This window comes from Lactuca saligna, chromosome 5, assembly GCF_052625555.1.
Source record: "Lactuca saligna cultivar CGN05327 chromosome 5, ASM5262555v1, whole genome shotgun sequence".
Classification (NCBI taxonomy): Eukaryota; Viridiplantae; Streptophyta; class Magnoliopsida; order Asterales; family Asteraceae; genus Lactuca; species Lactuca saligna.
The window spans coordinates 135,177,885-135,249,973 of NC_136421.1; the positions used below are offsets into that span (position 1 = coordinate 135,177,885).

At 37.1% G+C, this 72,089-nt stretch overlaps 2 protein-coding genes across 5 annotated transcripts; one reads left to right on the forward strand and one right to left on the reverse strand.

The window, feature by feature from the left end:
* The first annotated feature begins 41,229 nt into the window (after positions 1-41,229).
* On the forward strand, positions 41,230-45,157 carry LOC145048793 (G-type lectin S-receptor-like serine/threonine-protein kinase CES101). 2 transcript variants are annotated; one of them, XM_078997404.1, is made up of 8 exons: positions 41,230-41,668; positions 41,752-42,875; positions 43,037-43,144; positions 43,235-43,437; positions 43,544-43,754; positions 43,856-44,093; positions 44,328-44,478; positions 44,593-45,157. In XM_078997404.1, the coding sequence occupies exons 2-8, from the start codon at positions 41,963-41,965 to the stop codon at positions 44,899-44,901; spliced, it is 2,133 nt and encodes a 710-aa protein (XP_078853530.1). In that variant the 5' UTR covers positions 41,230-41,668; positions 41,752-41,962; the 3' UTR covers positions 44,902-45,157. The 2 variants fall into 2 exon arrangements, with proteins under 2 accessions (XP_078853530.1, XP_078853529.1); XM_078997403.1 differs by lacking the exon at positions 41,230-41,668 and having other exon boundaries at positions 41,675-42,875.
* Positions 45,158-45,525: 368 nt separating this feature from the next.
* On the reverse strand, positions 45,526-49,968 carry LOC145048792 (G-type lectin S-receptor-like serine/threonine-protein kinase At1g67520). 3 transcript variants are annotated; one of them, XM_078997400.1, is made up of 8 exons: positions 49,557-49,968; positions 47,692-49,470; positions 47,500-47,619; positions 47,214-47,413; positions 46,902-47,112; positions 46,585-46,822; positions 46,225-46,375; positions 45,526-45,966 (listed from the first exon to the last, which is right to left on the reverse strand). In XM_078997400.1, exons 2-8 carry the CDS (start codon positions 48,989-48,991, stop codon positions 45,658-45,660), a joined length of 2,529 nt encoding a protein of 842 aa, XP_078853526.1. In that variant the 5' UTR covers positions 48,992-49,470; positions 49,557-49,968; the 3' UTR covers positions 45,526-45,657. The 3 variants fall into 3 exon arrangements, with proteins under 3 accessions (XP_078853526.1, XP_078853527.1, XP_078853528.1); XM_078997401.1 differs by lacking the exon at positions 45,526-45,966 and adding an exon at positions 45,976-46,108; XM_078997402.1 differs by lacking the exon at positions 45,526-45,966 and having other exon boundaries at positions 46,300-46,400.
* Positions 49,969-72,089: the final 22,121 nt, after the last annotated feature.

The window sequence follows — 72,089 nt, forward strand, 5'->3', positions numbered from 1 at the left end:
ATCTATGGATGTCTACGGTTGATACCATTATAGGTATACTTTAAGGGACTAACTATTCCTACACCCAGCTGTTAGCAACAGAGGTAAATGTACATTTTCGGATGACTACAGTTAATATTATTCGGTAATTCCTATGCCATGTTTATTCTAGTACCAAAGGATAACATTTAAGTTATTAGTTCATTTCCTTTACTTTGTTATACATTCGCATAAACGACAAGGTAGAATAATACTTATATAATTATATTGCTACCTTTATTTTGTGACACATTTATCGATGAGGTAGATTATAGTTTTATAACAATAGTTAAACAGGGAAAAACCGTCACATTTACAGTGATGCGTACTTTCAAAACAGTTAGGTCTTGGTGGAAGACTACTCTTTATACTAATAGAAATCATAGGGATTTGCTAGGGTGTTCAAACGTTTTCAACTACTTTCAAACAGTTCATACTTATACATACTTTTTTCCAAATGTTTACAAGTCTTTACTTTCCAGTTTTTCAAATCAAAGACACATTAATACTTATGAATTCACCAGCTTTATTGATGATAATCGCTTTCAAAATAACTTGTATTCTCAGGTCACAAATAAGACAGGTATGATGACCAGGTTTTGTGAAGACGGAGCAGTCCAGACTCGTCTTATTCTGATTATTCATATTATTGTTGTATATTATGAAAGAACACACTTGTAACTAAAATTATACTATTAATGCAATGGATGATGTTGTTGCTTGTTTACTACTTTACATTGTTGTGATACATTACATGACGTCCTCTGCCCCAGAACGTTTCCGCCGTTCTGACCAAGAGTTTATGATTTTAAATAATAAAATACTTGATTGAGTATACGTGCCTGCATTCATACTAAAATCCGTGTCACGATGACAAGAACAAAAGTATTACGATTGTTGAATATCACAGGTAAGCTCGGGGATGTATGGTCAGTCCTGGGAATGGCATAGCCTGATCAACTATGCTGGTCTGAGGAGTGATTAACACATGCCCAAGAATGGTTGTGATGGGTCAACAAGTCTAACAACTTACCAACACTATCACAATGAGAACATTATAACAGAACATAAGTCTAAAGTACTATAGGAGTATTTTGTGTTACTATAATTACTTACTTGAGAACTAAAAAGGATCTTCATTACTAAGTTGATGGTTGTTAAGTGGATATACTAAGGTTATATGTGACTAGGATGTCATGGACTTAGAATCTGTGAAATTCTGCTTTACCCCGGTTCCTTGTGAATTTGGAGTTGATGTCACTTATTCGAAGGCCTATCCTGTTTTCATTACATATAACTGGTATGCACTTTACAAATAATGATGTAACTAATGAAGATTATCTAATAATTATCTAGATAGTTCATCTAATAATTATTTCTTTCCCCAAATTCTCGTGTAGATAATATGGTTGGACTCCATCCCCACGACAAGCCGTACTTCCCAAACAAAGGCAATGCTGGATGGTTCAGAGAAGAACCAGAGAATGATCATCCAATCCCTTTTGAATGATCACCATGCAGAAGACCTTTTGGATGATGATAACTCCGAACTAAAGGATGCGAACCTACCCCCGGTAGCTCCCAATTCAAACTCTAACCCTCGTCCAGCTCTTCATGGCCCGACGCCTCCTTGGGTAGAATGCTTGGAAACATGGAGCGAAGAGCAAGATCAACCTATTCTGTTTAAAAGAGACCGAAGCTTCTACAACATAAATGAAGGGAGCTCAGCAGACAGAGTTCTACAAATCCTAATCCGTAGAGTTGCCCGAAACGAAATTCAGGGCAGGACGACTTTTCAGCGTATCAAATAGGTTAATGCCAATGAAAGAATGCATACAATTCGCACCAATTGCCTTGATCACAAGTGAGAGATATGAGAGAAACCATGAAACCCTGCTACGAACACTAGCTGAAACCCGAGCCGAAGTCATAGAACTCCAAGTACGCCAGAGGGTTGTACAAGAGATACCTACTTGATATGGAACGTCAACTAACCGAACTAAGGGTTCACCGTAGGGGTGACCGTCACCAGTAGGAGATACCTTACTTCCTTCTTTGTTTTAAAGAACCATGTTCCTATCTATGTTATGTGTAGTACTTTCTATGTGACTATCTTGTACTGTAAGTACTTGTAGTTAGGACTTTATGCTGTCAAAGACTTTTCTACTCTGAATATGATGTAAGACCTTCTACAAAGTTACTTTTCCCGAACCTATTACCTCTTAAACATAGATTATATGGACAGTCGGCTAACTTCCGTTTTACTCTTTGTTCAAATACCTTCATTATACTATCGTTGGAGTCTATCTGAAACCCCATCTAGTCAAGTTATTGGACTATGGTAATTTAACTCTGGAATCATTTTCAAGCCTCTTTTAAAGGTTGGATCATATTATCCACCAACCTATAATACCTCAGCTTGAACGACAAGCGTCTTAAGACCATTCTACAAACACACTTCTACTATGAACTAGGACTGCATCATAGGGATATAGGTCAAACCATCATAAACATACTTCTAATCTGTACTAGGACTGCATCATAGGGATGTAGGTCAAACCTTCAAGAACATACTTCTACTCTTTACTTAAGCGATCGAAGTATATCCAGGTTCAACCATACTCACTCACAAATTCATTTTCTTTCCGTGTGACAGAATCATGTCGCCGAAGAAAAACGACCAACCCATCAACCAAACACCAACTTTTCAGATTGATGCAACTACCTTTCAAGCTGCAGTCTCGGCTGCTGTGTCAGCTGTTCTGACCCACCTTAACGCTAACAACACGAATGTTAGCGAGATTGTTAACAATAAGTCCAATCCAAGTAACAATCAAATCCTTCAACGAGCAACAAACTACCATGACACCCCGAATCACGAGCCCAAGAATAGCAAACGATAGTTTTGGGCTAAAGCTAAAGGCAAATCACCCCAAGGGGCGAGCAAAAGACAACAAACGGTGGAAGCCTTCGCAGCCACGACATCTGTACCTCCTACTACCATCCCTTCCGGTATACCAATTTCCCCTAACCCAGCCAGATAGTATGCTGGAAACCTACCAAACTGCAATAAGTGCAGCTTCCATCACCTAGGTAGTTGTCGTCTGGTACACTGCAAGACCTGCAACAAGAACGGACATACTACCCACTTCTGCAGGACTCAGATCCAACACATTACTTCAACCACCAATGTCGAAATTTCCCGGATATGCCATCTATGTGGCGTGATGGGACACTTCAAGAGGGACTGCCCAACAGAGAAGAATGACAGTGGAACAGGAGGAGTTTAACCTCAGAATGGAAAAAGGTAATGAAGGACCCGACTATAATAGGAGTTCACTTCCAATCGTCAGTATTAAGTATGTTGTTAAACACGTTTAAAACTAGTGCAACTCGAGTCTTATCTATTGTGAGATCCCGTCAGTAAAGGGGACCCTCGTGCTGCGTATACTTGCCTTTTGTAGTATACCTTGTTCGCAACAATAGTCTAGTAAAACTAAAGTAGTGTAACTCCTTTAAAAGTTGCATTGTTGTCTTTTGTCTGTAACACCCTTATGATCGAACCTAATGCCTTTATTTCCAAGTTAGTCCGATATCATCATACAGCTTGACTCAATTCGATCCTTATAATACCAGTTTCGTGCGCACATCTCTTTCTCCGAAATCCCCTTTCTAAGTGAAGCCGTCATTCCAGAACTCCGAGGTACTCATGCACAGAGTCCCACATGTTTCTTATCCTTCAGAAGAAAAACTCAGCAAACCTCCCCGAAGTACCACTCGTACAACACGTCAAGTTCAATCCAAAGACCCATACGGTTGATCTATCGCTGAAGAATGTATACATAGGGGTGGTATATAATCAAGGTTCTACAGGTTTAGAATTGATGATTCCACTTTAACTTCTTTTCCTCGTTGGGATGTGGGCTTAAAGAAGAGTTATTTATTCGACTACCTTTTCAATTTTAATTATATACGATTTGTATACGCGAAACTGTAATTGATGAACCAGGTATGAGTTCTAATATGAACTTCAGGATGGAGACTGCTTAAGACTACGAGTGATCATGCTGCCATGCGAATAAACTTAAAAGCTAAGCACATGACTTCCCGCCGATCGGGACAAGAGAGACAGATGGAACAAAAGTACCTATTCTTTTTCCTAAATTCATGAGTAATCATACTTACTTTTAGATCTTCACGACATCTAATCTACCACAAGGTTTTGACTTCATAATCAGTATGAATTGGTTGTGTTCTTATGCAAGAGGAAAGGTCACTGCCTATACCTCAAGACAGCTTAAGACACAGGAAGTTAACTATACAACACTTGATCTTGAGTCAGGAGCAGCGATAATTGCTCTGAAGATATGGAGACACTACTTGTAGGGTACAAGGTGTACTAATTTCACAGTCCATAAAACATTTAACATACATTCGACTAAGAAGACTTATCACACCAGTAAGGCAAACGAAAGAAACAAAGTTGTTCCCCGATAGTGAAAGGTTCGCTGGAAGGCCATGCGAGGATCTTAATTCACTTAGGAACGCAAAGATCAAATAAAAATTCTATCCATAGCGTAGTATGAATTCTGCTTAACTCTAATTTCAGGACGAAATTCCCTATAACGGGGGGATGATGTGAAAACCCGATATTTCGAGACAATGAAATGTAACACCAGTCAAATATAGGTAAAAATTTAACTTTCCTAAAATCTTATTTGGGTTAAATAAAGTGGTAGGAATCGTATCAAGGTTTTCGTGCATATAAAGAACACTAAAATCCGAGTTATAATGAAGAAGTTATGACCAATCTAAGACTCGCAGCAAAAATCGGCAACACTGATAGACGTAAAACGCGAAGTTTCAGTACAATAATTTTTAGCCTTAGGTATCTAAATGAAAGTTTTAGATATCCCAAAACCGTAAGCATACATAAAAAGAATGCCCAAATCTGACTTTATATGAGGAAGTTATGATTTTTCGAAGTTTCAGACATAGCAGTAGACAGCTAAAAACTCGAAATCGAGATCGAGCGGATTTTTGCCTACATGACCTAAACGAGAATCGAAGATCTCATCAATGGTATTACAACGGTAAAAAGTCTGGCGAAAACAGACAGCGGAGGAGTTATGAAATTTTAACGGACTTTTCCTGTCCCGGCCTATTAAAAATATAATATTAAAAATAAATTCAAAATTAGCCGATAGAATCTAAAGGAAAATTGTAGATGGTAGCCTCACCTACGCGTGGATATAAAGAACGTCGAAAACGGAGTTCGTATGAGGAAGATATGAATTTTTCAAGTTTATTAATAATTAAAATATTTAATTTAATTACAAAAATACCCGATATTATCTGTTGGAGGAGGAGTCACCGGTCTGATCCGGATTACGCCCAGCATAATACCTTGGTACGCCCAGCGTAATCTGAGGATTCAGACCCTATATAAAGGGTACGAGGATGCCGGCCAATTTTGCTCATTTCCTCCCTTTCTCACGCCGAAGCTCTGCGTTTCAACCCTCGGAGCCATCCCAAAGTCCCGGTTTTCATATCCAAGTTTGGAAGGAAGTTTTACGCTCCCAAGATTTCCGAGATTCCCGATAATCTCGAGAGATCCGCTTTCTCGAGTAGAAGTTCTGCTCGGTTTTCGTCACACTTTCTTCAATCAACCAAGTGAGTTCATACCCCTACAATCCACACTTTTAAATGTTTTATAAATACTTTTATATGCTTTTAAGGGGGGGAATACAAGTAAAACACTCGATTATTTTCGTGTGTTATAATAAAGTTTCATTATACACTTTTTATCAATGGAATCATATGTGATTTATAACTATTATATAGAAACTTTCAAATGCAAAATATACCACGATAACATCTTATATTTTGAAATAAGAAATGATTTATGTATATATGTAAATCAAACACTCGGATTATACTGTAGGTATGTGTGTCCATCTTTGGCACGAAAAACATCAATCTTTTGCTATACTTGTTTTTAATTAATCAATCTTATGGGATTTATAACTATAGTATACAAATGGAGTTACTACACGTTTAGTAGTTTCACCAAACATAATACTTCAAATGACTTCTTAAACGTTTTTACATGTTTAAAACTCTTTATCACATTGTCTTACACATTGTAAGTTCCTTTCAAACTTTGTTACATGGGTCTTTTCAAACAAAGATTTTCCTTATACTTAAACTGTCTTATCAAACAAAATACTTTCAATCGTTTTATAAACTGACATCAAGTCGATCTTTTCTTAGATGTTAATCTTTTTCAAAGGTTTTACAAAACTTCTTTTATGCTTTTATATTATTAAATGCATGCCCATATATGTGTAGTTATATAAGTAATGTTTAAAGGACTTAGGGAGGCTAACTCATTCTATTTCCTTTTCCTCGTTGGGATGTGGCTATGGGATATCGGTTATCCGTCCGAATGTCGTCTAAATATTAGTTATATATATCATGTGTACATATGTAGACATAAAAGTTTTCCTCAGTCAGTTCGGTACCTTTGGGTAGCAAAGGCATACTTCAGGTTATACATGTACATTACTAGTAAGTATAATAGGTATAGTTAGGAGATACTATTTATCATTCCAAGTACAAGGAATCACACAAGAGTCAGTTCATTCATGAGTCTATACAATACATTACATGCTACATGAATACGATTACATAGATGCGCTTACATGAATACGTTTACATAGATACACTTACATGAATCCTCTTACATGGATACTTTTACCTGGATATTATATGATGAGATACTAGTACATATTATACATATAGATTAGATCTATCTGTCCTAGTACAAATAGATACTTTGCGGGGTTAACCATTCCTATAACCTCTATTATCTATAGAGGTAAATGCACATCTATGGATATCTACGGTTGATACCATTATAGGTATACTTTAAGGGACTAACTATTCCTACACCCAGCTGTTAGCAACAGAGGTAAATGTACATTTTCGGATGACTACAGTTAATACTATTCGGTAATTCCTATGCCGTGTTTATCCTAGTACCAAAGGATAATATTTAAGTTATTAGTTCATTTCCTTTACTTTGTTATACATTCGCATAAACGACAAGGTAGACTAATACTTATATAATTATATTGCTACCTTTATTTTGTGACACATTTACATAATCGATGAGGTAGATTATAGTTTTATAACAATAGTTAAACAGGGAAAAACCGTCACATTTACAGTGATGCGTACTTTCAAAACAGTTAGGTCTTGGTGGAAGACTTCTCTTTATACTAATAGAAATCATAGGGATTTGCTAGGGTGTTCAAACGTTTTCAACTACTTTCAAACAGTTCATACTTATACATACTTTTTTCCAAATGTTTACAAGTCTTTACTTTCCAGTTTTTCAAATCAAAGACACATTAATACTTATGAATTCACCAGCTTTATTGATGATACTCGCTTTCAAAATAACTTGTATTCTCAGGTCACAAATAAGACAGGTACGACGACCAGGTTTTGTGAAGACGGAGCAGTCCAGACTCGTCTTATTCTGATTATTCATATTATTGTTGTATATTATGAAAGAACACACTTGTAACTAAAATTATAATATTAATGCAATGGATGATGTTGTTGCTTGTTTACTACTTTACATTTGTTGATACATTACATGACGTCCTCCGCCCCAGAACGTTCCCGTTGTTCTCGGTTTTGGGGTGTGACAGTAGGTTGTTGACTTCAGGCTCCAAGTCAAAACTATCGGTAAAACCCTCAGCATGGAGATCATCCAAAGGGATTGGGTGATCATCTTCTGGTTCTTCCTCTATCCATCCAGCGTTGCCTTGGTTTGGAAAGTACGAATCGCCATGGTGAAATCCAACCATTAAAATCTACGCGAGAGAAGGGATATAAGAAATAGCTAAAATAGACGAACTGACTAAGATAATTACAGTAAGACCAAATACCCCTATGGTATTTCTTTATGGTTGTGTTGGTAAGTTTTTAGACTTGTTGCCACATCACAACCATTCTCGGGCATATGCTAATCACTCCTTGGACCAACATAGTTGATCAAGCTTTGCCATTCCTAAGACTGACCATATATCCCTAGGCTTACTTGTGATATTCAACAATCGTAATACTTTTGTTCTTGTCATTGTGACACTGATTTTAGTATGAATACAGGCATGTATACTTACTTAACTACTTTATTATTTAGAAGTATAACTTTTAGACAGAGTGTTTTAATCCCAATGTATTTATAGTTAGTATATCTTTTATGGGTTGATATACTATATTCACTATAAATAATGCTCTGATACCAATCTGTCACACCCCAAAACCAAGAACGGCGGAAATGTTCCAGGGTGGAGGACGTCATGTACACTATCACAACAGTGTAAAGTAGTAAACAAGCAACAACATCATCCATTGCATTAAACGTAAAGTTTTAATACATATGTGTTCTTTAATTGTAATAAGACACCAAAATATACAATCAAAATAAAAGACAAGTCTTGTTTGTGCTCCCTCTTCTCAAAACCTGGCCATCGTACCTGTCTATTGGTGACCTGAGAATACAAGTTATTTTGAAAGCAAGTATCAGCCTAAAGCTGGTGAATTCATAAGTATTTAAGTGTCATTGTCTTGTTTTGGAAAGCTGTTATGTATGCTATGTAAATCTTTGAATTAACAGTTGATATAAGTATGAAAACCCTAGAAAATCCCTTATTTCCTACTAGTATGAAAAGTAGTCTTCTACCAAGACCCGAATGTTTTGTAAGTGAAAATGATAGTTTTTCCTTTCTTGTGAATATTACTAACACTACTTAGTCTAACTCGTTGTTTATGTGAATGTATCACAAAATAAAGTAATAGGAAAATGTACTAATGTAATTGTTATCCTTTTGTATTAGGATTAACACGACATCGCGAATAGCGAAATGTATAACCTTTGAACATCCGTAGATTATTCAATTTTTCCTCTGTAGCTACAGCAGGTGGGAGGAAGGGTTAGTCCCGCAAAGGTACTCCTAGTATAAGTATTAACCATAGGCATCCGTAGATGTTCATCAACCTATGTAGCAAACAGTAGGCCCAAGGAATGGTTAGTCCCGTAAAGGTACTCTTAGTATAAGTATTAATCGTAGGCATCCGTAGATGTTCATCAACCACTGGTGCTAACAGCTGGGATTCGGAATGGTTAGTCCCGTTTAGATATCTCGTTGAACTGGGATAGGCAGGACAATTTACACAGAATGTACTAATAAATCATCCTAGTGAATCGAGATACAAGTATTCATGTAAGCGTATACAGGTAAATGTATCTACGTAAGGTACTCATGTAATGTATTCAAGTAAGGTACTCATGTAAGTGTATCAGTGTATTCATGTAACATGTAATGTATAGTATATAATCATGAATGAACTGACTCTAATGTAATTCCTTGTAATAGGAATAATGTTTTGTATCTTCTAACTATCCCTATAATAGTTAACTGCAAGGTAATTGGTTGTCCAAGCAGGTTTATACACCCTAGCTACACAAGAGTGTGGGAACTAAATGAAGGATGAAAACTATAACATCAATACATATATAAGAACATAAGTGTATAGATATAGTTTTGTTCAAGAAGGTAAAAATGGTTTTGAAAGACATCTAAGAGTTTTGAACAACAATTAACAATGACTTGATGTCATTTTAATTAAACATTTCATAAACTAATACATTTGATAACAAGGTATTTTAAGATATAAAACCATTTCATGCATCACATTTTGTAGTATGTGAAATCAGCTGAATGAAAACACAATTATAAATACATATGATTGATTTAATAACATGCTATTTTCTACATGTATCCCCCCCCTAATTAAAGCATTTAAAATCATTTAAAACATTGATTAAGGGGTATGAACTCACCTGAAGATGGTGGTTTGGATGAACTGAACGGTGTAGGAATGTTAGGTGTCAAGTGAGGACTTGTACACACACTATGATCCTAATGAACATATACTCACACATATATGCACCCAATTAGTCTTAAACTACTAATTGTAAATGTTAAGACATCCTAGAACATAATAAACACTTTATATAAGTGTTATAAGCCCTAAGGATTGTATCTAAGTTGTTGTGGGTCAAGGCTAATGGGTTTAGGGTTCCAAAGGACCCCATATATGAGTTTACTCTCCAATAGACCTTACACAAGGAGTTTACGGTCGTAAACTCTTGAGTTTACAGCCGTAAGCTCCTAAGCTTAATGTCATTTTGTGTTTTGAAGTGTTACATGATCCCTAGAAGCAATTCTACTTGGTGGTTTAATCCTTGGAAGGGTTTAGGGCATTAATACACTCCTTTGAGGAGTTCACGGAACTGGGACCATTTCCCTTAGAGATTATGGCCTTAATCTCTCATGGGAATGAGTTTTTGGTGATTCCAAGTCCCTAAATTTACTAGGAACTTATCTATGCTTGTGTCCAAGGCTTTAGGAGTGATTAAGGCACCTTTTTGCCCTTGAGTTTGGAGTTCACGGTCCTAGAACTTCTTGGGTCGTGAACACCTTACTCTTGGTGTTCATGGATGATTTCTAGTCTTATATACACTAATATACAAGCCTAAGGTAGTTACATATCAAGGGGAAAGGACTAGGCATCAATTAACCCTTGTAAAAGAGTTTACTCCCCAAGGTGTTCTTGGGCGGTAAACTCTCGAATCTAGCCATTTTGTTATGAAATCGATGTCATTAAGCACATTATAAGCCATATTATACAACTAGAGAGAGGCACTCACGATTTGGGATGAAAACCCGAAGATCCGTGAGAGAGAAAATGGCTTTTCTCTAGTTGGAAATGTAACTAATGAATGAATATGGCTCAAAATTCTATATATAGTCCTGAGATTTTTGGAAGAAATATTTCATTCACGAAATGAACTCTAATATAATAGAGTTTTGGAATAAAAGAGTTGCATAAAATCCTAGTGCATCCACTCTCCTGATACCTCCTTAAGTGTAAACCCTAAATACTCAAACTTATACGGAAAAGTCTGAAAATTTACTGCGACTGTTCTAACTTCTATTGACTTGATAATGTTCGTACAGAATGGAAATTTCGAGTTGTCACAGTAGTTAAGAAGAGGAGTTATGAATTTTTGAAGTGGTTAAATCAAAAAGATGATTCATACTTCGTTCCAAAAACAATTCTTAGAGTTATACTTTAAGATTGTAACTTGAGTGACATGTCTTAAAGAAGGTTTAAAACACTTTTCAAATGTAAGAGTAAAAGTTTTCTACTCTTATACATTTGAAATTGGTAATTTGTGATGTTTTGGATAAAACAAAGACCAACTAAGGCCAATTGTTTTAAGTTTCTATCTTTATTAGAATCCACACTATCTCTTGAATATTTGGCAAGAAAGTCTTATAGGTCAAGGAGTGAGTGGGAGTCTAAAAGATCCTGAAAGGGTTTCAAGAAGTAATTAAGAATAAAAACATGTATTTCATCACTAGCACACAACTAGAGGTTTATAAGCTAGCGTGTTGACATTTTTGTGCCCATTCCAGTTAAGTTGGCTAGACATTTGAGTTCTATATGTTCTCAATTGTTTGCATAGCTACTTGGAAGCAATGGCAGGCCCTTGAGCTGCCAGGTGGCAAGAAGTTAAGATTGCACAAGTTCAATCCATATGAGTTAGGATTTGTCACTAACCTAGTCTTGTGATTATGGTTTTGACAAATTCACGTGGATAGGAACACTTACACCATAAAATCTAAGTGTCATAAGGTTTCTCTTCGAATTATGAAAATGATGGTAAGGAAACTCTTTCACTAAGTAGATTTTGAGTAGATAGCAATTGTGGGAATGACAAAAGGTCTAAACATTATGATTACGGCATCCCTCTTCATAATTGTTTAGACACACCTGTGAGCTATCTAAGAGAGGTGTATGATTTTGATAAAGTCTTATCAAGGCAATCTAGTATCAGAAATCTGAACTTTGGTAAGAAAGTTAATAAAGTATTGACTTCTAGAAGTCTAGTTGATTTCTGGGTACATGTCAAAGCTAGTGGGAGCATAAGTGTTATGGTAATAATCACCATGTTAGTGGGAGCATGATAATTATGATAAGTATTGCAAGTTAGCAATGTTAATTAAAGAAAACAAAATTTTCAATTCGTGAGGTTGCAGGGGTTGAAAAAGTTGTTTTGCTAAATTATACTTCATTTTAGTTCTAAAAAGCTTAGATTGAGTTTATAATCATTCTAAAGAGCTTATATTGAGATTTTAATCACCTTTAGTCAAGAATATATATATATATATATATATATATATATATATATATATATATATATATGAATTTCATGTTGGGTTGGTTTAACTTAAGAAAATTCTATATATTGCGTTCTCAAAATTCGATTATGATTACGACATCCCTTTTCATAGTCAAATTTTGAGAATATGGCAAACAAAAATTATTATGGCAAAAGACTGGTCTAGAACCATGTCTTTATGTGAAACATCATGAATCGTGTCCCATCTAGTCTTTCAGTACAAGATCGATTACATGTGCTATAATATTAATCCTTTCTGAATTTTCCAAATGCCGTGGGGCATTAAGGAGGAAAATGTTGAGAATTGGATATGATTAAAGTGATTAAGCAATTGTTGAGGACAATCTAAGGTTTACCAAAGATTGATTGCTCAAGGATAGTTCGAAGTATACTGTTAATATTGGAAGGACTATATTGACATAGTCTGAAAAGAGGAAACTCTTGTTCAGAAGAGGTAGTCAAAATGGAAATATAGAGTTGTCTTCATAGGTGGAAGTAGTCAGTGTAAGGTTAAAGAAACTTAATGCAAGAAGCATGTTCAAAGCAATGCACTTTGAATTTGAGATATCATTTCCGTGGAATTACTTTCCATTGGGATACTCTGTAATGATGGTTGCCAAGCCTTTGTGGCTTTGTGCATAATCATTACAAGAGGAACAGTGCATATAAGTTTAAAAATCTAAATAGATTTCGATAAATGATAGGAATTTGGAATTCTTACATTTAAGACAAGGTATTGGGAGTGTGAAAAGAGAATCATTGAAATTATGTTCAATCAATCTATTTCACAAAGAAAAGGATCATAGACAAACATAGAGTTCATACTTGGTGTATGGCAAAGCTATTGTTTAGAAAACATAGTGTACATGCTTGGAGCATGGGACACCTAGTGTTTTAATTCAAGTATAAAGTTGATAAAAACGAAACAATGAATAATGAGTAATCAGTATGGTGATAAATAGAAAGTGTTTTATTTATATTCATAGGGTTTGATACCATATTTGATTTATTTATTCTTGTGTTTCACTTTGCATGTTTTTACTTCCATAATAACTAGGTTATTCTTCCGGAATGACTAAGTTATTCAAACCATCCACAGTCGGTCATATGTTGGAAGTAGATATGAATCAAGACTCTCATGGGTTGGCTTGTAGAGGTCTAAGTTGGTGGATAAAGTTGTGCTACAACACTCATGAGTGCTCATAAGTTCTGAGTATTGGATTCAACCCGTGCTCATTTGAATCACTTCATGGATTTTATCACGAGTGATCATGATACGATAATATCTTATATTCTTCAAACCTAGAGATATGAGTTGTTACTATGAGTTGAGAGTACATTGATTGCACAAAAACGCATTAACTCGATGTTATAAAACGTGCTTTTGTGTATGATTCAACAAGTAGCAGAACAATCCATATGAGTCAAAGTTTATCCATTCCTTTTACCTTCGAGATAAAAGCGATATCTGTGGGCCCCTCGATGATTTAATGATGACACATGTGAGTGCTTGGCCAAGCCAGGATTGATTTGATTTATTCAATCAGCCAGTCGTCATGAATCGGAAATCGGGAAACAACAAATGGATAGAGAGAATGATTATAATCCATGTCTCAGTCCATATGATATCTAGAATGGAGGAATATATGATCCCTTATCTAATGGAGAAGTCATTGAAAAAGGTCAGAGTTCGACAACGACTTTAATAGCTACAATTTCCAGTTAGGTTTTGAAGTCATACTCAATAATAGTTTTAGACATATCCAAGTGGGAGACTGTTGGATTAATGTCTAAGTCCATAATTATATTTGGTATGTACTTGACCTGACCCGGCATGGTCCATTTGGGTTGCACTTCACCGACACAATTTATATGGATAGTCTTTTGAAAATAGTATATTTATGATTTATATTAATACATTATAAGTTCTAATATATTAATATATAATCATATTATTTAATTAGTATTGATCAAGAATTAATTTATAATTAATTAAGTGATCAAAAGGAACTAATTAAATATGGACTCTTATATATATATATATATATATATATATATATATATATATATATATATATATATATATGTAGTGGGCCAAGTTCATTTAGGTTGGGCTAAGTCTTCATGGATAGTCTATGAGGCTTTAACCCATGGATCCTAGGAAATAAAAGGTCATGGGTATTAGGGTTTAACCCTAGTCTCCACACAATATAAAGATGTCCTTGGTTGGTGAAATTGGCACTAGTGTGGGTACACTAAGAGGGCTAGCCAATTTCACTAGAGAGAAATAAAGTATTCTTATTCTCAAAGTCTTCCAAGGTGTTTTTGTTATTTGTGATTCCACTTGAGGCTTCCACACTATTGGGGCTAAGCTCTTAAAGCTTGAAAACATCAAGCTACACCAAAAGGTATGTCATCTAACTAGTCTTTGTAGTATAGTTTCCTGATAGTATGCTAGTTAGGATTAAAGACTTGGAAAGCTTTTATTTGCATGTATAATAGAGAAAACATAGATCCAAGGTTTATAGGGTTGGATGTACACCATAGGAGTGTTAGAATGCTCAAAACCCAACATTAACTGCCTTTTCTTTTACCAGTTACTTAGTGAGATAGGCATTAGAGGCAAAAAAATCATTTTGCTTTGAAAATATAATATCCTTTTATTTCACCCTAAAGAACTCAAAGAACAATCGACCAAAAAAATAGGCATAACAAACACATCATTAATACACTTAACTCGGATTTTAAATAATACACTATTGTTGATATTTAATAAAAAAAAACTAACATCATGATATAACATATTCTAAAAGTGCCCAATAAGATCCACCAAATATATAGAAGAAACCATGATGCATTCATTACGTTGTAGCCAACATTGAAGATATGTACTTCCAAAATGTATCTATTGGTATGTTTCATGATCTCATTTTCAATAAGCCACCCCAAGCACACTACAAAAGCAATTGCATAAAAATCTTCAGGACCCAACACTTGTAATATTGTTTAGGATCCTACTTTCAATACTTTCTACTACAACAATGTACTTTAAACCAACTACTTTTTAAGATAAACAAATGGTCTTCACTGAGCAACAATTTATTGTCTAAAATGTTGTCCTAATTTTTAATTTTTTCTATTTTTGCAAGTATTTGGAATCAGTTCCTGTGTACTTGTCTTTTGTACCTTTCAGCACTGATATTCTTGCAGCTTGGTGATAACTCAAGATCATCCCGACACAATCCCTATACATGCAAAGTGTTATTGAGTACAGGAAAACCTTACATAGATATGATGTAGAAACAAATTTAAAAGATTACCCGAATATTAAAGAAAGGAAATATTAGTGAGAACCAACCTCCAATCCTCAATGACTGATACGAAAAGGTAAAAGACTATAAGCAAAAAACTCAACAGTCATTACACTGAAAACTATTTTAGGATCAGAAATGTCAACTACCTTCTTACAACTTGTTGTCAAGAACATTTGAGTTATGACAACCTTTCTTCTACCCATCAGTGTGAACTGCAACCTATCCTTGTGTCAGTTACAATCATTTATTATCTGTAAGATATTAGCCAAAAGCAACCACTCATTAGAAAGGGAAAATAGACCAACATCAACCCACTCAGCGCTTCCTAAATAATATATATATATATATATATATATATATATATATATATATATATATATATATATATATATATATGTAACACCCATAAAATTCAAGCCAATTTAAAACATTTTAACCCATTCAAAAACCATTAAGTTATACAACTTGTTTTCAAAATAGTTTAAACATCAGAGTATCCCCATAACCAAATCACAAAATCGTGAAGTATGAGGAGCGGTACGATTACACCTTTGCCTTACCACGATCCCCTGATGTACCTGAAACAATAAACTGAAACTGTAAGCCCAAAAGCTTAGTGAGTTCCCCCAAAATACCAACCACATACAACCATAATCATATCATATCATATCCCAATACATAACAGCCATGCCTCTTAAGTCTGAAGTGTGACTGGTCGGCCCTCAACAGGCCTTCAATCCACATGGTCCACTCTCTGAGTCTACAATATGACTGGACCGCCCGCATCGGGCCTTCAATCTATTTGGATCTATCCCGAGCCTTCAGCATGAATGGACCACCATACAGGCCTACAATCTATCCGGACCGCTCATAGGGTATGTTGGCCTTTAGCACAAATCAGGATCGCCTCAACCCAAACATCAAGCAAATAACCATGCGCACATATAATACATAATCACATAACAATCTATAGACAAACAAATCGATCTAGCAGATCATAAAGCATAGCAACATCTTAACCAGGATACCGACCTAATCGGTCACTAACATAGCATCATCCTATATACCAGGATACGACCTAAACCATGTCCCTAACATAATATTGTCTTATTTACCAGGACACCGATCTAATCAGATCAATAAGCACATCAAACAGTACACGTACAGATATCAGATATAACTATCTCACAGATCATTGATCATAGTAATCTCTCATAACCAAAATACCGACCTAACCAGGTCACTAACCTACCAATCCTAACGGATCATAAGAGCATGACAACATACTGTCTATCCGGATACCGATCTAACATATCATAACCACATGTAGCATATTGTAACCAAGATAACAACTAAAAGGGTAGGCCTTGGTGCCTTAGACCCTATTGATATAGTGAGGATAACTCACCTTGCAACTGTCGAACCAAACCATGAAAGCACTGGGCCGAAGCACCGCTCCAAACTCTAACACCTGATGCCATCAATGGACCATGACATAAATATCCAAAATACATAACACCCCTGAAGATCAAATAGGTAAAAGTCAAACTCCTTGCCAAAGTCAACCTTCCTGATTGACTCTACTAACCGAGTCAACCCGTCGACTCGTTGAGTTCTTATACTCAGAAAACTCCCATAACACTGCTCAACTCATCGAGTCACCCCAAGACTCGTCAAGTTCATCGATCTCTGAATTCCATCCTGTCCAACTCACTGAGTCGCCAACCGACTCACTAGTCCCAAGTTTAACCACAAGAGGTTGCGGTTCTACGACCTGAATCGCCGAGTCCAAGAACATACTCGCCGAGTCTAAGGCAATCTTCAACAGACTCGCCAAGTTGTTCTTCCAACTCCTCGTGCCCATGCCCATCTTCATATGACTCGCCGAGTCCACCCATGCAACTTGCTGAGTCCCTTCAGTCCTTCATCCATACAGAGGTTTTTCGAGCCATGCAGGGGTTCCAAACTGTAGATCCACTCTTCTAGGGCATAACCCCTACGTAAAGTTGCTAACTTTACATGAAACCAAGGAGTTAAAGGTCCAAATCACTCTAGGGCTTGGGTTTTATACAAAGGGGCTTCACCAACAACTCATTGATTGAGGCTTTATGACATTCTGGACCAATACAAGTCTAGATCTGAAGTATCAACCTCAAATCTAAACTCCAAACCTGAAATAGGTCTCAAACATACCCAAAATGGCCCCAAATCTCTTTCATGAATAGATCTAGATGCAAAAGAGTGAAGCTAACAACTTATTACCTCCAAGATGTGCCCAAACTGAAGTAGATTCGGGATCTACACCACTCCCTTGATGCAAGTCCTTTTTGATCTTCAAGTTTCTTCCACAAAAGACAACTTCCAAAGCTTCAATCTCCCTCCAAAGGCCTCACACACACGAGCTTAGGGTCTTCTGGTTATCAAGGGAAATAAGGAGGCTGAGAGAAGGACATAAAGTCCTTTAAATAGGGTGCAACCCTCGAGATTAGGGTTTTCTCATTCCAGCACCAACACGTTGAGTACAGCTTCCGACTCGGTGAGTTGGCCACTTAACTCGCAATCAAATCATGCTCTGACTCAATGAGTAGCATACCTACTCATCTAGTAGCTTCCATAATTTACACTTTAAGCCCTTCACTCATACTTCTGGAATTTGGGATGGTACGACTCTCCCCCACTTAAATTAGGCTTCACTCTCGAAGCCTACTGCAGTATACGATACTGAATAAACCTCTTGCACTGCAAACTCCGATTTTCCAACCAACTCAGGTCCTTCCAGACCCTACCACTACACCCCCTTTAAATTTTTTTCTTTTCACGTGGCATCCTATATAATTATTTTAGACCGACCACTGGCCTTCTTTTACACGATGAGAACACATAGCAACTAAGTATCACCTGATGATACTACCATATTCCCGTCTTACACATTCATTTGCATCTTGCGTAAACTGGATATCGTGATAAACCATCGGGCCCTGACCCAGTTCTAATATACTATCCCTTGCCCAACAACCATAACTTGTATCAAATTGCACTGTTGGGAACTCATCCTGCTTCCTTCCTGAATCCAATCCCTTTCTGTGCTGACATGATAACGCATTTTTCAGCTTCCGAGCAACTCTCATGAACACCCATCTATAGTGTATATACACATCGTACCTGGCCCAAACAACCTCGGGCTGGAAGACCAGGCACGCCTACGATGGGTCTAGCCATCCCTAGAATGGAACACCACCACATACATAACTCATGACTACACCCCTAATTGGACCCCAAGGGTCTACCCTTGCATCACTTCCGAACCTTCTGCTTCGACATCAGAGCTAACCATTCCACAACCTCACAAACATCCAACCCGGATGTGCTTCCATACAAATGGTACAATCCCAGTGCTCACTATCAAAAACTGAAATACTTTCGATCGTCATTTACACTACTGATTTCCTTGCCGATAACCAATACTCCTTCCCGGAGCTACATACCTTTCCCTTCCATTCTTTCAGGAAGTCTACTCAACAACCTTTACCACATCCGTAAGTGCCATGGTGCTAAAACTCCACTCTACACTACCCATGTAGAGCAACTACTATTCTCTAACTCACATATACTTCGAATCCGATCACATAACTAATAAGTCCATGCGCAACCTTTAGCTAAATTCATCATCATGATCAATACTTAGGGCCAAACCTTATAGATTGCTATTTCATGGCGACATACTCACTTATTCTCCGCATACAGGTCTACTACTAACACACATGGTCTTCAGCATGACTGGACCGCCTTACCAGGCCTTCAACCTATCTGGACCACCCTCAGAACCTTCAGCATGTCTGGATCGCCCTTCTGAGCCTTCAGCCTGTCTGGATTGTTCTTCGAGCCTTTGACCTGAGTGGTACGCCCATCGGCCTTCAGTCTATCCAGACCGCTCAAAAATTTCGTATATCACCCTAAACCATTCTTTCTAGGAATCTCTCCCATGCATACTGTTCTCACCCTCTTGGGGTTCCGAACTCCAGCTCCATTCCATATACTCACATTCCGGCCTAACCCTAGGCCTCACAATAATCAATCACTTTCTCTGCAAACCATGGTCTGTTCCCTGCCCCACGTGTCTATCACCATATTCTCGACTAAAATACTGCTGGATCCAATATTTTAATTAAAAAACCCATTCGGATCCACTCTTTGTTCCTAACTGGAGTATTACTCGATCCACGAAGATAAAACCTCGGAGACACTCCGAACTGATGAGATCACCAAGATCCTTTGAAATCTGTCCGACCACTAATAACAACTTCTAGTCAACCAGGATACACCGAAGTCCTCAGCCTACTTTAGCAGAATGCTCAATACGTGGAATAGACCTATTGCGTGCTAAAGCATAGCAGCCTACTCAATACTCGAACATAGATCTACAAACATAAACAGAGTCTACAGCATGATTGGACCGCCCTACTAGGCCTTCAGTCAGTCGTCCACCTTCTCGGAAATCCGAGGTCTGTTCCCAGGCATGTGTGTCTACCATACACGCTAAATAACCCGCACTCGCGTGCTGAATGCACTGATGATCCCTGGCATCTAACAAAACCCTCAATCTATCAATCTAAAACCCTTAGAGTCGAGCACACCCTCGACCGAAAACTCAAACTGAACTCGATTCTTGACTAGGACCCCAACCTAGTTCCCCAACTTCTGCTATCAAGCATCCAGAAGATGTGTTCTTATGCTGGGGAGTTTTGTCGAACCCCCAATTAACACAACCCTCAAACTAAGTAGTCAATAGGGCCTCCATTCTCCCTGTCGGGTTGTGAAACTTATTCCCGTTTCAAAACCTTTCCCACTCCAGCATCTCGGCGTAACACTCCCAATTTAGATTCAACTAAGCCTTCATAATACGTGAAAATTGGAGGATTCTCAATCCTCCTCACTTCCTAACGATTTATCTGATGACAACCAACTCTTTCCCACTATTGTTCCATTGCTAGCTAGACCCAACTCATCACACACTTCTAAGAACTAGATGATCACTTCCTGAATCCCATTGAAACCGACAGCCACTAATGCGTGAATGAATCCACACTCACGTCCTGAAGACCATGAGATAGATGCTCCAACTAATCCCTCGGCAACGAGTTACTTCTCTTGGCGCTTTAGTCCATCAACCACTAACGGTTGCTAACCACTGAATCCTGACAATGATGAATAACCCTTTTGTGGGACCCCATCCGCAAGCCTCCCACATAAGACCCCTTTTCCAAAGGTGTTCCAAACAAGCTTCCCGTTCTTGGGCTTTAGAAATCATTCTCTTCAGGGTTCACACCCTGACTCACTCACCAGCTCAAACGCCTACAGCTGAACGGCAGCAGCTGAAACAACCTCTGCCCTAAACCGGGCTACAAAACCTTCCCAAGATATAGTCTACATTCCTAAAAGTGCAATATATCACACAATCAATCCTTCTTATCCGATATAAGAGATCCAAGGAAAAACCGGACCTCACAAACACTTACGCCATGTCAACCATCCTGAGCTCACCGGCGCTGAAATAATGTTGCATATTCCTGCAACCAAATGACCCCGAGCTGGAATACACCTGATCCTGGGGTCACAAGCCTGCTCACTCTTTTGAGCTCGGAAACTGAGAGGGCACAATCCTTGCACTACAAAATGACGGTCCAATCCATCAATTAACCATTTCACTTCCAGCTGCAAAACCCCAGCAGAAACATAATCATCACTCCTTTCCTGAGTTCGCACGACCCATATCCTAGCCTCGAGCAAACCCCCGAGCCTCAAATCTATAACTTCCTTGCTAACCTCTCCTGCTCCACTCGCGGAAAATAGCGAGTACCGATCATATTCCTGATCCACAATAACTGCAACACTCTACTCATTAGAATATGTCCCAAAACTAAGAAGCTCGAATAGCTCATCCCCTTACCATCGTTACAGCTGCCAAAGCTGTCGCGGCAACCGTCTTAGCAATGTCTACATGATGCTCGACAAAATACTCAACCATGGTGGTCTTGAAAGACCCAATCATCTTCAGAATTTATCCCTGAACAATATCGATCGTCTCCTCCCGGAGGATCTCCCTGACACGATCCTCTGACAATGCTGGCCTATCCTGGCTGCCAGCTCCTGATCCTAACTTGAATCCGGTCACAAGACGTCTCGTGACCACCATTCTAGCAATACACCAAAAGATCTCTAATAACCTATATAATGACAGGGAAACAACTCCAAAACCCAACCCTAGGGGTTGTGACTTCCTTGCAATGTGTATGGGTCATGTGCTTTCAGTAGTACGAGCCCATACTACCTTCCACACCTACCCATATTTGTCTCAAGTATCATCACAACGCCCTAACAATATACATAAATATAGCGAGCGCTTAAATCCTCACTCCTAGAGGAATGCTAAACATCTGATAACTGGCGTCCCGGGCTCTCACTACCCACCCAATCCATGAAACTTCCACTAACCCTGCAACATTAGTTTATACTAGCCACACATAACGCTGGACTCGATAGACTTTCGAATATCCAATTATACCCTAAGGTCGAATCAAACATTCTCAGGCTATAAGATCTTGATTATGCACAACCGTGATGCATACACTAAACAACTACAGTAAGGATGTTAATCTTATATAAGGAAAACCCTAGGCTAATAGGCCTCATGAAATCAGGAAATTCTATCATACATAAGTAATCTTTTGAAAGATTTTTATAACAAACATTTACACAATTATCATTGTGTTCAACTTGTACTCCCCCCTTAAAATCATTTAAAAGAGTTTAAAAGATTGATTATAGGGGTATGAACTCACTTTATGTGGGTGATCCAAACAAATATGTGCGTAAGGATGCGAAGTTCCACGAATGAATTCCCGAGACACAAACGAGTCCTAAATGACATATAATGGCATATATTAGCATGAATATAGTGTGTAGAAGAAACCACATGAAATAAAACACATTTAGGGACTAGGAAACACTTGGACCAAGTGTTAGAATCACATGTGATTCATCTAAGGGGAGTGTACGACCACAATAAGGAGTGTGCCGCCATGGGTGTACGACCATGGAGTGTACGGCCATGGAGTGTACGACCATAAAATCATGGTAACAATTGCACAAAAGTGTCTTTTAATGATAGGGAAGATTGTGGGACATTTGCTCATCAAGTGTTGAAGCTTGATTTGCATTTTGGAGGCCCTTTAGGGGTGTTTTGAGGGGTGTACGACCACACATGGGTGTACGGCCGTACACTCCTTATGATCTTGAGTTTTGATTATTTTAGGGTGTTAATCTAGTGATCCTATCATGTACTAAGCATAGGGAAGGAGTACTTACGATTTGGAGGCTAAAGGGGGTTCACAATCACCAAGAACCAGTGTGTGTTCTTGGTGAGATTTGAAGATCTAGACAAAAGATGGTTTCCATGGCTGAAATCAAAGGGTGTTACTAGGTTAAGAAGGGTAGTAAGAAATCAAAACGGAAGAAAGGCTTACATTCTTGAAGATCGGGTGAAAGGCTCGATGATAGTTGAGAGAGAAATCGATGTTCTTAACTTGGAAACTGAGAAAATGGCTTAGAAATGGAAGGATATCACTCTTATGGAGGGGGTGTATGGCCAACATGGGTGTACGGTCGCACACACATGTGTATATGGCCGTACACTCATATGTACGACCATAAACTCCCTCACATGAAGTGTATGGCTTGATTTCAAGGCTAAGAACTTACGCGACTCAATTCTACGCTCAATGCTTGAATGTACTGAGCTTTGAACCCTTAAACAGACTCTAAACATGGATAAAAGGTAGCAAAAATAAGTCTGGCACACTGATGGATTGAATAGCTGAACTAACAAGCCAAAGATTTTCGGGTTGTCACACAATCATGCATTGAGTTAGATTATTGATTAATGTTGTAATTCCTAATCGGCTAATTCTACAATTTGTAAGCATTATTCATAATTAGTTTAATTTTCACACTCATAATCCTAATTAGAGGCTTCTCACACCGTTAATCCCATTCGAAGATTATTTTAACTTTATAGTCCTGTTCGAAGGATTTTTTGACTTTATAATCAAGACTTCTAGTAACTTAAGTTTTTTGTTATTCTTGATTTTGTAATATATTAAGAATGTATTTTTTTTTTGAATTTTTTGTCTTTTTTTATTTATTGATTATGACCAAACGTGACTTCCGCAAACAAATTGCTAGGCCGTGTAAATTCACATTACGGTTATATGACCATGTATACCCAATTTACTATCACCTTTTGTTTAGAATAATGAGTTAATGATTATTGGTATAATTAGATCCTGTATTGTTCTCCTTCTATAGCATCTTAGTATGTTCTTTTTGTTATAGTATCTTAGTATGTTCCTTCTGTTATCGTGTATTGTATCTTCCTCCCTGTTTCTCTTTATAGTATGTTCTAGTATCTAGTATGAACTACACCCCTAAAATATACCTATTATCGCTTATAAGTATCTTCACTTGAACTTCTACCGAAAAGACTCATTTATTTACTAAGTTATGATTGTACTTTAAAAACAGAGTTTTATAAACTATAAAGTAGCATAACTTAAAAGAGTTTTTGAAATGTTTTGATCACTTATAAAAGACATAAGTAATCTTTTGAAAGATTTTTATAACAAACATTTACACAATTATCATTGTGTTCAACTTGTACTCCCCCTTCAACTTGGTATCAGAGCCTTGGTTTGAGGGATTCGGGTACACCTTCGGGAGTATTTGAACTCAAACTGAGGAATATGAAAGATATTTTCAAAAGAAAACCAAAATTTTCTAAGAGTAAAAGACTTTCTTGAAAAAGAAACAAATTCCAGGAAGAAACATGTGTACGATCAGTCAGCGCCCGCATGGTGAATTCCCAAAATACCTTTATATTACGTGATATTAATATTAATATGATGTATCTGCATGCTAGAGTAGGCTAGGTATTGCTAATAGGACTAGAGTGGCCTGATTTGTGATGCCTTAGCCTAGGGAGGGGTGAGCTGCTATGAGATGCTGAGAGTGAGTAGGTAGCAGTAAGAGGTTTATGAGAGATCTGTTAGAAAGTGGTTTACGCATGATAGAGTACTTAGGAATTGGGATCCGAAGAGGAAGGTTTGGGGTGTGTACTGAGACGGTGTGGACAGTAGTATTGGGCCCGTACTACTGAAAGCACCGGGGCAGTACACAATCCAAATAAGAATCTTGGGATACCAAGAATCAAGGAGGGGTGGATTGTCAGGTGTAAGAGTGTTCGAGTGAATTCTAATTTATCGCATGTTGTATTTCAGAGGTTGATCATGGTGAGGACACGTCATATACCGGAGGATGCCGGAGCTAGTGATGAGGAGATTCGACAGATCATTCATGAGGAGGTGGCTGTGATCATCAGAGCTGAGATACCAGAGATGTTCGGGTCTATTAAGACCGCGCTGATTGAGACATTTGACGAGCGTTATGCCGCTCTTTCTGAGGCTGTTGTTGCAGCGGCTACCGCAGCGATCGCTGCGGCGAGACCCCAGGGAGGTGATGCGTCACTGTTTCGGGAGTTCAGCAACACCAAACCACCAGAGTTTGATGGTACACAGGATCCGGTGGCAGCTATGAGGTGGATATCTGATATAGAGGGGTGCTTCTTCACTTGCTCATCCCCTGAGCATTTGAAGGTTCGGTTCGCGCTGAACCAGCTTCGCTTGGGAGCGAAGGACTGGTGGAAGTTTGTGACGGCGCATTTCACGCCTACTGAGCTTTCGGCAGTGACCTAGGAGAGGTTCGCTACCATGTTCCGAGATGAGTACGTTCCCCAGGTGGAGAGGGAGCGTCTGGCACAGGAGTTTCTGACCCTCAAGCAGGGTACTGAGTCAATTACCGTGATCACGAGGATGTTTCATGAGAGGGCGATGTTCTGCCCTAAGCACGTGTCCACTGAGCAGGCACGTATGAGCCGCTACCTGAGCATTTTGAGACGGGATATTCGGGAGTTCGCTGCGAACTCCTCGTATCGGACATTTGCTGAGCTTCAGGCAAATGCCCGGAAGAGGGAGATTGAGCTTGAGACTCAGGCCAGGGAGGAAGCGGAGTCTCTAGGGAGGGATCGGTTGCTGACACAGCTTCAGCCGGCAGCCAAGCGGGCCAAGCCCGCTGATCCCAAACCCGGGAGCCAGAAGGGCCGCACTTGCGGGAAGTGCGGCAAGGGTCACGATGGAGTCTGTCGAGCAGGGTCTTGCTACAAATGTGGCAAGGAGGGGCATATGGCCAAGGACTGCCCCAAGGGGTTTGCAGTGTGTTTTCACTGCAACCAGACCGGACACCGGAAGGCGAAGTGTCCGTTGCTGCGTGGAGCGTCTCAGGGATTTGCTCCCACCGCCATCAGAGCTACAGAGAGTCGGCCCGTGAAGGCCGAAGCACCGAGAGCTCGAGGGAGAGCCTTTCAGCTGACTGCGGAAGAGGTCCGCGCTGCACCCGACGTTGTGGCTGGTACGTTTCCTTTTTTATATTTATTTTTGGTGTTGAGATATTATGCTTATATTATGCTATGCATAGGTACCTTCCTTGTAAACTATGTGCCTGCTTTAGTGTTATTTGACTCGGGTGCGAGTCGGTCTTTTGTATCTTTGGCCTTTAGTCAGCATATCAGTGTTAGTCGTGAGGTAGTGAGTCGGCCTCTTCGGGTTTCCATAGCCGTCGACAGAGTGATTTGTGCCACGGAGGTCCTCCGGGGATGTGTGTTAGAGATTTTTGGGGTTGAGTTTCTGATCGATCTGGTTCCTATTACGATAGGTGATGTCTGTGTCATAGTGGGCATGGATTGGTTGAGCCGATTCGGCGCGGTTATCGACTGCGAGCGTCAGCTGGTGACCATACGAGATCCTAGTGGGGGAGTTCTTTCGGTATACGGCGAGGGTACACGTTTTGGATCAGCCTTTTGTTCGGCCGCTAGGGCGAGGCAGTGTTTACAGTAGGGCTGTAAGGGTTTCGTGGCGTATGTGATGGATACGCGAGTGATCTCCGAGAGACCGAGTTCAGTGGATGAAGTTCCGGTAGTGCGTGAGTTTCCAGATGTTTTTCCTGAAGAGTTACCAGGTGTGCCTCCCGTGAGGCAAGTGGAGTTTGGTATCGATTTGGTTCCGGGAGCCGCGCCTATCGCTAAGGTGCCTTATCGCCTTGCACCTCCAGAGATGCAAGAGTTATCCTCGCAGCTTCAGGAGCTGCTGGGGAAGGGGTTTATTCGGCCGAGTAGCTCGCCATGGGGAGCACCCATTCTGTTTGTGAAGAAGAAGGACGGCTCGCATCGAATGTGTATTGATTACCGAGAATTGAATAAGCTGACGGTCAAGAACCGTTACTCGTTGCCGAGGATCGACGATTTATTCGATCAGTTGCAGGGAACATCTTGGTTCTCCAAGATCGATTTGAGGTCGGGCTATCATCAGGTGAGAGTGCGGGACGAGGACGTCCAGAAGACAGCATTCAGGACGCGTTATGGGCATTATGAGTTTGTGGTGATGCCTTTTGGGCTCACCAATGCCCCGGCTGTGTTCATGGACCTCATGAACAGGGTATGTAGACCGATGTTGGATCGGTCGGTGATTGTGTTTATCGATGATATTCTGGTATATTCGAGATCTAGAGAGCAACATGAGGAGCATTTGAGGGAGGTTCTTGGGGTTTTGAGATCGGAGAAACTTTATGCAAAGTTTTCCAAGTGCGATTTCTGGTTGCGGGAGGTCCAGTTTCTGGGGCACCTCGTTAATCAGAAAGGGATATTGGTCGATCCGGCCAAGGTTGACGCGGTGATGAGGTGGGAGGTGCCAAAGTCACCTTCTGAGATCAGGAGCTTCCTTGGGCTGGCAGGGTACTATCGGAGGTTTATCAAGGATTTCTCCAAGATTGCAGTGCCACTCACCAGATTGACCCGGAAGGGTGTTACATTTTTATGGGGTCCCGAGCAGCACACCTCCTTTGAGACGCTTCGCCAAAGGTTGTGCGAAGCTCCGGTATTAGCTCTTCCGGAAGGGATGGAAGATTTTGTGGTATTCTGTGATGCATCGATTTTAGGGCTGGGAGCGGTGCTGATGCAGAAGGGGCATGTGATAGCATATGCATCGAGGCAGTTAAAGCCTCATGAGACGAGATATCCCACACATGATTTAGAGCTGGGGGCAGTGGTGTTCGCCCTCAAGATTTGGCGGCACTACTTGTATGGGGTTCGTTGTACGATATACACGGACCATAAGAGCTTGAAGTACTTGATGGATCAGCCTAACCTAAATATGCGACAGAGGAGGTGGTTAGATGTAGTCAAGGATTATGATTGCGAGATCTTGTATCACCCGGGCAAGGCTAATGTGGTAGCCGACGCATTGAGTCGCAGGGCGGAGAGTACTCCACTGCGAAATGTATGTTTGAGATTGACTGTGATAGCTCCAGTTCTGGACGCCATTCGTGGGGCACAGGCCGAGGCTGTGCATCCGGAAATGCAGAAGAGAGAACGGGTCGTTGGGTTGGTTTCTGAGTTCGTGTCGGATAGTCGAGGGCTTATGACTTTTCAGGGCCGGATTTGGGTACCGTTTGTGGGCGGTACGCGTACTACATTGATGGAGGAAGCTCATAGATCGAAATTTCCGATCCATCCCGGAGCTACAAAAATGTATTTGGATTTGAGGAAAGAGTATTGGTGGCCTTGTATGAAGAGGGACGTCGCATGGTTTGTTGAGAGGTGTTTGACCTGTCGAAGGGTGAAGGCCGAGCACCAGAGACCGCATGGCAAGTTGCAGCCATTGGAGGTTCCCGAGTGGAAGTGGGAACAGATCACTATGGATTTCATCACCAAATTGCCGAGGACTGCCAGAGGAGTCGATGCAATTTGGGTGATTGTGGATAGGTTGACGAAGAGCGCTCACTTTCTTGCCATCAGTGAGAGTTCTTCGACGGAGAAGTTGGCGGAGATTTATGTGAGGGAAGTAGTATCTCGGCATGGGGTGCCGATCTCGATTGTTTCGGACCGTGATGTGTGCTTCACTTCCCGATTCTGGAAGAAATTTCATGAGGAGTTGGGTACTAAACTGCATTTTAGTACCGCATACCACCCCCAGACAGACGGCCAGAGTGAGCGGACGATTCAGACCCTTGAGGACATGCTTCGAGCATGTGTATTGGATTTTGGGGGTAGCTGGGATACGTATTTACCCTTGGCAGAGTTTTCCTACAATAACAACCATCATTTGAGCATCGGTATGCCGCCCTTTGAGCTGTTGTATGGTAGGAGGTGTCGGACTCCCATCTGTTGGGGAGAGGTTGGGTAGAGAGTGATGGGCAGTACAGAGATCGTGATTCAGACGACAGAGCAGATACAGCAGGTCAGACAGAGGTTATTGACTGCCCAGAGCCGACAAAAGAGTTATGCGGACAGACGCCGGTCCGAGCTTGAATTTCAGGTCGGCGACTTCGTTCTCCTGAAGGTTTCTCCTTGGAAATGGGTGATCCGATTCAGGAAGAGGGGCAAGTTGGGGCCCCGGTTTATAGGTCCATTTCGTGTGATTGCAAGGGTAGGCCGGGTAGCTTATCGGTTGGAGTTGCCAGCAGAGTTGGGACAGATTCACAACACTTTTCATGTATCGCAGTTGAGGAAGTGTATAGCCGATGAATCGGCAGTGGTTCCGTTAGAGGATATTCAGGTAAATGCAAGCCTGAATTATGCCGAGAGACCAGTGGCCATCAGGGATCGGAAGATCAAGGTTTTGAGAAACAAGGAGGTACCTCTGGTTTTGGTTCAGTGGCAACATCGGAGGGGATCAGAGATGACCTGGGAACCAGAGCGTATGATGCAGGAGCAGCACCCGAAGCTGTTTTTAGAGCGAGACTTCGAGGGCGAAGTCTAGTCCAAGTGGGGGAGAGTTGTAACAGCTGGATTTTATCAGGTATCTTGTTAGTTGTATTTTGTTGTTTGTGAGGGGGACTCGGCGAGTTGGAGCTCAGACTCGCCGAGTAGGGACGCGGATTTGGACGCAGGATCGCGCCTGGACTCGACGAGTCCAGGATATGGACTCGGCGAGTCAGCGCTGTGTAATGAAACCCTAATTTCTCGGGTTTGAGACTTATTTAAAGGGCCTAATGGCCGTCATTTGTGCTCACCATCCCCTTGAGTGAAACCCTAATCGAGTGTGAGCATTGGAGCTAAGTAGGAGGCCAATATTGACCTTGGAGGTGCCATTGTTGCAAGGAAAGGAGAAGAGCTAGCCAAGGGAAAGCAAGAAGGAGCCATTTCTGTGGGTTTGGAGTCCAGAGCATCACTTTTGTGGTAATAAATCCGAGTTACCTTCTTGTTGTTATTGCTTATCTAGATTTAGGGTTTGTTGAACCCTTTTATGGCAAGATTTGGTGCTCTTTTGGTCCCTTATGAGGTTGGAACCATAGATCTGGACCCTTAGAGGTCCAGAGTGTCCCTTTACCCAAGCTTTTTGGGGATCAATGGAGGCTTTGGATTGGAATCCTCATGCCTTGGGTCAAAAACGCCATTATTGAGTTATAGGGTGTGTTATGAGCACCAAGATAGGAGCTTTACGTGATGAATCAGTCGAGGGAGGGCAGATCTATAGTTTTTGGAAGCAGATCTGACCTTAGAAGCGAGTTGGAGTGGTTGCATGGCATGGACTCGCCGAGTCTGTTCATCCGACTCGGCGAGTAGCTTGAAGATTGCCTTGGGACTGCTCAGCGAGTGGTCCAATCGAGTCATGGGTAGACTCAATGAGTCAGGGTGAGTCGGAGAGGGATGACGAGTGGACTGAGTCAAACCTGGACTCGCCGAGTTGTCCTTGAGACTCGACGAGTTGAGTCGGGGTGGCCCCGCGATTCATTCAGGTGAAACTCGTCGAGTAAAGGGGGGGATACTCGACGTGTAGTAAGAGGATTTCAGAGGGTGGTGAAAACGTCTAGAATCGCCGAGTCGCCTTGGTACTCGTCGAGTCCGGTCAGAGTTGACCGTTGACCAGAGTTGACCTGTGTTGACTCCTTATAAATAGTCAACCTTAGAGATACAAAGTGTTAATTAGAAGCATATAATGTTATAGGAGGATTAGAGCTCGGAGGATCGAGCACGAGGGATTTCCAGGATTCGTGAGATACCGAGATACGCAAGGTGAGTCTTCTCACTATACTATATTACCTTGAGTAGGTAACCTGAGTTATGTGATAGAGTGTTGTATGCTATGTATGTTATGTGTTGTACTGCATTATTTCTATGTGATTTATGTAGTGCATGTTTATCAGAGCTAGAACCTGAGGGTTCACAGAGTTTGGGTGCACGGACCCACAGAGTTATAGCCTCGAGTGGCTAATATGTGTTATATGTGGTATTTTGGGGAACTCACTAAGCCTTGTGCTTACAGTGTTTGATGTTATTGTTTCAGGTACTAGTGACGACCGCGGGAAGGCGCTGGCTTGATCCGTACACACACACACTCGGAGTTTTACATTGTGATCTTGGGATTTTGTATTGACCTATTTTGGATAATTAATATGGTTGTTTGATGAATATTAATGGAATTATGTTTTATAAGAAAATTGAAAAAAAATTGTTCTGAAGTTTACGGTGTTACAACAAGTGCGTGTTCTTGGTGAGATTTGAAGATCTAGAGAAAAGATGGTTTCCATGGCTGAAATCAAAGGGTGTTACTAGGTTAAGAAGGATAGCAAGAAATCAAAACGGAAGAAAGGCTTACATTCTTGAAGATCAGGTGAAAGGCTCGATGATAGTTGAGAGAGAAATCGATGTTCTTGACTTGGAAACTGAGAAAATGGCTTAGAAATGGAAGGATATCACTCTTATGGAGGGGGTGTATGGCCATCATGGGTGTACGGTCGCACATACATGTGTGTATGGCCGTACACTAACAGACTCTAAACATGGCTAAAAGGTAGCAGAAACGAGTCTGACACACTAATGGATTGAATGGCTGAACTAACAAGCCAAAGATTTTCGGGTTGTCACACAATCATGCATTGAGTTAGATTATTGATTAATGTTGTAATTCTTAATCGGCTAATTCTACAATTTGTAAACATTATTCATAATTAGTTTAATTTTCACACTCATAATCCTAATTAGAGGCTTCTCACACAGTTAATCCCATTCGAAGATTATTTTGACTTTATAGTCCTGTTCGAAGGATTTTTTGACTTTATAATCAAGACTTCTAGTAAGTTAAGTTTTTTGTTATTCTTGATTTTGTAATATATTAAGAATGTATTTTTTTTGAATTGTTTGTCTTTTTTTATTTATTGATTATGACTAAATCACATTGAATGTATATGAGTGATTGAATTTTTTTTTTATCCAGATAACACATAATATGAATGTTTGCCTATTTTATTTTATAGTTTTTTATTTAATCGCATTGAACATATACGAAGGTTTGGTTTTATTTTAATGTTAATATCAATTATCAATATATGAAATTATTAATGTCAATTTTGTTTAATGTTTTATATTTTTATTGAATGTTTTATATTTTGAATGTGACTATGTGTTATCTCACTCTGAGTTTCGAAGGTACACATTGTATTCTTTTACTATAAGCTAGGTTACAAACATTGGCGTCGATGACTTTTTGGTATTCTCTTTTCAATTTTTATGCCAATATACTTTCACCATTTATCTTAATTTGAACATTATGGTTAACCAATATTAACCATTAACCAAAATCATTAACTGACAAAAAGCATTAATCGTAACCAATATTAACAATACCCAATGGCCACCAAAATGCATTAACCAATCATAATGGTTATGGTTCGGTTTTGACCAATAACCGAACCAAATCATCCTATACACACCCATAGATTCAAGTCTAGTCTTGTGTAAAATCCTTGTATTTTTGCTTTCATATGTATGTTTTGTATGATTATGTGCGTGAAATGTTGTGATTTCATGTTAAAGATCCATGAACTCAAGATTTGTACAAGTCTCAAGTTGTTGGAAACAAATTATTTTGTGTAGTTTATATGTTTTGTTGCTATATTAAAAGTATTATCTTTGAAGTATGATAAAATCACCATAATGTCAAGGAAAAATATTAAAACATATGTGGGTATAAAAATGTTTGAAAGTTGGTAAAATATGAGAATATACACTAAAAATGGTAACATTTTGGAGATATAGCATTTTATCTCAAAAACTAGTAAAAATGGGCTATTTTTGACACTTATGGTAAAAATAGGCTATTTTTGACACTTATGGTATAATTGGGTTGTTTTTGATACTTATGGTAAAAATGGACTATTTTTGACACTTATGGTAAAAATGGGCTATTTTTGACACTTATGGTAAGAATGAGCTATTTTTGAAACTTATGGTAAAAATAGGCTATTTTTGACAAACGTAGAAAAATAGGAAAAACTCACTTTTCCACAAAAATTTGTGTCATAAAGAGCGGTCAAAAAATATACTCTAGTAATATTATTTGTAACATTAAATAATGAGATTCAATATTTGCATAAATTCTGTTAAGGCTCTTGTGAGACACTACTTTACTCGTACCTACCTAGTGTACCTCGTAAGTCCTGCAGTTATAACCAGAGTCTCCTAGAGGGAGAGCGATATATTGTGTATAGATCTATATGGGGTTGACAGTACCCCCACACATGAGCTGTTCGCTACAACTAGACAGACCAGTCTAGGGTGACCATTATCTTTAGAAACCGACGCCTGAAGAACGTCAAGACAGGCACTCTAGTCACATTAGTATGGTTGTAACAACTCACATAGAGAATAACAACATTCTTTTAGAATTATGCAAAACATACACTCTACTCATTTTATAAAGTACAAAACTACGTGTCGCCTATTTTCCAACTAATTTCACCACTCTGGTCTTAGGGTTTTAAGACCATAATTTTTTGTATACCAGAAAATATAGGATTTTCTAGAAAAAAACTCTACGTATTTTTCCATAAGGTAAACAAAGAATACACATGCAATTATACACGATTTGAAAAAGACTCACAAACTATTTCTATAGAAAATATTGGATTTTCTAGAGTTTACAAACTAATACAAAGTTTTCTTACAAATACGCTTATGAACTCACCAACATTCTATGTTGATGCTTTTTAAAACGACTTATATTCTCAGAGACTCAGTAAGTAGGTTTTGCAGCTATGGATTTTTGGATAATTGTTGTATTTTTGGAATATCACACATTGTGTTATTTGGATGTAATTTTATGAACAAACTCAAAGTTGTAAAAAATGCATGTTGGTATCTGAATGTATGATGTTTGGTTGATATGTCTCATTTATAAGCAACTGTTATGATATTACTAGATGAAGTCACCCGCCCCCGGACGTTTCCGCCGTCCCGGTTCGGGGGTGTGTCAACTTCAATAAACGTAGGAATTGAAATGAAATCATATTTAGGTTTGGAATCAACATTAACTTTCCCTTTTTCTTCAGTAGTTCGTTGACCTCAACTCTTGGTTTTGAAACAAATCTCCACTTTAGAATCGATGGATTCGATTCCTTGGATGATGAACTCCTATTTTGTCATTCGTTTAAGTAGCTTTCATAATCATGTTTAATTTCCTCCTGTGAGAGCTTTCCTGACTGAAACACTTTCACTTTTCCTTCAAGCCAATGATTTATATTCTTCATATTGGATTTTGTTTTGACAAACGAATCTTTGACTTTTTATTTCATATAAGGATTGGGAAATTGAGGTTGAGTGGGTTTGAAATGTTCAATTTTCTTTCCATTGACTTTCATATGATTTTGATTTTGAGATTTTGGTATTGATTGTGATTGATAACGGTTTTGAAAATGTTTCTTATATCCAACATTTGGTTGATTAAAAACATGTTGTGCGTTTGAAAACCGTTTTGTATTTCGAAATTGATGAAAATTCCTTTGATCATCATTTTGGAAACCATTCTGTTGAAAAGAATGTTGATAAAGCCTTTTATATTGAAAATTAGGAACCATATTCCTTGATTGTTGGGTTTTAACAAAATTATGATTTCTTTGAAAATAATTTTGTGGAAATATCACATATTGTTGATTTGTTTCAAGACTCCTTGCTTGAGAATGTTTACCAAAAGTGTTATTTCATGGTTTTTGAACTTCCGGTTTTGGAGGGGATTTGGAGACATTTGTTTTGCTTTTTGAAAAATCTTGTTGTTTCAGAGTGGCTATTGAAATGGTTTTAGTTTTAGCAAAAGACTTAGTTTGAGAATTAGTCTGAATGGGTTCAGTGTTTTCTTTTTCAGACAATTGTTAACAAAGCATATTGCTTCTTTTAAGATTCAATATTTTGCCAATAAACCTTCTTTCGAGCTTTAGACTTCGAAGTGCATATTTTTCTGAAATCTTTTGAATTCGTTCTTTGAAATTTTGAACATTTTGAGTTGGTATTTGAGAAACAGGTTCAATAGGCTGTGTGTCAACACTTGATGCTTCGGTTTTAACAACCCAATTCCTTTTTGGTTTTTGTCTTTAAAAACTGGACAAATTTTTATTAAGATTGTTTTCAATAGTGCTTTGGTTTGAGAAAAACCCTTCTTTTGAAACTTCTTTGTTACCTGCCGCAACAATTTTGTTGATCTTCGGTTTGACTTTGTCTCCATTCCCTGTCGTAACAAACACTTGATTCGGAAATACCAAGTTATCAATGTATTTTAAGTTTGGATATACCACCGAATTCGACTCAAGATAATGAGGACCCTTTTCCTTCATTACTTTTTCGAACTTTTCTGATTCATCATAAACTTGTTCAACAACAACCCTTGAAATAATTGTGTCACCAAATTTAATTTCTTCATGATAATAATTGTCAGTCTGACTATCTTCGACAATAATCATAGTCATGAACTTTCAAAGTCGAGGGTTGATCAGTGTAATTCTTAACCGTAGATTCATCACATATTTCTTTTCCTTTGTTTATCAAAGTGACATTAATGACAAATAACTTCGAACAGTCAACAACTTCATCCTCCTCAATTTCACTGATATTATCAGAATCATCTTCAATATCAACAAAATTAGTTTGTGAGTCAGATGTTGAATTCTCAGTTCTTTTCAAAATTTGTATTTGTTCGTTTTTGGTCAGGGTCTTATTCACAATATCAACAAGATCATTTTCATCTAAACATTCATCAATTTTAACAATACCATATGCATATGAGTCATTTGGGACCTTGTCAAACTCAAATATTTTCTTCTCACAGTCATAGGAAGTCAAATCAATTTTCTCCCTTTCGAAAGCTAAAAAGGGCCAAAGCTTCTGATGCTGTTTCTTTACTAATGTTTAACGAATGATGCAATACAATCAATTTTCCATAAAGGCGCTTCGCAGAATTACAATAGATATTTCTTTCTTTTAATAAAATACTATTATCTGTTCGCAAACTATCTCTATCACAAATGATTTTTGTCAATTGTAAATCTAAACTTTAAATCCTAGATTTCTTGAACTCTAAATTCTTCTGAGTTTCTAGCAATAATGTTTTGGACCTTTCAGAATCACTACTAGCAAAGATAATTAAATTATTAACATATGTAGCATCTCTATCAAACTCAGATAAAATTAAATGATAAGAACTAGAAGGAATATTAAAGGATTCGAGAAGAGTACGTACCTTAGACATCATCGGAGATTTGTCTTCACTAGTAGTGATGAAGCACTTGCATGTCACTCTCTATTCACCCTCATGTCCTTCTTCGAACTCAGAAAACATGGCACCATGTGTTGGATTACACATCTCTTCATCATCAGATCCAGAAGACCAGATCTGATATGTGCCTTCTTTATCACAGCTTCATTTGGCCACCAAAGACAACCATTTTGTCTTTGCCCTTACCTCTTTGAGCCTTACCACATAATAAGATTCATCCTTTATCCTATTCTTTTTCTCATCTCTCTTCCTCATCATACAATCACTCGCCATGTGGTTCGTACCATTGCAGTAATGGCAATCGAACCCAGAGTCACCCTTTAGCATTTTCTCGATCTTTGCATCCTTAGTCCTAACTTCATTCTTTTTCACTTTCTTCTCCCCTGTCATTCCTTTTACAAATGGACTATTTTTCGAATCACTTGTTTTAGGCTTCGAATTGAAAGGTTTCTTGAAAAGCTTTTTTTACTTTATTATTTGAATAAAATGCTATTGCTTCATCATTAAAATTCACAATCAGTCCTTCATCCTCTGATCCTTCATTCTCAGTAGTCTCAATCTCAACTTCTTTGTTTGTCACTTTAGACATCAAGGCTAGAGGACCACCCAAACTGATTCCTATTTCCTCAACAATCTCATTTACTTCCCATTCACGAGCCTTCAACTAATTGTAAAGATCACTAAGAGAGAGATTGTCGAAACATTGTTGAGTTCTTATCATCAGACCAACATTGCGCCACTCCTTATGAAGCCCCATGAGAAAAGTTACATTGTACTCCATTGTTGATCTGTTTACTCTGTATCTGCTACACTTGAAGATTAACTCAATCAGACAATCGTAATAGAGCTTAATTTTCTCACCTTCTTTCTGCTTAAATTTACCTAACTCAAGCATGCATTGCTTAACATAACTCTTTTTGGTTTTCTCGCATCCTTGATACTTCTCCTTCAGTGTATCCCAAATTTCTTTAGCAGTAGAACAACCACGGACATAATTGTACACTACAGGTGGAAGAGCACCTCTTAATTCATGCAAGCATTTCATCTCATTCATTTTCTTTCTTTCTGCTTGGTTAGAAACTTTGGGACTGGAAGCAACATATCCAATATTTTGTAATGAACCCGAAGATCCGATATTACCAGTAATACATTTCTAGAGATCTTCATCAATTCCATTCAGATAGTCTTTCATCTTATCCTCCCATTGATCATAGTACTCAAGGATCAACATAAGGATTTTGGATGAGGAACCAACGAAATGTGAATAAGAAGTCATTGTGTTCATATTGACATATGCCATTGTTGTACGGATGAGTTTTTGGAAACAACTTAAAAAATTAAGATCTGATGGATGAAATTTCCCGAAATCAAACATGGAACACTCGATTAACAAACTAAGAACAAAATCGAATCAAATTAGATGATCTGAATAAATTTTTAGAATCAAAAGTGCGGAAATTTTGAATCTAGAACGAGATTCAAAAAACTTTTTAAAAACTAGATAAAATCAAAGAAAAACTATATGAATCCTACTCTGATACCAAATGTAGTTGTTATGAATCGAATGTATGAAATGAAATCACAGTATGAATCAAATAAGAGCATGGAATCGTAAATAATATATGTTTGGCTCAATATAACGCTTTTGGAAGATACAGAGAAAATGTAGAGTACAAGTAGCGAAGACTCCAAAAGATACTGTAACTCTAGTATCAAACCCCAATTTATAGGGATGACAAAAGCATACAAAAAATACATAAGGGATTATACATTCACGCTTCGATATTACAATATACCCTTATGCAAATAAACAATACTGACTTCGATACAAACAAAAGACATATGACGCTTCGACACCTTCCAACTATTTCAAACCCAACACGTACGTTGTTTTTTTTATAAACAATGACCATAACTTATTTATAGTCATATGTCTTTTCCTTTATGGTTAGTATTGTTTACTTTTCGACACACATAATCAATTAATATAACGATAACGTCATATGTTTTTTTATTTTAACATGACTATTGTATACTTGTAGACACACATAAGAACTTATACTGTCACCATAAAAATACTTACGCTACAAGAGTTTTTCCTTTTAACCGTGACCATAAAAAACATATAGTTGTACACTATTTTCTTAAACAATGACAATAAATTACTTATATTCACATGTTTTTCCTTTAACGTCAATATCGTTACTTTTCGACACACATAATCAATTAATGTATTTCGATTAGGGATGAGTGTAGGTGGGTATCCGCCTTAATTATCTAGAAACGAAACCAGCAGTTCCTAAAATGTTGGAACCGGAACCGACGGGTTGCAGTTTCACTAGCGGGTACGCGGTTCGTTAAATTTGTTATATTTTAAAACATTTAAAAGTATATCTATGAATTAACATTCAAAGAATTGAAGTCCATAGCTAAACAAATATTTCTATGAGTTAGAATTTAACTTGAAACTAATAGCAACTTATGTATACTATCTATAAATTCATTTTAAAAATTGATAGTTTATTTTTAAAGTGATTATATAAGGATATTTAAAGGTTCAAAACAAATTATTTAAAATTCTAGAATTTTAAATGATGTTATTGAGGAGGATATTGTATAACGTAATTGTGATATATATATATATATATATATATATATATATATATATATATATATATATATATATATATATATATATATATATATATATATAGCGGTTCCGAAAGGTACCCAGCTGGTAGCGGTTCCATAAAAATGAAAACCGGAACCAGAACCATTTAAGGCGGTTCCGAGGCGGTTCCGATTCCGTAAACGGGTACTCAGTTCCGCTGCTCATCCCTACTTTCGACACACACAATCAATTAATTAATGTGTGAACATAAACTACTAATAGTCATACATATTTTGTTTTACCATGACTATTGTTTACTTTTATACACACATAATAATTTAAATTGTCACCATAAATTACATATAGCCGTACTTTATTATTATTATTATTATTATTATTATTATTATTATTATTATTATTAAACAATGACCATATATTACTTATAGTCACATGTTTCCTTTAGCATTATTATTGTTTACCTTTCAACACCCATAAACAATTTAAACGTGACGATAGATTAATAATAGTTATACGTTTTTTTGTTTTAGCATGACCATTGTTTATTTTTAAATACACATAATAACTTAAGTTGTCATCATAAATTACTTATACATACTTTGTTTATTATTATCAAACAATGACTATAACTTACTGATAGTCAAATGTTTCCTTCCTTTAACATTAACATTGTTTACTTGTTGACACACATAAGCAATTAAATTGTTACCATAAACTACTAATAGTCATTTTTGTTTGTTTTCCCGTGACCATTATAAACTTTTAGACACACATTTCAAATTCCGATTAGCATATATATTAATTCTGATAAGATAAATAATTTTATACCTAATCTATATTAATTGTATTCATGTTTATAACCCTTTTTACACCTTTTTTACAAATTGTTTTTATAAAGAGCTTTACAAATATAGTAATTATATAACCGTATCTGTAAAACATAATAATGGTTAAGTTTTTTGTTTTTTAAAAACCGAAAATTTGCGGTGCGGTGCGGTTATTAGTTTTCAAAAACCGCACTGCATATATTATATACAATTTTTTATTAGTAATTATTAATATATTAAATACTAAAAATAAAATAAGTTTTATGGATGAAAGAAGATAAAATTCTAAAATACAAAAGTGTATGGTTTTTCTTATGTTTGACTTTAAAAATTGTGAAATTTGACAATTTTAAGATATTTATTGTTAATTACTAGTAATTTAACGTTTTTAAAATATTAGTTGTTTGTAATTTAAGCTAATTGTCTTATACCTTATGGTTTTTTATTATTACAAATAATATATTTAAACTCTTAAAACTATTTGAACTCCAAAGTACGGTTAAAAACCATACAAAATAAACGCATAAAATCCATGCGGTTAATAACCGAAACACAAAAAAAAAACAAAACGGCATCGCAAAAATAACCGCCTAATAACCGCACCAAACGGTTTTGAAAATAGATTAACCACATTTGCGGTTAGTGGTGAAGTTTTTGCTAATAACCGCACCGAACTGCACCGCTTTCACCCGTAATCTTGTCCATATTATTTAATTAAATATTTAAATAAAAAATAATAATTATATAATCTTATTTGTATTAAAAGAACAAAAAAGAAATAGAAAAAAATGATTTAACTAAATGATGTTACAAATTATTATTATAGTAGTCATGTAATATTTAAAAAATACAGACAAATAAAATATTAAAAAATATATTCTAAAAAAACTTCAAAAAAATATAAGCCAAAAAAATGTAAAAGAAAAACATTAAACAATAATAAAACATCAAAAATATTTAAATCATAAAAAATATATAAAAATAATAATAAATAATATATAAAATTACCATTTAATATCACGAGAACAAATTACATAAATGATCTCTTGTCAAATATAACTTAACAAAAACGTTAACCCTTAGGAAAAGGACTCACACTATTTATTTGCGTGAAACGTCCAAATTTCCTAAAAAACTACTTTTTTATTTTATTTTTTGGGTTTTTGTTTTCTTTTGTTTTTTTTTTTTATTTTTTTATTTTATGCAAACTTCAAAACAAATATGTGATTTACCTAAGATTTTATGTTAAAAACTTTTTTTGTTTAAAGAAAACTAAAAAGTCTCATTATCCAATGTAGTTTTTCTTTTCAATCATTTTTTTTTTAAATAAAGAACACTCAAAAAATTTGAAAAACTCCATGGGAAACAAGCTCATAGCAAGTTTTATTACAATTTATTGTATATTTGATTAAACACACCCACAATTCAAAGTTTACGGAGTACTGCGGATAGAAAACGTGTAGACTGTGGACATAGAGGTCCAATGGATGGATGGGAATCCTCTTCCCTGTTGCATCAGCCTTTCCGGCCCCGATGGACGGTAATCCGATATCGACAATACTCATTATCGGCGGTTATAGGTGGTCCGATTGTTGTGGGTCCTTTCTGCTGGTGAAGGGTACTCAGCTCCGGTAGCGAAAAAGAACCAGATGGTGCACGAAGGAACGGTGATCGGCGATGAGGAGCCCAGTCTTTTGACTGTTGCTTTCATGGTATCCAATTTAAAACTATTTCTGACTCTGTCTTTCTTCAAATTCGTTGACAAAGAGAAATAGTCGTTGCTGGCTCCTGATAGATGAGAACCCTATAATATATTAAAGCATCAAACTCTCAATATTCAAATTCAGGTATCTTTATTTCCATCAAATTACTAAAAAATGAATATTCTAATCATCTTCACAATTCTATGTACGATCCTAATCATAAACAGTTTTCCGGCCACCGGTGTTTCAACTATCAAAGCTGGTGACCAACTCAACCTCACTACGTCTCAGCTTGTTTCCCCGGGTGGCAACTTCACGTTAGGGTTCTTTAACACCACAAACTACAGATATGTAGGAATTTGGTATACCAACGATGAAACTTACAAAGTATGGGTAGCCAACCCATCCACACCGATCATATCCAGCTCTGGTGTCCTCATGATCGATCCAGACACCGGAAAATTGATCATCGCCACTGGAGGAACAACACTTGTAAACATATCCGACAATCAATCCAGTCCTGATTCTAATATTACAGCAACTCTCGAAGACACGGGTAATTTCCAGCTGAAAAACGAAACTGACAACCGGACTCTGTGGCAGAGTTTTGATTATCCAACCAACGTTATTTTACCAGGTATGAAACTTGGGTCGGACCTTAGAACGGGAAAGAACTGGAACTTAACTTCTTGGTTGAGCAATGATATTGCTGATTTCGGTGTTTTTACTTTGAGCTGGGAACCAACTGATGAAGCATCTCAGAGATTAATGATTCGAAGACGAGGTCAACCCTACTGGACTAGTGGGAATCTAAATAATCAAACATTTCCATACATGACAGCTTTGAATAGTCCATTTAGCAAATACCAGTACAATCTCAGTTATGTATACAATGACGAAGAGAGGTACTTTAGTTTCCATGGAATCAATGGCGTTCAACCCATGTGGTTTTTGACTCCAGGTGGCCGAGTTCAAGATGCGGATAACTTTGCAGTTTGGACTCCTGAATTCTGTTATGGGTATGATTCGGGTGATGGGTGTATCGCAGATTCTAATACGATTCAGTGTAGGGATGAGAATGATAAATTTAATTGGTTGAATGGGGATTTTGCACCTATGACGAGCAGCTCGTATGATGACAATTCAAGCCTAAGTATGAGCGATTGTATGGTGAGGTGCTGGAATGATTGTAGCTGTCTCGGGCTTACCACAAGTAGCAATGGAACTGGTTGTATTACTTGGACTGGAGCTAAATCAGTCGATAACTTTTCAATCAGTTCAACAGGGAGTGCTGTATTAAAGTATGTTTTAATTTCTCCAATTCCGATGATTTCTCCAAATCCAAGTAAAGGTAAACAGTTGTGATTGATTTAATGGTTTCTGGGTTACTTGTTAATTGTTATGTATTTTCATAGCTTTAAACCAACATATTGTCTAAACTCTTGAGTAACGTGAATATAGTCTACATACAGTTTGATTATTAATATATAGCTTCAATTAATTATGCACTAGGAAATGCTAAAAACTGGATCTGGGCACCCATTGTTGCTTCCATTATTTTACTTCTCTTTTCTGCTGGTCTATTGTGGTATCTAAAGAAGAATAAGCTTAGACGAGAAGGTATGACAATATGACATTTTACATGTTCTTTTGGTATGCTTGAGTTGTTTAAAACAATTTCACTTTCTAAGCCATGATTTTTTATTGAAGAGGAAAAGAGACAAAAGAGAGATGACGAATATTTCTTGGAGCTAATAGCTTCTGACAGCTTCAAGGATGCAAGTAATCTTGAAAGTAATGGCAGAAAAGGAAGTGACTTGATGGTGTTCAGCTTTGCTACCATAGTGACAGCCACAAATGATTTCGCAAGTGAAAATAAGCTCGGAGAGGGTGGTTTTGGACCTGTTTATAAGGTACTTTTATCTTTAATATTTATTGTGTTTTCAGAAAATGCTAATAGTTTTTGAGTTTTTTCTCTTCCATCTTACTAAACAAGATCTTATGTGTTTATGAGAAAAGGGGAAACTTAGTGATGAACAGGAAATTGCAATTAAAAGGCTTTCAAGAACATCGGGACAAGGGCTTGTGGAATTCAAGAATGAACTCATTCTTATTGCCAAACTTCAACATACAAATCTTGTTCGGGTTCTAGGCTGTTGTATTCGTGGAGAAGAAAAAATGTTGATTTATGAGTACATGCCGAACAAGAGCTTGGATTTTTTTCTCTTTGGTAAGAAAAAAAAATTAAAAGATCTAAAATAGATTTCTACAATGATTTTAGCTTCAATAGAACTATGGTTTAAATGACTTGTTAAAACAATTAATGTATAGATGAAACAAGAAAGACACTGCTAGACTGGCCGAAACGATGGAACATTATTGAAGGGGTTGCTCAAGGGTTGCTTTACTTACATAAATACTCGAGAATGCGAGTTATTCACAGGGATCTAAAAGCAAGTAATGTTTTGTTGGATGAAAATATGAATCCCAAAATTTCTGATTTTGGTATGGCGAGAATCTTCAAACAAAATGAGACCGAAGCAATTACCAATAGGGTGGTTGGAACATAGTAAGAATATTGCTCTTTCTCTTTTACTTCTCTATGTTGGATATTTTGTCAAATAGTCCTGTTTAATTACCTTATACCATAGGTTTGGAACATAATTGATTTTAAGTTTCAATACTACATGTAAGAGGTAATAAAATGGGATCATGTAGACATTAATACATAGTTACATACCTCAAAAGTATGAGTGATATTTGGTCTTTAAGGTACTGAATCTATGTGAAATACATTACACAGTGGTTACATGTCTCCCGAGTATGCAATGGAAGGAACTTTCTCGGTGAAATCTGATGTCTTCAGCTTTGGAGTCTTAACATTAGAAATTGTCAGCGGAAGAAGAAATACAAGCTTCTCCTATCTTGACAAAACCGTCAATCTAATCGGATACGTAAGTTCACTTGTAATATATCGTTTTTTACATCCCCTACATTAGATTAGTATTTTGTTTTTACTTGAAAAATCGAATTACATGTAATGATTGAAGACTTTGGAATGGTTTTAGGCATGGGAGCTATGGCTAAAAGGGGATGCATTGGTGTTAGAAGACCCAACTCTAGCAGATTCTCATGTCACACACCAATTATTAAGGAGTATCCATGTGGCACTTCTTTGCGTACAAGAAAACGCATTAGATAGGCCAGAGATGTCAGATGTGATTTCTATGCTTAACAATGACACCATGTCATTACCTTTCCCAAAGCAGCCAGCATTCTTCATTGGCAGAAGTGCCTCGAAGTCAACTTCAGTTGAAAGAAAGTTAGAGGACTATTCTGTAAACAATATGACCATTACAGTAATGGAGGCTCGATAGTGTATCATAGTTATTGTTGGCGAATCACTAAATTATTACTAAATCCTTTCTATTGATTTTTTTTTTCTATAGCTTTAGACGAGTTGTTGAGATAAACACTTGGATTTTCTATTTGGTGCTTTTACTCATGGGTTGGTGCCCAAACTTGTATACATATTGATTCGACTTTGGGGCAACCAACAGGTTGCTTTTGGTGGTGGATATTCGGTTTTGTGGGAAAGTGATGGAATGAAATCTCAGATTCTGCTCGACTAAATTTAAACATGTTTGGTTACTCTTGTGAATGTCTATACAATTGACTGACACCATGAGGAAATTGAAGAGACAAATTAACATGATTTAAAACCTAAACTAATAAGGGAATGTAAAAATCTATGAAGGGATGATATTTATAAATTAGTTATATATTTCCACAAATGCAGCCCAATAACATTTCGATGATGCTTCTATTTAGTCACCAGTCTTCCCCAATCAGGCTGCAAAAACACCAGACTTCCTATACTGAGAAAGCTTTGAAATTGAGCTAATAATGAATCTCCTATATCTAGAAGCTTGCACAAGATGTACTTTACTTCTTTATCAACATATTTAATACGGATAGACCTGTAAGGAGGGTGCTTCATATTCTGAAGTGGTAATTCTGCATGCATATAACAATTAACAAGTATAGAAAAATGGATTTGCATCTCCTACAAAAGTTAATAACTACAGAAAAGTTTTTCACAAAGAATGATATGCTGAAGCTACATTCATACCCTATCGACCCCCAACATCAGAGATGGTCACATTATTCACAGAGAAATCTTCTGCTTTGGTTTCATATGAAGTTGACTTTGACTCCCCTCCACCTATCAGAAATGTTGGTCTGTTTGGAATGGGTAATGATACAGACTCATTGAGAAGCATGGAGATCATCTCTGATGTTGTTGGCCTATCTACTGCATTCTCTTGTACACAGAGAAGGGCAACATGAACAGTCCTCAAGAATTGCTGTACATCACAAGTATTTCCCAATGTAGGATCCTTGAATTCCAATGTATCCCCTTGTTGCCATAGCACCCATGCCTAAATAACTAACAGATGATTAATGATTTGATCAAATTTCCCTTGATTACTTTCCAACAAAGTGGTAAGGTTAAACTGGTTAATACGTAATAAAAGTCAGCTAGTAAAATCCCCTTTGCTTCTGTAGCGTGCATCAGTTAAGCTGTTTGGACATCGTGGATATGTACGTCAACCGTAATATATAGTTGTGTAAACAAATAATGTAAGATGGTCTCATTTTCATTTAAGATGTTAAAATTTGAATCTGAATTTACTTACATATCCAATAAGACTGTATGTGTCATGAAGATGGACGAAGCTACTATTTCTTCTTCCACTGACGATTTCCAGGATCAAGACCCCAAAGCTGAAGATATCCGACTTGATTGAGAAAATTCCCCTCATTGCGTACTCAGGAGACATATAACCACTGAATACAAAATAGTCACCAAGACCTTTTAGAAATAGATAGCATTGAATCAGAAAAACAACAAATTCATCCAAAAGATACTCTATCTAGATTTGTATAATTGTGCTAGTTCTCCTTGGTAATATTAAATCTAACTTTTTTTCTGATAGATTGACCATGAAAACGTATAACTCAACGGGATTTTTGATGCTTCAAGAGAGATGACTTACTATGTTCCAACCACTCTGTTAGTCATTGCCTCGGTTTCATTTTGCTCGCATATTCTTGCCATACCAAAATCAGAAATCTTGGGGTTCATCCTCTCATCTAAAAGAATGTTATTAGCTTTTAGATCCCTATGAATAACTTTCATTCTTGAGTACTTATGCAAGTACAACAACCCCTGAGCAATTCCTTCAATGATGATAAATCGTTTAGGCCAATCCAACTCTGCCTTTCGGTTTTCATCTGGAAACCAGTGAAAGAGTTCATAACGGATATCACAAGTAAAAGAACTGAACGCACTTATGTTTTAAACAATGCATACCAAATACAAAGAAATCTAAACTTTTGTTGGGCATATATTCGTATATTAACATCTTTTCTTCTCCGTGAATGCAACAACCAAGAACTCGAACAAGATTTGTATGCTGGAGTTTAGCTATGAGTACTAGTTCATTCTTGAATTCCACAAGCCCTTGCCTTGATGTTCTTGAAAGCCTTTTGATTGCTATTTCTCGCCCATCACTTAGTTTTCCCTGTTCTCATAATTGCATGAATATCTTTTTGTTATAATAGGTATACAAATGCAAGAACCAAAAAGATTTATCATAAAAGATGGAAGTGACAGTAGTGTAACCTTGTAAACAGGTCCAAAACCACCTTGTCCAAGCTTATTTTCAACTGAGAAATCATTGGTGGCAGCCATGATAGAGGCAAAGCTAAATAATAACAAATCATTTCCTTTCACACCATCTGATTCAAGCCGATGTACATCCTTGAAGCTTTCGGAAGTTGTCAGCTCAACGAAATATTCATCTCTCTTCCGTCTCTCGTATTCTAAAATCAACATCAGTGACTTCACAAAAGATGGAACTAGAAAGTACAAACATAAGCTGGATTTAATGTCGTTGATGGTTTTATACCTTTTTGTCTACGCTTCCTCTTCTTTATATACCATAAAGCCCCAAAACAAAGGAAAACAAAAGTGATGGAAACACTAATGGATATCCATATCCAATTCTTGCTCTTTTGTGTTTTGTTTCCTGCAGTGTAGCTTGTTTAGTTTTAAGGAGGTTTAAATGGTAGCAAAAACCATTAGAAATCAACATTATTACCTGTAATTAGATTGCCTAGATTTTGGCTGATCACATACTTTGAGGTAGAGTTCTCATGAGGATTAACCAAAAAACTATTGATACCTGTCCAAACAACACAACCACTTCCATTGATGGTACTGCTACTAAACCCCACACAATTGCAATCATTCCAGCACTTAACAAAACAATCGTTAATGCTTAAGCTTGAGTTCCCATCAGTTGCACTTTTTGTCTTATCTTGAGCAAAATCCCCATTTTTTTTACTAAAATTATCGTTCTCTGTCCTGCACTGAGGCAAACTCGACAGGATGCAACCATTACCAGAATCATATCCATAACAAAACTCAGGGCTCCAAGCAGTAGCACTATTAATATCTCTAATTTGGCCTTTTGGTGTTAAGATCCACATGGGTAAAGCAGCAATATTACTGTCATAGCTAAAGTATCTTGCTTTATTGTTGTATACAGAAGTGAGATTATACATGGATTGACTACTTGGGCCGTTCAATGAAAACATATATTGAAATATTTGGTTGTTTAGAATCCCACTAGTCCAGTAGGGTCGTCCACGTCGTCGAATCATTAATCCCTGGGATCCTTTTTGAGTGGGTTCCCAACTCAGAGTAAAAGGTCCTGATTTAGGGTTTTCATTGTTCAACCAAGAAGTCAAAGTCCAATTCTGGCCTGTTGTCATGTCATACCCAAGCTTCATGCCTGGTAAAAGCACATTGGTTGGGTGAACAAAACTCTGCCACAAAACTCTTTTGTCAACTTGGTTAATCAGCCGAAAATTACCATTATCTTCAAGGGTTGCAGTCACATTTGCATTTGGAGCAATTTTAACATTGGTGATGCTCATTAGAGTTGTCCCTCCTGCAGTGATAATCAAGTCTCCGGTTTTGGCACTGATGGAAAGGGTATGAGCGCCTGAGCTGGATATGATCGGTGCGTTTGGATTAGCTACCCACACTTTCGTGGATTGAACATCGCGTGTGTACCAAATTCCCAAGTAACTGTAATCTTCACCAAAGAACCCTAATGTGAAATTTCCATGCCTGGAAACAAGCTGGTCTGTAGACTTGAGTTCACTGTCAAGTTTTATTGTTGAAAATGAATCGGCAGAGGCACAGAATCTGATGGTGTAATCGGCACCATTACACAAAAATGTAGTAGCCTGTAGATCATATGAGGTACTATAAGATCTTGGGCAGGCTGACCTAAACAACTGAGCATATGCTGTTGGTTTGCAAGATGAGGGTGACGAAAACGAGTCACTGCAACAATACTCTGGAGAGCCAAAAGCTAAGCAAGCACTCATACACACCTTTCCATCGGCTGAACTTAGCTCCCTTGGTCACCGCTGATTCAAGTCTTCAACACATCCGGTCTTCGCACAACTACGTAAACTGGAACCTGAACCCGAAGTCGCCTCCACAAGTATTGGCAAATTGTAGCCCAGGGCCATGTTGACATCATAAAAATCCGGGCTGTGTGTTTGGCTTTGATTGATACTGAAATCAGCAGTTGTGGCGGGTGGTATCCTTTCATCTACATCACACTCCAGGAATTCATTGGTGTCACAGTCACCTGTGGCACACAACCATTTACCTGAGCTATTGAAGTTGCAACCTGTCCGACCCCATATACTACCATCCCAGACAGTAGGAACTTGAAAAGAGCGTGAACTACCTTTTGTGAGCTCAAATCCGGTTTCATTTAACCTTTGAACGCTAATAATTGCGGGCCAAATAGTGAACCCACATTCGTTTACAATAGTAAAAGTAACCCCTACGGCTCCTGCAAATTCGTATAAAGTTGCATTAATTAAGCACAAAATCTTGGTTTGTGTTTTATGAATTTGGTATACAGAAACGTAGATCTACCATTAGAAAAGAAGAGGAAAAAGAGAAACGTAAGAGTTTGAGAAAGCACTGCTACATGTACTTGTGAAGATGCTGACAACGACCAAGAACCCATTATTCAATAAAATCTTGTACTTTCTAGAAAATAGTATCGAATTCTCAAAAATAGGTTTAACTAAAGTTAGAGACGTGAATCTTTATCTTGGTGTTTCTGCTTGTGTCCGTATTGATGTTAGGCTTTGATAGAGCAAAGATCCTCCATGATAGCAGGCTAGTAGCTTTAATTGCCCATCCAGGTATCCATGGCAGCTTTGGCAATTGGGTGGTGGTGGTGCCGTTGTGGATGTCGTCGAACTTTCTTTTTCATTAATTATTGACGTTGGTGGTGGGTGATTTGAAAGCTAAATATGTTCCACGTTTATTAAGAAAATATGCAAAGTCGAAACAACAGATACGTACTAATTAATTAATAGTATTTATAGTATATAATATGATAAAGGAACTGAACTTGCAGCGCGTTCATTAGAATTGGATGTGCGTAGTTGACCGGGTCAACACCATTGCAGCATTGTCTAACACCATTCTCAATACTCTGTAGGCCAAGGCTTGAATATTATAATTCACTCGTGGTTTTCTTTGCATAATATACAAATGGGGACTGACCAAAGTAATTCTATTCAATGATCCATGCTTGGCTGCATCGTCATATATACAGCTGCACATGGTAAAATTGTGTCTCATTATCACAATTGCACCTGGACACTAAGCACTATGATAGTCAGATCATGTCATTTTTTTAAAATTTAGACATATAATTTATATATAAATTAACTTTTGAGTTCCTTTAGGAACAGTAATCCATTGTCATTGGCTTAATTTTTTTTTTTTATATTTTATAAATTGTGGCCATAGTTATCCCTGTTAGTTACTGTTCATCGGCTTAACAGATAGATGGTACGTGTTCGTCACCGCCCCTATCAGTCAATATCTATCTTCCATCCGTGCCTCCACTTCCTCACCGCTCAATTATACCATTAAATTCTTCCACTGCCTCACTACTCTATCCTCGATCGTTTTATCGAACTTTGATGCTTCTCCACCGATGCCTAAATCTACCGTCTCAAAAACCCTACATCTCTGACTCAAATACTTCTCCAACCTTTCGATAAACAGTACTTCACTTGACCTGCACAAAACAATTGACTCTCTCCTCTTCTACCACCTCAATGCTCCGGTCATCGGCTTCAACTGCTATGTGGTTTTCTCCTATTAACATTTGGATCTTGGAAATGGTGTCATCGCTTATAGCGGAGGAAGATAAAACACAGGTGGAACTCCTATTGTATTGTCACGCTCCCTAAAGCTCGACTTCCCCCTCCGATTATGCAGTTGTCTATTTATTTCCAAAAAAAGTCTCATCTCCTCTCACATCCGTCATCATCATCTACCAATTGTAGAAATAAGCTCTCAACCAAAGAAAACCGAATACTCTGATGGAGTTGTAAGAACTAACAATTGCGTATGCTCAATCGATGTTCTAATTTCTCAGGTGATTCTTGATTTCATTCTCCATCTACCTATTTTATTGATTTCTTTTGTTCATTTCGGGCGTTAGGTTTATATTTGGTCTTATAGATGAAGTTGATGACCTGAACAATAATTTTCAAAAGGTGTTTCTTAAGTATCAATTTGATGAGTTATTTGACTATGCCTTAACAAGTGTTTGGTCAAATGTCTGAGAGGAATCATGATATTATAGAATTTTCTACTCCCCTCCTTCTGTATGTCATCATTTATTATCAAGTAGGCGAATGTATGCGCGTTGTGCAGAAACACCTATATAATTGAAGTTTTAACAAATATATGTTTTTTTTTAATATAACAATAACGTTGTTGTTATTTTTGATTTAATAATTTGTATACTAAATTGATATAATATATTGATTATTTTGAATTATATGATAATATATACATCTATTATAACTTAATAATCTCAATCTTTTGAATGATTTCTACCTGCAAGTTACACATGAATAAAATTAAATAAAATATATGGTTTAATGTTATTTATAATTGTTATTATTGTTAATTATGTTTTTTAATTTATTTGCTTAATGTTTTCATTTCAATCATTATAATTATTTAAAAGATCAAACATTATTTTCTGATTTTAAAGGTAACAACATAATCATTTTATATAGAGTTATTTTTAACTATTATTATTGTATGTTATGTTAATCTACTTTTTTGAAAACTTTTAACGATTACAAAAATATATTTAGGAAATATTTTAGTTAAATTGAGATTACAAATTAGTTTTTTGCATTTATCACTATAATTTATCACTTTTAACTATTTAAGTTAGCAATTTAGGTATTTTGTACACATTGTTAAAAAGTTGTAGCCTTAAACTGATAATGGTTTACATATAACATGTTAAATCTAATAAATTAAGGCCCTGTTTGATATTCATCTGACCGAGTTACGTCAGACATTTTTGGCTGACTCGGTCAGACGAAAGGTGTTTGATAGAAAAAATCTTAACGTCTGATTCGGAAAGCAAGGTCTGACCGAGAAAGAAGTTGGGAGATGGCTGATCCAGAAAGAAAGTGAGGGTTTCCAATAGTACCCTTGGCTTGGATAAAAATTCGAAGCTAATGAAGGTTACAAGATTAGAACTTAGGTCTCCCTTGTAGAAGAGATGGTGTTTACCAACAAGCTGAATGGTTTTTTTGTGTTTTATTTCTAAAATAATATATTTAATGTCTATTATGCTGGAAGTTTTTTATACATTATTATTATTATTATTATTATTATTATTATTATTATTATTGTCTATTATTATTATCATTATTATTATTATTATTATTATTATTATTATTATTATTATTATTATTGTTGTTGTTATTATTATTATTATTATTATTATTATTATTATTATCATTATTATTATTATTATTATTATTATTATTATTATTATTATTATTATTATTGTAATTGTTGTTGTTGTTGTTATTATTATTATTATTATTATTATTATTATTATTATTATTATTATTATTATTATTATTATTATTATTATTATTATCATCATCTTCATATTGCATAGAAACATGTAGAGCATCGGGGTAAAATGGTCATTTTGCACCAGTCAGCACATTCAGTCAGATTTTCAATCAAACAATATGATTTCTTACTCAGTCAGAATTTCTTACTGAGACAAACCTTTCTTAGTCAGCACTTTCTCGGTCAGCAACTATCAAACGGGGCCTAAGTATAATATGTTAAAAGTTAAAGACATAACTTTATACGTAGAAGTAAATATATTATTTTTTAATTGAAATTTAGTTTATTTATGATGACACTTTAGGTTTATATTTATTTAACCTTATTAATCAACTTATAATCATTATTAGAAAGACATTATAATTTATCATTTTTAACTATTTACAAAATATACTTTGGGTTGTTTAAGTTAAACTAAAATTTGTATTTAAGTTTACATTGTAATGTTATATATTTAAATTAATAATTTAAGTATTTTATACAAATTGTTCCAAAATTGTATCTTTAAAATGATAATGGTTTACATCCAAAACTATATTAAAACTAAACAATTAAGTATTAAATGTTAAAAGTTAAAAAACATAACTTTATAAGTAGAAGTAAAAATATTATTTTAATATTGAAATTTAGTTTATGTATGATTATACTTTAGATTTGATATTACAAAGAAATTTAGTTTATAAGTAAAAATATTATTTTATAAGTAGAAGTAAAAACATAACTTTAGTTTTAATATTGAAATTTAGTTTATGTATGATTAAAAACATAACTTTAGTTTTAATATTGAAATTTAGTTTATGTATGATTATACTTTAGATTTGATATTACAAAGAAATTTAGTTTATAAGTAAAAATATTATTTTACAAAGAAATTTAGTTTATAAGTAAAAACATAACTTTATAAGTAGAAGTAAAAATATTATTTTAATATTGAAATTTAGTTTATGTATGATTAAAAAACATAACTTTATAAGTAGCAGTAAAAATATAATTTAGTTTATGTATAATTATTATTACAAAGAAATTGAAAAGTCATGGGAGTTTCAAATGAATGTGGTGAAAGGAAAATATATATGGGAGTTTCAAATAAATGTGATGAAAGGAAAAATGCTAGGTTTATAAGTATACTAGGCGAATGCTCGCGCGTTGCGTAGAAACACCTATATAGTTGAAGTCTTTACAAATATATGATTTTTTTAAATATAACAATAACGTTGTTGTTAGATTTAATATAATAATTTGTATATACTAAATTGATATAATATATTGATTATTTTGAATTATATCATAATATATACATTTATTATAACTTCATAATCTCAATCGTTTATATGATTTCTACCCACGAGTTACACATAAATAAAATTAAATATAACATATGATTTGATGTTATTTATAGTTATTTTTATTGTTAATTAATTTTTTAAATTTATTTGCTTAATGTTTTAATTTCTATCATTATAATTATTTAAAAAACCAGCCATTGTTTTTTTATTTTAAAGCTAACAATATAATCATTTATATAGAGTTGTTGTTAACTATTGTTATTATAAGATACTTATTCGGAAACTTTTGACGATTATAAAAATATATTTAAGAAATATTTTAGTTAAATTGAAATTAAAATTTAGTTTTTGCTTTTATCACTACAATTTATCACTTTTAACTATTTACAAAATATTCTTTAGTTTTTTTAAATAGAACTGAAATTTATATTTGAGTTGACATTGTAATGCGCAGAAACACTTATATAGTTGAAGTCTTTATAAATATATATTTTTTAAAATATAACACTAACGTTGTTGTTAAATTTGATATAATAATTCGTATATTGATTTGATATAATATATTGATTATTTTGAATTATATGATAATATATAAATCTATTATAACGTCATAATCTCAATCATTTTAATGACTTCTACTCGCGAGTTATACATCAATAAAATTAAATATTATATATGGTTTAATATTATTTATAGTTGTTATTTTTAGCTAATTTTTTAATTTTTATTTGTTTAATGTTTTAATTTCTATCATTATAATTATTTAAAACATCAAACATTATTTTTTGATTTTAAAGGTAACAATATAATCATTTATATAAAGTTATTTTTAACTATTGTTATTATAAGTTATTTAAACTACTTATTTGGAAATTTTTAACGATTATATAAATATATTTAGGACATATTTTAGTTAAACTGATATTACAATTTAGTTTTTTGCATTTATCACTATAATTTATCACTTTTAACTATTTATAAAATATTATTTGGTTATTTTAGTGGAACTGAAATTTATATTTAAGTTAATGTATATTTAAATTAATAATTTAAGTATTTTGTCCAAACTGTTCAAAAATTGTAGCTTTAATAATTGTTTACATGCAACAATATTTTAAATTTAATAAATTAAGTATAATATGTTAAAATTTAAAGACATAACTTTATAAATAGAAGTAAATATATTATTTTAAAATTGAAATTTAGTCTATTTATGATTACACTTTAGGTTTGATATTTCTTTAACCTTATTAACCAACTCACAATCATTATTAGAAAGACATTACAATTTATCACTTTTAACTATTTATAAAATAATCTTTGGGTTGTTTAAGTTAAATAAAATTTATATTTAAGTTGAGCCTATAATGTTATATTTTAATTAATAATTTTAGTATTTTATACAAATTATTCAAAAATTATACCTTTAAAATGATAATGGTTTACATCCAACAATATATTAAAACTAATAAATTAAGTATAATATGTTAAAAGTTAAAAAAACATAATTTTATAAGTAGAATTAAATATATTATTTTAATATTGAAATTTAGTTTATATATGAATACACTTTAGATTTTATATTTATTTAAACTAATTACCAAATTATAATTATTATTATAAAGAAATTGAAAAGTTATGGGGAGTTTCAAATGATTGTGGTTAAAGGAAAAAAGAATGGGGTTTCAAATGCATGAGATTCAAGAAAAAATATTAGCTTTATAAGTATGTATGATAATGATTTTAGAAAACTCTATGGAAGTTGTGTGTAAATATAAACATAATTTTCATCCATTTTATATACATAACATCATACTTTGTTGTTTTAGGGCAGTGTACTTTATAATTATATGGTAAAAAATTTACATCATGATATTTCTCAACAAAAATGAGTTAATATATTTTTTTATATATATTTCCTTTTACATGTTTTTATTGTTAGGACAATTTATTTTAAACTTATCACTATATAATAGAACATACATTATTGGTTTTTTTTTTGTGTGTGTGTTTTCTTGTGTGTATGTATTTTATTTTTTTATTTTTTTGAACTTTGATTCTCTTTATTTCATTACAGCAAATGTCTAAAGACATCGACCAAATCAATGATAATAGGGAAGATATGAAACTTTATGAAAAATAATATTATTTATCAATAGAAATGATTGTTATGGATGAAAAGGTTGTTTGCAATATATTTTATTTTATTTTATTATAATAAAAAATTTTAAAATCATTTCAATGTCTAATCTAATTTTCCTTTATTATTTTGACTAGATACCAAATTCCAATCTCACGTTTTTAAGAATAACTTTTTTAATTTTCAATATCTCCTTAAGGAAGACCAAACTTATGTCATAAGAAAACCAAACATAACATCAGTCATAAAGATTACAGTGCTTTAGGTCAAAAGAAAACAATAGTTTTAATTTGGAAAACTATTCTTACAAAATGTGATGATTTTTCATCCCAATTAATGGTTTTGTATTTGCTGACTATAATTTAATTACTAAACAAGCATGTCCAAGAGATGTTTCAGGATAATTAAAGAAAAAGTTCTAACAATTTATTTGAAAAAACCATTATAAATTGACATAACAATCACGTAACTATTTTACTTAATACTTTTTTTTTATATAAATAACAGATTAATAATTGCAAAATTTAATGATCAAAATTTATTTAATTTTATAACACTAGTTTCCATGGATAATACACTAGTATTATGTAAGAGCCCTATACTATACAAAAATGAATCAAATAGCATAACAATATCCAATAGTATTTAAATTAATTTATCTTGTTTTATAATTAAACTCAAAAGAAATAACAAAAACACTAAAACTTTTTTAAAACAAAATTTAAACTAAACAAATGTTCATAATGTCTAATAGTTTGTTGTGTATTGTTTATAAAATAAAATTGAACAATAAATACACTATCTTTAAAAAATAATAGTTTTTTAAGACACATGACAATTTTATACAGCTTCTATTTGACATGTGTCGTCATATTGTTCATCATTCTTTATGTTTTCCCGCTTAAATTTCATCTCTTTCTATGGAACCGATTTTCATCAATGTTATCCAAAACTTAAGTTAATATGTTATCTCAATCAGTCCCCTTTTAATTGGGGACTACCACAATTTTGATAACGTCGATCACGAAAGCTACGTAGCGTAATTGTTTCCAAATTTAAATCTCAATGGCAGCTTTTGTGGGATTACAAATACAGTTATTCTTTTACCAATTTCAAAAATCAACCTCAGTTGGTTTAATAGTTTATTTTTTCTTTCGTCTGCATTGTTATCGTGAGGTAAGTAGTTGTATCGGAATTTGATTTTGTTTGAATTTTGTTTTTTCTAGCCTTAACATGTTTAAACGACATACACCTTCGATTTTATGTTTCAGTTGTTTCCAATTCCTGTTGTCTCACCCATGATATTAGTTTGCTTATAGGCAATATTTGTTTTCTACTTGCAGCTAACTTCTTCATGTTTATACTTCCCACACTATTATGTTTTTTTGGAAGAGACCCCACGCTAATATGTTGAAGATGACTATTTCTTTTCTATTTGCAACCCATTAACTAAAGCTATTTAAAGCTACTTGTAAATATTTATATCGTATTTTGTATTTTTTTTAGAAATTACATTATTTTGCATTATTTTTAATTACAAAAAAACATAATCCATAATAGGTTTTAAATAAAATTTTCTTCTTCTTGTTGGGGTTGATTTTAGTAGTTGGATCGACAAATTTTAGTAACAATTTAGAAAATGTTGAGGAAGAATTTATAGAATTTTGATGTATAATACAAAAGAAATTAATCATCAAAATGTTACAAATGGAGTTCCACAAGGTATTATGTTAAACTTTTTGGATTTTCGTTTCATCTTGGAAATTATTGACTTTCTATTAGCATTAGTTTCTTATTAAATTGATACATTATAGTGATAATTTTTTTAATTCTCGGATATTCAGTTCAACTGATTGTGATTTGTGTATTAAAATTTCTTTTACATGAAAATTTCAAAACCAATAAGAATGAGATTTTAAGAACCCTCTGTTTTGTATAAACACTGATTTATATGATATTTTGATTGTTAATCTTAAAATGGATGGTGAAATTACTTAATAACGTTCACTTATTTTTAAAAAACCATTGATCTTTTTCCTTTTTTTTTTGTCTATTTGGATGAGAAGCTTGACTTTTAAAGTTCTTACTATTAAGAATGGTTTCACGAAGGTAATTGCGATGGCCGATTATATGTATTATATAGGAATGCAGTCAATATGCTACTAAACTCGGTATTGTTTCTAAATGGAATAAATAAAAACATACTTTCATGATTTGTCTACTATGGCATTATATATACATTTCTTCCCATCATAGCATTGTACTTTGTAAAATCTATCCAATTATAGCAATGCCAACCAAATAAAAATCAATTTTCATTGGCTAATAAAGTTCAAAGGATACTAAAGTGTTGGTAGAAAAGAACCCACTTTTTATCTATTTCTTGCATTTATCGCTTTTAAAAAGTCATTCAAATATTCTCATGGTGTAACTCTAATCCATGATGGATTAATAAATTATATAAACTTCTTATCAATAAAGAATAGCCCCAATCAGGTAATTAATACAAAAAGAGAAATAGTAGACTAAAATATGGTTTGTGGAATATGAAATGCTAAATTTTTCCTTCTTTATTAAGGAAGTATGAAATTTTACCTAGTTATGCAAGCTTAAATATAAACTCATATTTTAATTTCATTAAAAAAATGTAATCGTTTGTAAAAGATATGTTTTGACTTTCTACTTGGAAACATTAAAATATAATTAGTTTTTTTATTTAAATGATAAGTTGACAACAATATTATGCTTTTATAATTTTATGTTTATGATTTTGGATTCTTTCAATATGATCCTACTACAATTAAGTTCTTGAGCTATGAAGAGATCCCTCTTGGCCTTGAAGCGTGGCCTTGAAGCGGCTTGTGTTGGACTAGATATTAGCTTTTATGGTAATGACGGTTTAGTTATTATGGGTTGGTTTTTCGGTTATTATGCTCCTACCTAATTATATATTTGGTTTATTACTGTTTATACTAAATATCATCATAGTTTGTTATTTTAGGGCAATGTACTTTGTAATTATAAGGTAAAAACTTTATATCATGGTATTTCTCATCAAAATTTAGTTAATATATTTTTTTTTTTATATATGTCTCTTTTTACATGTTTTTATTGTTAGGGCATTTTTCTTTAAAATTATATTATATACTTTACGTTATTGGTTTTTTTTTTTTTTTTTTTTTAACTTTGATTATCTTTTATTTCATCACAGAAAATGTCTAAAGACATTGACTAAATCAATGATATTACCAAAGATATGAACCTTTACGAAAAATAATGTTATTTTATCAATAGAAATGATTATTATGGATGAAAAAGTTATTTACAGTATATTTTATTTTAGACAAAACTTCAAAAATGGTCCCTGTGGTTTTCGATAATATCAAGTTTAGTCCCTAAGTTCAAAAAACCTCACAAATAGTCCTTGTGGTTTCAAAACTTTTAACATTTGGTCATTCCGGCTAACTCTGTTACCATTTAGCTGTTAAGTCAGGGGCATTTTTGGCATTCCACTACACATGAACCATTTATGAGGTTTTTAATTACTTTTTTTTAAATAAATAAATATATAATATTTAATATGCAAGGGGTCCCACCCATCTCTCTCTCTCTCTCTCTAAAAAAAACCAGCAACCTATATTCTCTATCTTCTTCCTCAAAATTTGATATGCTTACACAAGTTACCGTCTCTGATCTGTAAAAACTTGGGGTTTCTCAAATACATATCGGATTTTTCATAAATAACTTCACTGTTTCTTGCATGTAAAACAAGAGAATTATTAGTTTCTTTCAACTTTGTGGATTCAAGCCTTGTCATCTGGTAGTTTTGGATTACTAGAGCTTTTTCGTAATGTTTAGACGCGTGATCTTCATCAGCTTCAGAAACATTTTGACTTTCCTCCGTTGTTGAATCAACTAATTCAATAGGTACTAACTGATTACCACTATGATCAAAGAAGAATTCGAGATCTCGTGGGAGAAAATCAGAAGTTGAATCTTCGTTCTTTTCAAGTTGATTCAATTCGGTTTCAATTTCAAAAGTATTTGAATCCCACATATATTTCCCGTCATAATTCATCTGAGTCTCTTTTCTGCTCTGAATTTTAAGGTTTTCTTCCATCGAATCTGATCCAACTTTATCATTGGAGCTTTTGATTAAACCTTCGCTCTTAGTGTGCTCCAAAACATCACAAGAATTCTGAGTCACTACAAAACTATCAACACTTATGTAACACCGTAAATTTCCAAAACAATTTTTCGCATTTATAAAAACATAATTCATTTGTAAATCATAAAAACATCATTGTTTGAAACTCAATGTATAACATATAACAATATCCCAACACAAGTTACCGTCTCTGATCTGTAAAAACTTGGGGTTTCTCAAATACATATCGGATTTTTCATAAATAACTTCACTGTTTCTTGCATGTAAAACAAGAGAATTGTTAGTTTCTTTCAACTTTGTGGATTCAAGCCTTTTCATCTGGTAGTTTTGGATTACTAGAGCTTTTTTGTAATGTTTAGACGCGTGATCTTCATCAGCTTCAGAAACGTTTTGACTTTCCTCCGTTGTTGAATCAACTAATTCAATAGGTACTAACTGATTACCACTATGATCAAAGAAGAATTCGAGATCTCATGGGAGAAAATCAGAAGTTGAATCTTCGTTCTTTTCAAGTTGATTCAATTCGGTTTCAATTTCAAAAGTATTTGAATCCCACATATATTTCCCGTCATAATTCATTTGAGTCTCTTTTCTGCTCTGAATTTTAAGGTTTTCTTCCATCGAATCTGATCCAACTTTATCATTGGAGCTTTTGATCAAACCTTCGCTCTTAGTGTACTCCAAAACATCACAAGAATTCCGAGTCACTACAAAACAATCAACACTTATGTAACACCATAAATTTCCAAAACAATTTTTCGCATTTATAAAAACATAATTCATTTGTAAATCATAAAAACATCATTGTTTGAAACTCAATGTATAACATATAACAATATCCCAAGATCTCGTATCATAAAAATCCCGTGTGTGTACTGATCAAACCGGCGCCTTCCTGCGATTCTCATTAGTACCTGAAACACATAACACAAAACACTATAAGCACAAAGCTTAGTGAGTTCCCCAAAATACCAAATATAACACATATTAGCCACTCGAGGCTATAACTCTATGGGTCCGTGCACCCAAACTCTATGAACCCTTAGGTTCTAACTCTGCAAGCATGCACAGTATAAATCACATAGAAGAATCCAGTACAACAAACAATATATATAACATTGTGTCATATAACTATATTTACCTACTCAAGGTAGATTATAGTGAGAAGACTCACCTCGTGTATCTCGGTAACTCGTAAATCCCTGAAATCACTAGTGCTCGATCTCCCGAGCTATAGTCCTGCTATAACACAATACATCTCTAATTAACACTTTCCCAACTAAGGTTGACTAACTCTATCAAGTCTACACTGGTTAACTCTGGTCAATGGTCAATGGTTAATGGTCAACCCCAACTCGCCGAGTCCCTACGAGGACCCCACTGATGGGTTTTATACAAACAATCCTATGTGTGCATGCAACCCTAGTTTGGATCTATGTTTTGCTATTAGATACACAACATTATGAACACAATAATAAAACCCTAAAGAACAATGCTATTTTTGAAATTAATATACAAGGTTAAATTACATACCTCTTATTGTTATATTGCAATAACAACTTAAATCTTCAAACACTAAGTCTTGAAAGCAAGCACCACAAGTGTAATGCCTCTAATGGCTCACAAACACCACAAGCAATTGGAGAGGCTATAGAGAGAGAAGGGAGGAGGTGGAAATCATCCTTGGGACTTCTTAGAAGCATGTACATGAATTCCCAAGGCCTAGGGGTCTTTATATAGGGTTTAGATTAGGGTTTTAGTCCTTATCCTTATCCAGTTACTTGCCCACCAAACAACCACAAGATAAGCCTTGAAAACCCTTATCTCTTGGACCTTTGGACGATTTTAAGGATATCCTTATCCTTGAATTCATCCATCCTTAAATAAGGATAACCATTGCCCTATTTTGAAACTATCACATAATTACAATTCAGCCCCTCTAGTTTAATTAATTATACTTGATCACAAAATTAATTCCTAATTAATTATTGACCAATATTAATTAAACAAATATGATTTCTCCTTTAATATATTATTCTTATAACATATTAATAAATCATAATAACCTCTTTCTCTATATATTTCTCCAGTCAAGTTTCTTTGGTGAAGGCAACCCAAAAGGACCATGCACAACCGGGTCAATTACTTGCCTAATATAGTTGCAGCCTTAGACACTATTCCAACAGTCTCCCACTTGGATAAGTCTAGTAACTATATGCACAGGTACAATCCGGTTTGCAATCGTAGCTCTCAAAGACGCTGTTAAACTCCGATCTAATCAATCTTGTCCTTTAGATAAGGGATCGTACAGTCCTCTATATAGATATCATGCTGACATTTATATGGAACAATCAGTCTAGCATTTGGTTTCTCGATCTCCGATTTATTTGACATAGAACTTAATCGAACACATCAATTCAGTTCTGACCGGGATCGGCACATAAGTCAAATCAAATCATCGAGCGGCCGAGATATCGCTTTTACCCTCTTAGGATAAAAGTTACAGATAAACTTCGACTTATATGCATTTACTTATTCATTAATCAACTATACACAACAATACGTTTTATAACACCGAGTTACTGATGCGTTTTCGCATTATCAATGTACAATCAATTAACAAATAACAAACCATATATCTAGGTTTTAAGACTATATGATATTATCGTCTTGCGATCACCTTTTGTAACATCCGGATTTTACCAGGTATCTTGTAAATCTAATTTTTGTCATATTGTGAGAGGGACTCGGCGAGTTGGAGCTCAGACTCGCCGAGTAGGGACGCGGAATTGAACATTGGTGCGCGCCTGGACTCGGCGAGTCCAGGATATGGACTCGGCGAGTCTGCGCTGTGTAATGAAACCCTAAATCTCCGGGTTTGAGGCCTATTTAAAGGGCCTTATGGCCGTCATTTGTGCTCACCCAACCCTCAGTGAGTGTCCCTTGTGTTCTTGAGCTATTTGTGAAGAGAAAGGAGCCATTCTTGATCTTGTGTGTGTTATTTAGCAAGAAGAAGGAGACCCTAGGCAAGAGGAAGCAAAGGAGGTTGCTATTTCGTGGATTTGGAGCTTAGATCATCACTCTAGAGGTATTATCTCGGACCATTTTCTGTTTAGTGAAGCATGATGCAATTTAGGGCTTGTGGTGGTCATTTATGGGATGATTTGATGCCCATTGGTTCCCTCTTTGAGTTGAGGCCTTGGATCTGGATCCATAGAGGTCCAGAGAGCCTCACTCATCAAGCTTTATGAGTGATAATAGAGTCTTTGACCTTGTGTTGTAGTATTTGAGTCATAAACATCATATATAGTCATATAGAGGTTGTATGTGCATCAAGATTGTAACTTTACGTGCTAAATGAGCTTGGAGGGACTGGATCTATGGATTAATGAACTGGATCTGACCTTTAGAGCAAGATTGAGTCAGTGCATGGCATGGACTCGCCGAGTCCGAAGAACAGACTCGGCGAGTAGCATGAATGTTGCCCGACCACATTGTGAGTGGCCTCACCGAGTTGGGAAAGGTGGACTCAGTGAGTCAAGGGGGAGTCAGAATGGACAGGTGGACTGAGTCTAACTGGACTCGCCAAGTTGTTCTTGAGACTCGGCGAGTTGAGTCGTGGTGGCCCCACAACTCGTGCCAGGTGGAACTCGTTGAGTTGAGGGAATGCTCGACGTGTCAAGGGAGGATTCCAGGGAAATTGGTGTACACGCCCAGACTCGCCGAGTCGCCTGGGTACTCGCCGAGTTCGGTCAAAGTTGACCGTTGACCGTTGATCAGCGTTGACCTAGATTGACTTGTTATAGTGTGGTCAACCCTAGTTGGGAAAGTGTTAATTAGAGGTGTATTGTGCTATAGGGGGACGACAGCTCGACAGGTCGAGTGATTAGCGATTTCAGGTTTACGATTTACCGAGACACGCGAGGTGAGTCTTCTCACTATACTTTACCTTGAGTAGGTAACCAGAGTTATGTGATAGAGTATTTGTATGCTATGTATGCTATGTGTTGTACTGCATTACTTCTATGTGTTTGATGTTGTGCATGTTTACAGAGTTAGAACCGGAAGGTTCACAGAGTTAGAACCTGAGGGTTCACAGAGTTTGGGTGCACGGACCCACAGAGTTATAGCCTCGAGTGGCTAATATGTGTTATATGTAGTATTTTGGGGAACTCACTAAGCCTTGTGCTTACAGTGTTGATGTTATTGTTTCAGGTACTAGTGACGACCGCGGGAAGGCGCCGGCTTGATCCGTACACACACACATTCGAAGCTTGATATCATGATCTTGGGATTTGTATTGTCTTGTTTGGATAATTAAAATGGTTGTTTATTAAATATCAATGGAATTATGTTTTATAAAAATTCAAAAATTTGTTTTGAAAATTTTCGGTGTTACAAATTGGTATCAGAGCCTTGGTTTGAGGGATTCGGGTACACCTTCGGGGGTATTTGAACTCAAACTGAGGAATTGAAGAGATATTTCAAAATAAAACCAAAGTTTTCTAAGAGTAAAAGATTTTCCAGGAAGAAACGTGTGTACGATCAGCCAGCGCCCGAACGGTGAATTCCCAAAATACCTTTATATTATGTGATAATTACTATTAATGTGATGTATTTGCATGCTAGAGTAGGCTAGGTATTGCTAATAGGACTAGAGTGGCCTGTTTTGTGATGCCTTAGCCTAGGGGGGTGAGCTGCTATGAGATGCTGAGAGTAATTAGGTAGCAGCTAGGACTTTGTACAGAGTGATTTAAGTATAATAGAGTACTTGGGGATTGGGATCCGAAGAGGAAGATTTGGGGTGTGTACTGAGACGGTGCGGACAGTAGTATTGGGCCCGTACTACTGAAAGCACCGGTGCGGTACACAGTCCAAATAAGAATCTTGAGATACCAAGAATCAAGGAGGGGTGGATTGTCGAATGTAAGGGTGTTCGAGTAAATTCTAATTATCGCATGTTGTATTTCAGAGGTTGATCATGGTGAGGACACGTCGCATGCCGGAGGATGCCGGAACTAGCGATGAGGAGATTCGACAGATCATTCATGAGGAGGTGGCTGCGGTCATCAGAGTTGAGTTACCAGAGATGTTCAGGTCCATTAAGACCGCGTTGATTGAGACATTTGACGAGCGCTATGCCGCTCTTTCTGAGGCTGCGGTTGCAGCGGCTACCGCAGCGATTGTTGCGGTAAGACCCCAGGGAGGTGATGCGACATTGTTTAGGGAGTTCAGCAACACCAAGCCACCAGAGTTTGATGATACGCAGGATCCGGTGGCAACTATGAGGTGGATATCTGATATGGAGGGATGCTTCTTCACTTGCTCGTCCCCTGAGCATTTGAAGGTTCGGTTCGCGCTGAACCAGCTTCGCTTGGGAGCGAAGGACTGGTGGAAGTTTGTGACGGCACACTTCACACCGACTGAGCTTTCGGCAGTGACCTGGGAGAGGTTCACTACCATGTTCCGAGATGAGTACGTTCCTCAGGTGGAGAGGGAACGTCTGACACAGGAGTTTCTGACCCTCAAGCAGGGTACCGAGTCAGTCACAGCTATTACGAGGATGTTTCATGAGAGGGCGATGTTCTGCCCTGAGCACGTGTCCACCGAGCAGGCGCGTATGAGCCGTTACCTGAGCATTCTGAGACGGGATATTCGGGAGTTCGCTGCAAACTCCTCATATCGGACATTTGCCGAGCTTCAGGCAAATGCTCGGAAGAGGGAGATTGAGCTTGAGACTCAGGCCAGGGAGGAGGCGGAGTCTCTGGGGAGGGATCGGCGGCCGGCACAGTCCCAGCCGGCAGCCAAGCGGGCCAAGCCCGCTGATCCCCGACCCAGGAGCCAGAAGGGCCGCACTTGTGGAAAGTGCGGCAAGGGTCACGATGGAGTCTGTCGAGCGGGGTCTTGCTACAAATGTGGCAAGGAGGGGCATATGGCCAAGGACTGCCCCAAGGGGTTTACAGTGTGCTTCCACTGTAACCAGACCGGACACCGGAAGGCAGAGTGTCCGCTGCTGCGCGGAGCATCTCAGGGGTCTGCTCCCGCCGCCATCAGAGCTACTGCTACAGAGAGTCGGCCCGTGAAGGCCGAGGCACCGAGGGCTCGGGGGAGAGCCTTTCAGCTGACTGCGGAAGAGGTCCGCGCTGCACCCGACGTTGTGGCTGGTACGCTTTCTTTTTATTATTTATTTATGGTGTCGAGATATTATGCTTATATTATGCTATGCATAGGTACCTTCCTTGTGAATTCTGTACCTGCTTTAGTGTTATTTGACTCGGGTGCGAGTCGATCTTTTGTATCTTTGACATTTAGTCAGCATATCAGTGTTAGTCATGGGGCACTGAGTCGGCCCCTGCGGGTTTCCATAGCCGCCGACAGAGTGATTTGTGCCACGGAGGTCCTCCAGGGATGTGTATTGGAGATTTTTGGGGTTGAGTTCCCGATCGACCTGATTCCTATTGCGATGGGTGATGCCTGTGTTATAGTGGGCATGGACTGGTTGAGCCGATTCAGCGCGGTTATCGATTGCGAGCGTCAGCTGGTGACTATACGAGATCCTAGTGGGGGAGTTCTTTCGGTTTACGGCGAGGGTACACGTTCTGGATCAACCTTTTGTTCGGCTGCTAGGGCGAGGCAGTGTCTACAGCAGGGCTGTAAGGGTTTTGTGGCGTATGTGATGGATACGCGAGTGATCTCCGAGAGACCGAGTTCGGTGGATGAAGTTCCGGTGGTGCGTGAGTTTCCAGATGTCTTTCCCGAAGAGTTACCAGGTGTGCCTCCCGTGAGGCAAGTGGAGTTTAGTATCGATTTGGTTCCGGGAGCCGCGCCTATCGCTAAGGTGCCGTATCGCCTTGCGCCTCCAGAAATGCAAGAGTTATCCTCGCAACTTCAGGAGTTGCTGGGGAAGGGGTTTATTCGGCCGAGTAGCTCGCCGTGGGGAGCACCCATCCTGTTTGTGAAGAAGAAAGATGGCTCGCATCGCATGTGTATTGATTATCGGGAACTGAATAAGTTGACGGTCAAGAACCGCTACCCGTTGCCGAGGATCGACGATTTATTCGATCAGTTACAGGGAGCATCTTGGTTCTCCAAGATTGATTTGAGGTCGGGCTATCATCAGGTGAGAGTACGGGACGAGGACGTCCAGAAGACAGCATTCAGGACGCGTTATGGGCATTATGAGTTTGTGGTGATTCCTTTTGGGCTCACCAACGCCCCGGCTGTGTTCATGGACCTCATGAACAGGGTATGTCGGCCGATGTTGGATCGGTCGGTGATTGTGTTCATTGATGATATTCTGGTATATTCGAGATCTAGAGAGCAGCACGAGGAGCATTTGAGGGAGGTTCTTGGAGTTTTGAGATCGGAGAAACTTTATGCAAAGTTTTCCAAGTGCGATTTTTGGTTGCGGGAGGTCCAATTTCTGGGACATCTCGTTAACCAGAAGGGGATATTGGTCGATCCGGCCAAGGTTGACGCAGTGATGAGGTGGGAGGTGCCAAGGTCACCTTCTGAGATCCGGAGTTTCCTTGGGTTGGCAGGGTATTATCGGAGGTTTATTAAATATTTCTCCAAGATTGCGGTTCCACTCACCAGATTGACCCGGAAGGGTGTTACATTTCTATGGGGTCACGAGCAGCAAACCTCTTTTGAGACGCTTCGCCAGAGGTTGTGTGAAGCTCCGGTATTAGCTCTTCCGGAAGGGATGGAGGGTTTTGTGGTATTCTGTGATGCATCGATTTTAGGACTGGGAGCGGTACTGATGCAGAAGGGACATGTAATAGCATATGCATCGAGGCAGTTGAAGCCTCACGAGACGAGGTACCCCACACATGATCTGGAGTTGGGGGCAGTGGTGTTCGCCCTCAAGATTTGGCGGCACTACTTGTATGGGGTTCGTTGTACGATTTACACGGACCATAAGAGCTTGAAGTACCTGATGGATCAGCCTAACCTAAACATGCGGCAAAGAAGGTGGTTAGATGTGGTCAAGGATTATGATTGCGAGATTTTGTACCACCCGGGCAAGGCTAATGTGGTAGCCGACGCGTTGAGTCGCAGGGCGGAGAGTGCTCCACTGCGAAATGTATGTTTGCGACTGACTGTGATAGCTCCATTTCTGGACGCCATTCGTGGGGCACAGGCCGAGGCTGTGCGTCCGGAGATGCAGAAGAGAGAGCGGGTCGTTGGGTTGGTTTCGGAGTTCGTATCGGATAGTCGAGGCCTTATGACTTATCAGAGCCGGATCTGGGTACCGTTTGTAGGCGGTACGCGTACTACATTGATGGAGGAGGCTCATAGATCGAAATTTTCGATCCATCCCGGGGCTACAAAGATGTATTTGGACCTAAGGAAGGAGTATTGGTGGCCTTGTATGAAGAGGGATGTCGCATGGTTTGTCGAGAGGTGTCTGACCTGTCGAAGGGTAAAGGCCGAACACCAGAGACCGCATGGCAAGTTGCAGCCATTAGAGGTTCCCGAATGGAAGTGGGAACAGATCACTATGGATTTCATCACCAAATTGCCGAGGACTGCCAGAGGAGTCGATGCAATTTGGGTGATTGTGGATAGGTTGACGAAGAGCGCTCACTTTCTTGCCATCAGTGAGAGTTCTTCGGCGGAGAAGTTGGCGGAGATTTATGTGAGGGAGGTTGTATCTCGGCATGGGGTGCCTATCTCGATCGTTTCAGACCGCGATGTGCGTTTCACTTCCCGCTTCTGGAAGAAATTTCATGAGGAGTTGGGTACTAAGCTGCATTTTAGTACCGCATACCACCCCCAGACCGACGGCCAGAGTGAGCGGACGATTCAGACACTTGAGGACATGCTTCGGGCATGTGTATTGGACTTTGGGGGTAGTTGGGATACGTATTTGCCTTTGGCGGAGTTTTCCTACAATAACAGCCATCATTCGAGCATCGGTATGCCGCCCTTTGAGCTGTTGTATGGTAGGAGGTGTCGGACTCCCATATGTTGGGGAGAGGTTGGGCAAAGGGTAATGGGCAGTACAGAGATCGTGAATCAGACGACAGAGCAGATATAGCTGGTCAGACAGAGGTTATTGACCGCTCAGAGCCGACAAAAGAGTTACGCGGATAGACGCCGGTCCGAGCTGGAATTTCAGGTCGGCGACTTTGTTCTCCTGAAGGTTTCTCCTTGGAAAGGAGTGATCCGGTTCAGGGAGAGGGGCAAATTGGGGCCCCGATTTATAGGTCCGTTTCGTGTGATCGAAAGGGTAGGCCGGGTAGCCTATCAGCTGGAGTTACCAGCAGAGTTGGGGCAGATTCACAACACTTTTCATGTATCGCAGTTGAGGAAATGTATAGCCGACGAGTCGGCAGTGGTTCCATTAGAGGATATTCAGGTAGATGCAAGCCTGAATTATGCTGAGAGACCAGTGGCTATTAGGGATCGGAAGATCAAGATTTTGAGGAACAAGGAGGTACCTCTGGTATTGGTACAGTGGCAACATCGGAAGGGATGAGAAATGACCTGGGAGCCGGAGGGTACGATGCGGGAGCAGCATCCGGAGCTATTTTAGTGCGAGACTTCGAGGGCGGAGTCTAGTTCTAGTGGGGGAGAGTTGTAACATCCGGATTTTACCAGGTATCTTGTAAATCTAATTTTTTTCATATTGTGAGAGGGACTCGGCGAATTGGAGCTCAGACTCGCCGAGTAGGGACGCGGAATTGAACATTGGTGCGCGCCTGGACTCAGCGAGTCCAGGATATGGACTCGGCGAGTCTGTGCTGTGTAATGAAACCCTAAATCTCCGGGTTTGAGGCCTATTTAAAGGGCCTTATGGCCGTCATTTGTGCTCACCCAACCCTCAGTGAGTGTCCCTTGTGTTCTTGAGCTATTTGTGAAGAGAAAGGAGCCATTCTTGATCTTGTGTGTGTTATTTAGCAAGAAGAAGGAGACCCTAGGCAAGAGGAAGCAAAGGAGGTTGCTATTTCGTGGATTTGGAGCTTAGATCATCACTCTAGAGGTATTATCTCGGACCATTTTCTGTTTAGTGAAGCATGATGCAATTTAGGGCTTGTGGTGGTCATTTATGGGATGATTTGATGCCCATTGGTTCCCTCTTTGAGTTGAGGCCTTGGATCTGGATCCATAGAGGTCCAGAGAGCCTCACTCATCAAGCTTTATGAGTGACAATAGAGTCTTTGACCTTGTGTTGTAGTATTTGAGTCATAAACATCATATATGGTCATATAGAGGTTGTATGTGCATCAAGATTGTAACTTTACGTGCTAAATGAGCTTGGAGGGACTGGATCTATGGATTAATGAACTGGATCTGACCTTTAGAGCAAGATTGAGTCAGTGCATGGCATGGACTCGCCGAGTCCGAAGAACAGACTCGGCTAGTAGCATGAATGTTGCCCGACCACATTGTGAGTGGCCTCGCCGAGTTGGGAAAGGTGGACTCAGTGAGTCAAGGGGGAGTCAGAATGGACAGGTGGACTGAGTCTAACTGGACTCGCCGAGTTGTTCTTGAGACTCGGCGAGTTGAGTCGTGGTGGCCCCACAACTCGTGCCAGGTGGAACTCGTCGAGTTGAGGGAATGCTCGACGTGTCAAGGGAGGATTCCAGGGAAATTGGTGTACACGCCCAGACTCGCCGAGTCGCCTGGGTACTCGCCGAGTTCGGTCAAAGTTGACCGTTGACCGTTGATCAGCGTTGACCTAGATTGACTTGTTATAGTGTGGTCAACCCTAGTTGGGAAAGTGTTAATTAGAGGTGTATTGTGCTATAGGGGGACGACAGCTCGACAGGTCGAGTGATTAGCGATTTCAGGTTTACGATTTACCGAGACACGCGAGGTGAGTCTTCTCACTATACTTTACCTTGAGTAGGTAACCAGAGTTATGTGATAGAGTATTTGTATGCTATGTATGCTATGTGTTGTACTGCATTACTTCTATGTGTTTGATGTTGTGCATGTTTACAGAGTTAGAACCGGAAGGTTCACAGAGTTAGAACCTGAGGGTTCACAGAGTTTGGGTGCACGGACCCACAGAGTTATAGCCTCGAGTGGCTAATATGTGTTATATGTAGTATTTTGGGGAACTCACTAAGCCTTGTGCTTACAGTGTTGATGTTATTGTTTCAGGTACTAGTGACGACCGCGGGAAGGCGCCGGCTTGATCCGTACACACACACATTCGGAGCTTGATATCATGATCTTGGGATTTGTATTGTCTTGTTTGGATAATTAAAATGGTTGTTTATTGAATATCAATGGAATTATGTTTTATAAAAATTCAAAAATTTGTTTTGAAAATTTTCGGTGCTACACCTTTTATATCACATTCCATAAGGTGATTCCAGCAAGCGCGGGTTTGTTCCAATGCTCAAAACCAGTTCATAAGCACTCATGAACGTTGCAACAATCTTTTGCTATGTCTAATACCATTTAGACAATCTACACACCAATTCATGACAATCTTCATTCATATCTACTTCCGACATATGAACAATTGTGGACAATTTGAATAATTCGATTATTCTTAATAAACTTAATTATTCTGGAAGTCAAAACATGCAAAGTGAAACAATAGTTAAATGATTAACATAGGATAGTAACTTTACTTATAAATAATACTCCTTTATTTAATCATCAAATGTTAATTACATTTATCTATTATACGTTTCTAAAACTATCTAATCTATGCTAATATCATCCTTCAGCCCAATACTCCTACCATGCTGCAAGTGCTTAACCCTACTCAGTCCCATCGTAAGCGGATCTGCTGGGTTATCTTCTGATGATATCCTCTTCACTACGAGTTGTCCTTCTTCTACTTGATGTTTGATGAAGTGATATTTTTTGTCTATATGTCGAGATCTACCATGATCCCTTGGTTCCTTGGTCAAGGCAACCGCTCCTTC

What these genes read in the sequence shown, in the direction of transcription:
- LOC145048793 (XM_078997403.1), top strand. Translation starts at nt 41,699, where the DNA reads ATGAATATTCTAATCATCTTCACAATTCTATGTACGATCCTAATCATA. An exon ending in GAATAAGCTTAGACGAGAAG is followed by an intron (nt 43,145 to 43,234) that starts GTATGACAATAT and finishes TTTTTATTGAAG; the next exon opens with AGGAAAAGAGACAAAAGAGA. An exon ending in GTTTTGGACCTGTTTATAAG is followed by an intron (nt 43,438 to 43,543) that starts GTACTTTTATCT and finishes TTATGAGAAAAG; the next exon opens with GGGAAACTTAGTGATGAACA.
- LOC145048792 (XM_078997400.1), bottom strand. Translation starts at nt 48,991, where the DNA reads ATGAGTGCTTGCTTAGCTTTTGGCTCTCCAGAGTATTGTTGCAGTGAC. An exon ending in TCTAGGCAATCTAATTACAG is followed by an intron (nt 47,620 to 47,691) that starts GTAATAATGTTG and finishes GCTACACTGCAG; the next exon opens with GAAACAAAACACAAAAGAGC. An exon ending in GTTTTGGACCTGTTTACAAG is followed by an intron (nt 47,113 to 47,213) that starts GTTACACTACTG and finishes TTATGAGAACAG; the next exon opens with GGAAAACTAAGTGATGGGCG.